Below are 72,089 nucleotides of genomic sequence, written 5' to 3'. Positions count from 1 at the left end.
ACGTGACGTCTTGCACATCGACACTTGACTTTAAAGCATGGGACGCACTCTTAGAGGACCTGTCGAAATATACTAAAATTGCTCTGGCTTAGATCGACTCGATATTTCAATAATTTTCATACCTTCACAGGCTAAGCCAGCCGCATTGGTAGACTGTCATTTATATGACATATCCCTCGACAACATCCTCTCCCCATACCAAGCCTTCGATCCTACCTGAAAAAAATAACGCATGATTAACACTTTAAAATTACTATTTTGTTATTCAAAACAAGCGAATACATTTCTTCAAATGGAAACAAATTAAATACGCCACCGTGCAATTAAAATAATTATCCAGAAGTTAATGTCCTTAATCTATTAAGAAGGGAAATAAATTCTCTCAATCGTTTTCCGTCTCTATCGTGCATGTGCATGTCCATTGAATATACTACTCACGCGGTACATTCTTTTGACAGGTGACCCCTCACAAATTCTCACCATAAGTGTTAATAATCGCGAATGAAATTCTAATAATTAATAAATTATAGTACAAATAAAGAGATTAAAATAAATCATTTTACTGATAGATGGTTAGCGCCCGACGTCAGGACACTATCACTCGACGCGAATTCCCGATTCAACGCCGTGGTTCTCATTATAGACATGATCCGTTATTACGCCAACGTCGCGAACGTTTTTCGTAGACCGAGACGACATTCCCCCGCACATTATCCAGGCTGTTAACGAGCAAACAAACCCTCCCCATGAATTAGCATTTGCGCCACTGGTCCCAGTTTCGGGAGTGAATAACTCCCTTATACGAGCCATTCCTGCTGGTGAGGAACCGAGCGACTACTCCGAGGCATCAGACCCCTCCGACACGACATCCAACACCAGCGAGTGTCCAACCATCGAGGTAGATTTGGATCCCTCTGGAAGGATCCTTTTGGGACTACTCAACGCATGGGAGCGGGATGCGGAAATCCGTCAACCTCCGGTAACAGTAGATCAAGAAATCCAAGCACCCTCCCCCGAGCCAGATTTATTTTCCGGATATTCTACCCCCAATTTCACCAGTTCAGCCAGGGGAAATACCATTTGATTTATCTCCCGTGCCATTTCTCCGAACCAGGAAAATTTTGAGGACGAGGAGGTTAATCGCCTTCTTGACTACCTAAATAACGAGGAATTCTTGGACAGTATAGTCGAACTATAAAATTGTAAAATTGACGAAATGAATACTTTGTGTAAGAACTACTAATAATATGTATGGAGATAGAATAAGAAAAGATTTACAATAAATAGGAGAAAGATTAACAAAAAATTTAATAATCATATAACTGTCTTTATTAATTTTCCCAAGGTCATAAAAGCATAGATTAATCTGAATCTCTCGGCGTCCCAGGGTATAGCCGGCCTAATAGGTTTCCCTAAAAGAAAATTGAGAGATATAACCTTACTCGTCCGTGTATGACAAGCCCTGCGGGATCGTTAAGTAGACGATAGAGTAAGACGTAACAACCTCCTCAAGGAGCCCTCGAAAGAAAAACTAGGAGACCAATACTATAGTCCCTATAGAATATTAGAAATTCGTAAGAACCATAACGTAAGATTAGCCATAAGCGCCACCAGAACCCGCATAGTACACGCGGATAAAATCAAGCACTCACCGCACTGCGCCCCCACTACGGAAGATTCCTCCACCCCGGAACTACTATATCAACGGAAGGAGGACCGACCACAACCCAGTCGACTGCAGCATGACGAACATCGCCATGGACACTCTGGCCCACACCACAGTTCTGATCCTGTTGCTACCTCCCGTATCACACTGCTTAATCGGATACGACTGTGGAGGACAAGGATTAAACATCACCTCCTTATCGCTCCTGGATATCGACAGATGCACCGTCGACAACCTGGAACCTAAAAGAGAGGCTACATACGTGCAGCTGCTACAGCTGTCAACATACGATCATACGCAAGTGATGCATGCAAAGTCGAGATCGACCGCACCGTATATTACTGCGGAATGCATTCGCACATTTCTATAGTCCGCGGAGGACGCCGCCAGTATACCATAGAACTCACCGAAACCATTTGTAAGAAATTACAGAATACAGGAACCATCGATATGGGAACGGGCCGGCGATGCATCCTCCAGTCCTTCAAAAGGAACAGCACAGACGTCCGGAGCGTCACTCTCGCAGGCACAACCGGAATGGACGAGAGTTGTACCGGAACCCAATACGGAGACGCCTATGGAACTTGGGAAGACGCTGTCGTTCAAGCCATCGTGAAAGTGACCCTCAGGGACTTCGAGGCAGCTATTGACCGGAATACGAACGAACTAATCCTGCCTTCCGGAATACACTGCAAGGCGCTCACAGGGGAGTGCCTAGATAGCGACGGCTCGGAAACATATTGGACCGTCACGCCCAGGGACAGCTGTCACTTCGACCAGTACGACGTGCTCTACGAAGGCCCCGCCGACAAACTCACGGCACAAGCAAACGCCGACACGCCAACCGTTTATACGGTAACAACGAAGGAAACAACCTTCGCTCTCACTAAAACCACCGAAATAATGCTGTGCGGCTACAAACTTATGCTAACGGAGCACCCTGTTACGTCCTAACGCTTCTCGTTCCCTTGTTTCAGGCCTGCGGGACTTACCCTTGCAGATGAACGAGGTTATCTCTCAATTTATCTTTTGAGGCAACCTGCTAGGCCGGCTATACCTCGAGACGCCGAGAGATTCAGAGTATCTGTGCGGTATGATTTTGGGAATGTTGGAGGACTGCAATGAGTTGAGACAGTAATTCTGGGTTTGTTAATAATAATAAATTTTGTATTTATTTGTTCTGTATTTATTCCTTCCTGTGATATATGTTTCCCTGGTTTACAGGATGATTTACGACGTTGGTTTCCTTTTGAATAAGTGGTTTATTTATGTTGGGTTAACAATATTTTGTTGGTACTAATTATAGTTCGACGATTTCGTCTAAAAATTCTTCGGAATTCAAATAGTCAAGAATTCTGTTAACTTCTTCGTCTTCGAATCCTTCTCGAATTGGGGAGATAGGTTCGGGGGACCAGTCAAGGGAGAACTCTTCCGGTCGTACTGGCGAGTAATTAGGAGTCGAATAGGAGAGTGCGTCTAATGTGGGGGATGGGACTTGTATTTCCCTATCGGTGGTCCTGCGGATTTCGGCGTTTCTTTTCCACGCCGCGAGTAGTCCAGGCGGAACGGTAACTGTCGAATTATCTAGATCCACTTCTATCGTCGGACAGTCACTTATCTCAGACGTGGTGCTTGATAATTCGTCGTTAAATTCTTCCCCAGTATGGCATTTGCAGGGGCGTCAGTGCTCTCGTCGGTTGGTAAGGGGGCGAATGCTAGATTATAAGAGGTTTCTGGGCGCTCGTCGAGGGCCTGAGTAATATTCAAGGGTATCTCGTCGCGATCGATGAAGAACGTGCGCGTGTTTATTAATTCGTCACGAAATAATCGTCGCCGTGACAGGGGGTTTCTATTAAAAGCGTCGCGTCTTCGAATGGGAAACTCGCGCCGGGTGATAGTGCTTTGACGTCAGGCGCTAACCATCTATCAGTAAAATAATTTATTCAAATCTCTTTGTTTGGAATATACTTTATTACTTATTAAAATTTTATTCGCAATGTCTAACACTTACGGTGAAAATCTGTGAGGTGTCACCTGTCAAAAAGAACGTACCGCGTAAGTCTAAAGTTCCACGAATGATTTTAAAGAAAGTGACAGGATAGATCCTCAAGTCTCTGTCTAATTCATTTATTTAATGAAGGGGTTATTAAATATTTATTCTCCATGCCATGATGATAAAACGAGAATAGGGATAAGGAAAAGTAGAAGGATTAATACCGTATCTGCTGGTTTAGGTTTTATTAATTAATAATTTCATTCGATATATCACACTAAACCAGAGTTATTATTTTATGTTTCAGTCGGTCTTTAAAGAGCGCGTCCCGTGCTCTTACGACGAATTGTCGATGTGCAAGACGTCACGTCACAGCGGCACAGAGTCCGTAAAGGAGTTTTTCTGGAGAAAATCTTTCACGAAAACGGCAGAGGAGTAGAAGAGGCTACCCAATGCACATCGATTGACAAATCGAAGGCGACTTTTCGCTCTTGTGGTTAAAACCAAAGACAGACTGAACACTCGATGTTCAAATAAAATCAACGTATGTGTATATTTAAGAGAAAGAAGTGTTGGATTTTATTTCAGTTTGGTTTAAGGAACATCCACACATTTAATCATCTCTATTTGCAATGGAACATCTATTTGTTTAGCATAAATTATATAAAATAATTTTCAAAACGATGAACGATGACAGGAGGCCGCTAATTTTTTATTTGCCTCACCAGCTACAAGTTAAAAGGAAACCTCTATCACTGGAATAAATCCCTCAAGATAATTGCCTTTTCACTGTGCCAGGATTAGGTTCGCCCTACCGAAGCAGTTTCGCACTACTCACTGTCAATCGAGTCGTCTCGAAAATAAAGGGATAAGTCCCATAAAAGACTTTTAATTCGAAGTAAGATTTAAATAAATTAAGTGGATGCGAGAATATGGATAGTTGATGGTGTAATTAGAAGAGATAGAAGATGACAGTCAAGTAGCATGCGACTGTGTAGATTATTAATTATTAAAAAGTATTAGGAAGCAAAGAAAATTATTATTGAATTGTTTTAGTAAGTACTTACCTGTTGATGCTGTTCTTTGATGTTTAATAGCGATGCCTGATCTCCGTAGAGGACTGTCAGCCTTGGCGATGTCCCTGCTGGAGAGTCAAGGGAGCCGGTGATGAATAACTAACAGAAGACCCCTAGTTGTAAACTCAAATGCACTTTATTTAAAAGTAGACTCTTAATACAATATTTGACGGCTCTGAGACACTCGGTAAGTCGGTTGCTTCCTTCCTTCTAGAGAGTTGGTGATCTGGTGCAAGGTGATGTCCACTCAAGAGCGCTGGGTCAAATGCTGGCGATCAAATGCACGGAAGACTGAGCTGAGCTCCCTGAGGTACCCTCTGGTCCCTACTCCGTGCTGGGCGTTCGCAGTGGTAGGAGAATGCGCGCGCTCCCGGGCGTAGGCGGCTCGGCCGCTATAGCTGCCCTTCTTCGAGCGCGTCGTGACGTAGTGGGCGTGCCCTCGTGTGGAGATAGTGGGGGCGGAGGAGCTGTCAGTCGCGTTCGTGCGCCAAGCTTGTTAATTTATTTTACAAAGGTAAAATTTTATAATAGCTTTAGCTACCAGAGTTCTTGCTATTTGCATGCATATATTTTCCAATGCAGAATCTTAAGCTCTCTTAAGAGAAATGTGAACGGTCTTTCTAGCATGCTTCGTTCAAAAGTAATATTTAATGGTTGTACTTTTTTATATTGTCTGATATTGTAACATTTAAAATTGTTTGAATAAACTCTGGTATCATTAACCATTATAATTACAATGATTTTATATTATAATATATTCGCTTCATGTATATATATACAGGGTGGCCCACATAACTCTTAACAGCTCAATATCTCGAAAACTATGCCATCGATTTTAAAGTTCTTGGTCTTAAATTGCATGGATCTGAAGGGCCTTTCTAACTACATAAACGTGAAGTGGCCCCCCCTTCCCCTTTAAGGGGTGGCATGGGTAACTTTATAATTTTAAATGGAACCCCCTATAAAACGTTACATATTTAGATTCTACAGGAAAAAACAAGTAAATTTTGTCTGAAACATTTTTTTGTCAGATATTTCCATGATGAGATATAACAGTTTGAAGTTTCGACTTGTAGGTACTTACTAAGCGCTCGGAAATAGCGTTGTTGAATTATACGCGCTTGAGTTCTTTGCTTATTCGTGAAGAAATAAAATGTTCTTTAAATTAAATGTTCAAAATGTCCACCACGGACTTGTAAACATTTATGTACTCGAAACATCAAAGTTGTTCTAACATTTGTTAATATTTCGGGAGTCACTGAAGCGCAAGCGTCACGTATTCTTTGTTTCATATTCTCTTTTGTCGTCGGCGGTTCAAACATAACTTTGTCCTTTACATATCCCCATAAGAAGAAATCTAATGGTGTTAGATCGGGGGATCGAGGAGGCCATTGACGAGGTCCCCCACGACCTATCCATTTGTTCCCAAATTTTTCATTCAAAAATTGTCTGGTGATGATTGCAAAATGTGGAGGAGCGCCGTCTTGTTGAAACCACATTTCTCTTCTAATGTGTAGTGGCACATCTTCCAAAAGCGCAGGCAAATGATTTTTTAATAAATCACAATAACTTTCAGATGTTACAGTTTCTTCAAAAAAATAAGGTCCAATCACAAAATCTCCTATTATGCCACACCAAACATTTAAAGACCATCGATGTTGAAAGGGAACAGATCGCATCCAATGTGGGTTTTCAACGGCCCAATAATGCATATTATGTTTATTTACATGTCCTGAATTCATAAAAGTAGCCTCATCGGAAAAAAGTATTTTGCATAAAAAGTCATTTTCCATAACACCCTGCAGCCACTCACAAAATGTTACGCGGTGATCGTAGTCTGCCATCGAAAGCTCTTGTGATAAAATCAAGTGATATTTTTGCCGTTTCAAAATTCGTTGAATTGAAGAACGACTGATATGTGATGTTTGTGCAAGTTTACGTTGACTAATATGAGGATTTAATGTAATTGCAGCAAGAATATTGACACTATTATTTTCATTAGTGACAGGTTTAGGTTTATTGCGAATTTTTTTACACAATTCACCGTGCTCACGAAGCCGCTTTTCTAAATTATAAAATGTTACATGAGATTTTTCGATCCCATAACGTTCAAAAAACATCACTGCTGCACGCCGATAATTTTTTTGGCATTCACCTAACACTAATAACATATTCACTTCTGTATCAAAAATAGCCATAATCACAATGTTACTGCTTGAATAACAGCTCTAAACTGAAAACGTTTTCATGGATAATTGAGTCAAACTCAAGAATTGTAAATATTATTATTTTTGTTTTTTCACGAATAAGCAAAGAACTCAAGCGCGTATAATTCAACAACGCTATTTCCGAGCGCTTCAAGTAAGTACCTACAAGTCGAAACTTCAAACTGTTATATCTCATCATGGAAATATCTGACAAAAAAATGTTTCAGACAAAATTTACTTGTTTTTTCCTGTAGAATCTAAATGTATAACGTTTTATAGGGGGTTCCATTTAAAATTATAAAGTTACCCCCGCCCCCCCTTAAAGGGGAAGGGGGGGCCACTTCACGTTTATGTAGTTAGAAAGGCCCTTCAGATCCATGCAATTTAAGACCAAGAACATTAAAATCGATGGCATAGTTTTCGAGATATTGAGCTGTTAAGAGTTATGTGGGCCACCCTGTATATATATATATATATATGTGTGTGGATATATAGATGTATGTGTAATACATATGGGCGTGTAGTGTTAATTAATATTGAAAATTTAATTGAGAAGAGTAATATAATTATTTAAATAATAATTTTATTCATTATATAGTTTTTTATTCATTATATAGTTCTTGGAATGAAGAATGTGGCTGTCGCGCCAGGCAGTCGCGCCAGGCTTTTATCTTATCGCCGCATGAGCTCATGGCTCGGAATTTCGCTTGTCTCTTGGTGAGTGAATTTATTCTTATAACGCTTTATAAGACGACTTAATAATTTCGCTTGTAACAATTTTTATTCATATAGCTTTTTGCTATTAGCTTTATTATGTAGGATATATATATGTAAGAAAACAGTTTCTCTCTCTCTCTCTCAAGGAAAAACTGAATATTTTTGTCAGAAGGAATCCAAGGAGGAAGGATAAAGTTTTCTTATTAATATATTTTACACTCGTATTAAATAACACTCACTTTCAAAAGAATGTTAAATACATGTTTTTATTAGTATAAGAGAAAGAAAATGATTTAACAACTCTCTCAATACAATTAAGGACTTTTAACGATTAAAGCACAGAAAAGATCGAAAACACAACCGATCAGTCGCGCGGAGAGCGAAAAAAGACACACCCGCTGCGGAAACTTGGGCAACCAGCCCTCTTGTTGCCCTGTCTCTAAGCAACGTACTTAGAGTACAAAATAACTATTTAATTTACCGCGTATATGATTACGTACAGTTTGACCAATAGGAGAGCAGTAGGAAAATGCGACTGCGCATATAAAGATTCTAGGTAGATAATTGTAGAAATAATTGTAGAAATCTTACAGTTCGGCCATTCTGAGCCGACATTCGACTCGAATGTTTATACTGTGTAATTACAATTGTTTGTTAAAATTTGTGATTACAATTTCGGTAACAATATTGCAATGTTTTGGGTAAGTATACTTCGCTATTCACTAAATTACATTTTTTTAAAAAAAAACATTTAACCTTATTGTAAATTAATTTTTATAAGAAGATAGATTTAACGTGTATCATTAATTTCGATAGATTTTACCGGTTTGACCCAAGGTTTTAGTCTATCAGGAGATAGGATTGAATTATAAGGCTTTGACGAAAGGTTGAATCCGGGAATATTAGTAATAACATATCTGTTCTTTTTCAAAACCTTCGCCACGAGGTACGGACCTTTGTACTTAGGGCTAAGTTTCTTACATACGCCGGGCCTTATAACATCTCTTATGAGAACGTAATCCCCTGCTTTGTAGACTGTGGGTTTTGAATGCCTTTTATCATAATATATCTTATTATAATTTTTGATCTTAATTAATGTATCTATAGCGATTTGACGATGAGTTTCTCTCACTTCTTTACTACAAGAAATTTCTTTTTCAGCAATCTTCTTTAAACAGTCTACCAAAATTACATCCTCGTGGTTACGTTGATCATAACCCAATAAAAGTTTTGAAGGCGAAGATTTTAAAGAAGAATGATACGTGTTGTTTAAAACATATTGAACCGTATCAAAATTTTCGTACCAATCTTGTAGTTCGTCGATCAATTTACCAAAAGAGGATTTTAAAAATCGATTCACCCTTTCGACCAAGCCATTTGCCCATGGAGCAGCTACCGCTATTAAGGTATGATTAATTTTCTTTTCCTCAAGAAATTTTCTAAATTCTTGCGACGTGAAAGCCGTCCCTCTATCCGTAATAACCTTTTTAGGATTGCCCAGCATGGAAAAAAGAAAAGATAAATGTTTTATTACTTCTTTTGAACTTAAATGTTTTACACCAAACAACCATGTAAATCTTGTGAAGGAGTCTATTATAACAAAGATATATTTATAACCTTGCTCGGTTTCACTATTCGGACCAAAATGATCCATTTGAATGATTGAAAAAGGAGAAGACTTTCCGTTAATTGCATTTCACCTTCGCGAGAATTTGAGCAGGAGTTCGCTAATAAACAGGTAATACAATTTTCTATATACATATTCACTTTTTTCCGTAAAGAAGGAAACCAATAATTTTCGAGAATGCCCGGAATAGTCTTTTTTGCACCACAATGTGCCATGTTATGGTAAATTCTAATAACATTGTTTATCATTTGAACAGGAACATAAAAACGAGATTTGTCTGGCTCCTTTCTGAAAACTAATCCATCAATAATCTCGAATTTTTCGGCTGATTTTTCATTGTCTGGTGATTCCAGATCCAAAGCAATTTCTTTAATGATGGGATCTTTTAACTGTCTGAATTCCAACTCTCGTTCAAGAGGTAGAGAAGTTACTAATGAAACGATTCTACTGAGTGCATCTACATGTGCCATCTTGGTTCCTGGACGATGTGAAATTGAAAAAGAATATCGTTGTAGTCTAAGTGTCCAACGGGCTATACGAGGATTGAGGTGGGCTTTGTTAATAGCATATACGAGAGCGTGACAGTCAGTAATAACTGTAAACTGAATTCCATACAAATAAATATGGAATCTCTCTATGGATTTTACAACTGCCAACATCTCAAGCTCAAAACTATGATACCGTGTCTCTGCATCGTTTGTAGATTGGCTATAATATGCCACCGGAGCCCATTGGCCTGATCTCTGTTTCTGCAAGAGAATACCAGCTATCGCTAAAGAACTTGCATCCGTATGTAATTGGGTTTCATAAGACGGATTATATAGACAAAGAATCGGATAAGATGTCAAAGCTTTTTTTAATGAATCAAAAGCTTGAAAACAATTTTCATCTAAAACAAATTCCGTGTTTATCTTTAATAATTTATGTAAGGATTATGCTATTAAAGCATAATTTTTAATGAACTTTCTAAAATAATTAGTTAAACCCAAAAATTGCTGTAAATCTTTTTTTTTAGATGGTAGTGGAAAATTCTTAATAGCTTCAGTATGGCGTGAACTCATCGTTATTCCAGATGGAGAAAGAATATATTGTTACGTCCCGCAAAAAAAATTTTATTTCTTATTCAAATACGCAAACCTCGCCTCTATAATCGTCAATCTGTAATTCCACCGATGAACGTATCAATCTTAATCACACCGCGTTACATATTATTGTTAATATAATTTATATTGTTAACTAAAATCTAACCGCGCAATATATTATTATTAGTATTTCTTATTATAAAATCCCACCGCGCAATGTATCATCGCCAATATTCACAGTACATCAATATTATTCCGCCGCGCGATATACTATTGTCAATGTCTCCGAAAATAATCTTTCTTTATTAAGAAGCTAGCTATACATTACATAACCACACTTAAAAATGATAGAAATAATTTTAAGTATTTACCCGCATATAATGTTGTCCGCATAAAAATTACCGACAAAACAATTTTCCACCTTACCGAAAGTAGGTAATGTCACCCGCACAAAAGTTACCATCAGATGGTGAGGAAGTTTCCTACCTTACCGACAGAGTAAAAGTTACCGACATATGATAACACAGTTACCGACATTACCGACTGAAGATAATATCATTTCCTACTTTACCGACTGAAGGTAAAGTAAGTACCTACATTACCGACGAACGGTAATACCAACAATGGATAATGATGTTGCTATCCTTACCGACATACAAGAGTATACCTCTTTTATTAGTATATTATCCTGATACTAAAAAACTTAAATACTGAAATTCAAAGGACTTTTATTAAATTATAAAGTGTCCCATTTTAATGTCCAACCCCAAATAACTTTCTTATTTTTAATTTTAGAAAAAGATGTTTCAGACAAAAGTTGTATGGTTTCAAGGGGGACATAAGGTGGTGTCATTAGTTTGACCTTGAATAGTTGCTTCAAGGTAACGTAAAGGTCACATTCAATTTTTTAAATGAAACCCCTTACTTTCTATTGCATATTCTTGTAGCTTATCTCGAGAGCTTTCCAAAACACTATAATTAAGTACCTTTTCGTTAAGTACTTTTTGAGTTATGAGGCTTGAAATAATTTCTTAATTTTACATAAACCGTAAAATATCTTGTAAAATATTCATTTTTCGATTATCTTACCTAAATACTTTTATGTACAAAATAATGAGAGGAATCAATTGGTGTAAAGAAAACACATAGTTGTTTTTAAGAAAAAATATGGAATTGTTAATTGCAAATTACATATTTTTTCTTAAAAACGACTGTGTTTTCTTTACACCAATTGATTCCTCTCATTATTTTGTACATAAAAGTATTAAGGTAAGATAATCGAAAAATGAATATTTTACAAGATATTTTACGGTTTATGTAAAATTAAGAAATTATTTCAAGCCTCATAACTCAAAGAGTACTTAACGAAAAGGTACTTCATTATAGTGTTTTGGAAAGCTCTCGAGATAAGCTACAAGAATATGCAATAGAAAGTAAGGGGTTTCATTTAAAAAATTGAAGATGTATCTCGTGTCTTGAAATCAAGGCAAGATTCAATCTGACAGTTGCGTCAACCAGCTCCAAAATTAAAAGACAATCTCATGAAAATTGTCAATTAACCGGGCCGAAATTGTATCTTCGCCTAATCAAACGTCGATTGACAGGACACTTGGTCAACAGCTCCAAGTTAAAAGGAAATTTCCCTCAGGATAATTGCCTTTTCACTGTGCCGCACTTGGGTTCGCCCTGCCGAAGCAGTTTCGCACTCGCTCACTGTCAATCGAGTCGTCTTATCAAGGAGATAAGTCCCAGTAAAAGTCTTCCAATTTGAAGTAATATTTAAATAAATTGAGTGTATGGATGAGAGAATATGGATAGTCGAAGGTATAGATTCCCGAATTAAATTTAATGTTGTTAGTATTGAATTGAATTGAATTAAGAATTTAGATGAATGGCAATTTGGCTGAGTACTTACTTAGATCTGCTGTACATTGATGAGTGGAAACTACTTCCTTCCACTGGATGCCGTCTACCTCGGTGAAGGCTCTGGAAGAGGGTTGCAGTCCAAGGAGTCAAGAGAATTCGTCGTATAATAGTTGAGTTTATTATTTGAGTATAAGTACAAAAGAGCTGAAAGTAAGTACTAATTAAAGTTGTTGACTGTAGTAGATCGTTGGGCCAAATGCCGGAGGTAGTTGAATGTTGAAGATCGTTGGGCAAAGTGCGAGGAGGACCGCTCTGCACGGGTTTATATAGTCGTTGGTCCCGATTTTGCACACGGGCCCAATGGTGGAGGATGCGCTTCGATGTGGAGGGAGTTGAGCTGTGATTGGTTCCCTCCTTTGCTTCTGGATGCGCGCGCCTCGATAGATGCGCGCGCCTCGAGAGATGTGCCGCGTTGTCGATAGGCGATTGGTTTCCTCTGACGTGCTGGCGAATTATGATTGGCTCTCTCTGACGTGCCGGATGCGCGCGCCTCAGAAGATCCGCGCGCCTCAGGCATGGGTGGCGCGATCGCTCATTGGTTCCCTTCTCCGGGCTGGGATGCGCGCGCCGCTGGGCGTTGCCGCAGGGAGTGGGCGCGACTCTTCTGATTTAGAGTGGGGGTGACGGAGCGGTCAGTATAGAATCGGCTATACTGGTTACATTGTCTTTTGACATATAATTTTTATAATAATTATTTGACTATCAGAATTTCTTTGCAGTTCACATGCATATATTTTCTAATGTAGAATTTTAAGCTCTAACTGTAGAAATGTCAACGGAGTTTCTAGCATGCTCCGTTCAAAAGTTCATTCTTTTCTTTCATGTATTATTATATAAAAATGCTTTTAAATAATATTAATAAATTCTGATAGCGTAATTATTATAATTACAATTCTTTTAACATCTGAAAATATATTACGCAGTGGGATATAGATATATGTATATATATATCTAGATATAGCTATATGAATATAATTATTGTTAACAAATTCTTGTTTTAGCGTGCAATAATTTATTTTATATCGCGGTGGGATATAATTAAAAGAGTAATATAAATTAATTTCATTTCATGGCGCAATAAAGTATTGCGGCTATTTTATACATGCATATAATTAATTCACGGTGGAATAAAATAATGTAAATTAATTGTTTTTAATAAATTATTGCAGCTATTTCACGCGGTGGGATATAAGTGAACATAATTTTAATTTACGGCGGAATAAAGACTATTAGTTAACTATTTCAATATGTTATGCAACAATTTTTATTCTTTGATGTTAACTTTTAATATTTATAACCGTTAGGTTTTTGTATTAATAAATTAATAAAAATTATTGCATATGCTCTTAATATTAACATTTAACAATAAATTCGTTTGTCTCTTAATAACAATTAACTATTTCATCATGTTGCGCAATAATATTCGAACGGAATATTCTAGAATATTCCAGAACTTGGAATGCGGAGAGCTAGGCATTTCTGAGAATTGCGATCGATCGGCGCTTCTGAGAAATGCGTTGCATTTAGCCTTGAGCACTTTTTAGCGACTTATAATATTGCATACGTAAAATCATATTTAAAATTTTACTTATAAAATTAGTAATATTGAAGTTTTCATAATTATGCATATATGTATCGACTCAGCTTTTTGTGCTCTTTAAGTAAAAATTATAACGATATTTATATCTATATTATTTTTTGAGTTAATAAGGAATCAAAGATTTTTCATATAGTCTATGCCTTAAAATAATGAGATATATGTATAGTCGGTGCTGAGACGTGTACAAATATATATATATATATGTATATATAACTTAATAAAAATCTTTTGAATTTTAGTTTTTAACTTTTTTAGTATCAGGATAATATACCAATAAAAGAGGTATACTCTTGTATGTCGGTAAGGTTAGCAACATTATTATCTTCAATCGGTAAAGTAGGAAGTAATCATATCTTCAGTCGGTAAAGTAGGAAATGACTTTATCTTCAGTCGGTAACGTTTGTAACTGTGTTATCATGTGTCGGTAACTTTTGTGTCGGTAACTTTTGTTCCGTCGGTAAGGTAGGAAACTATTTTACCATCTGTTGGTAACTTTTGTGCGGGTGACTTTACCTACTGTCGGTAAAGTAAGAAATTACTTTACCATCTGTTCGTAACTTTTGTGTGGGTGACTTTTCCTATTGTCGGTAAAGTAGGTAATTTTTATACGGATGATATATACGGGTAAATACTTAAAATTATTTCTATCATTCTTAAGTAAGGTTATGTTATGTATAGCTAGCTTCTTAACAAAGAAAGATTATTTTCGGAGACATTAACAATAGTATATCGCGCGGCGGAATGATATTGATGTACTATAAGTATTGGTGATCATACATTGCGCGGTGAGATTTTATAATAAGAAATATTGGTACTAATATATCGTGCGGTGAGATTTTAGTTAACAATATTAATTATATAGACAATAATATGTAACGCGGTGTGATTAAGATTGATATGTTCATCGATGGGATTACAGTTTAAAGATTATAGAGGCAAATTTTGCGTATTTGAATAAGAAATAAAATTTTTGTTGCGGGACGTAACACACGTTAATTGCCCTCCCCATTAAATACGACTATCATACCCTTATCGAAGCCCAGAATCTTAAAAACTGTCTACACTCTTTAGTGGATGTCATTACTGAACTTCGACTCTCTTCCATGAGTCTTAATAAGACCGAACGCTTCGACGACCTTCCATGGTCATACATCCTTAACCAACTCAAAAGATATCTACAAGAATTACCCATTAATATAACGATATGCTTAAATTTAATTCAAACGCCTGAAATCGAAAAACGTCAATCTCTAATTTTGGAAAATCATGCCTCAGCTCATGGAGGACATAAAGGTGTAACGAAGACCTATAACCGCCTTAGATCTCGTTACTGCTGGAAAACAATGAAAAAGGATATTCAGGAATTCATTAGAACCTGTCGGGAGTGTCAATTAAGGAAACTAACTAGAGTAAAAACCAAGCAACCCATGGTTATAACGGATACCCCCGGTGCTGCTTTTGATAAAGTATCCTTGGATATTATGGGACCTCTTCCCCTAACAGTGAGTAACAATCAGTACATACTAACCATGCAGGATTTGCTAACAAAATATTCTACCGCCGTGCCATTAAAGGAGGCCACATCATTAACAATCGCAGACGCCTTCACTAAAGAATTCATCTGTATATACGGTACCCCTCGCGCAATATTAACCGATCAAGGGACAAATTTTTTATCCGCCTTAATGCGACAGTTAACAAGGAAATTCCGCATACAACATTTTAGGACCACTGCCTATCATCCACAGTCTAATGGATCGCTTGAACGATCACATCATGTCTTAACAGAATATCTAAAAACTCAGGTTGATAAGGAGACAAATTGGGATGAATACATTAAACTTGCTATGTTCTCGTACAACACCAGTGTACATGAAGGCACGAGATACTTACCCTATGAGCTAGTATTTGGTCAAATAGCACGACTATCCTCTGCACACCCCATCATCGAAGAAAATATCGAACCCACATACCGTGACTATATTGTTAATCTCTTTAACAAGATAAACGATTTACAAATACAAGCTAAGCAAAACCTCACACTAGCTAAAGAACGGAGTAAGCGATACTATGATCGCAATTTGAATTTACAACAATTTGAGAAAGGAAACCATGTCTTTTTATTAAAAGAACCACGAAAAGGAAAACTTGCTGACCAGTATACTGGTCCTCACGAAATAATCGAACTTTTACCCCCAAGTAATGTTAAAATTAGAACAGGAAACCAAACCCGAATAGTACACACCAACAAGATCAAACTAGCACACCCCCAGCCGGGATGAGGTAATAATCAGAGTCCTTTGTTACAAAATTATTATAATGAAATAAAGGTCCGTTAGATAAAATCAATAAAAAATTAGTTAAAAGGCTACAGGACCAACGCAATGGTGGAAATATGCAAAAAATAAAACGGTTATTACAATAAAATAACCATATGAAAATGTTTATTTAATTTGAACAAGACAAACGCCGCGTTTCAATCCAATTCGGATCCTTTTCAATGTCGACTAACAAAGTGAATAATAAACATTAAGATAAAAGCAAAATTAACAGTCATAGGAGAAATGTAAATAAGTTTCGGAACAACGCAAAGTCAAAAAAAGTCAAAAAATCGGAAGCAAATATATGTACAATAACGGAAAATTTAAACCGTCAATCACAAAAAAGGAAAGAACGCATCGCATTAACGTATCGCCACAGAAAACCCGAAAGCAACTCGTACCGCATATCACCAGTGTACCGTTAAAAACGGGATGATCCTCTCCAAAAAAACCGGAAGGAAATCCCACATACAGGTCCATGACCATTTTCAAAAGAAAAAACAGTCAAAGATGCATAAATCGATGACCAGTTGGAAACTTGATGGTCCAAATATGTGCGAGTAAAAGCTTAAAAATATGACACTCTAAAAAAGAAAAACAAGACAGAGCAATAATTTAACAAACAATCCGGAAACTACTTAAGAGAATCCTTCATATAAAGCAAGAGTAAAGTTAATATGATAAAATCACATACCGGTCTCTAAATTTGAAAGTGATCTCAAATCAAAAAATCGAACACAAAGGGAGAGCAAGTTAAGCACAACTTAACGTTCCAATCAACAGAGTCGAACTGAGGCACATGGGGATCACATATAGCCAAGAACGTGAAACATCAAAAGGAGGGGGAGGGGAAGAGAAGGGAAAAGGAAGGAGAGGAACAAAACGTCACAGAAGGAAAGAAGACAGAACGAAGGAAAAATTCAAATAATCAATGCGAACATTTTTTTATAATGGGCAAATACAACTTATCCAAGAAATCGGTATCGCTCTGAATGTTAAGGCCATGGTTCTGACCAGAGATATGTAACATCTCAGCAATTAGTCTCTTTTTATATCTACGTTCCTCCTCCAAAATGGAAACATTCTCCCAATCAAACTCATGACCGTTCAATCTATGAAGGGACACAACTGAGAGAGAACCAGAAGATTTATTGATATCAGAACGATGTTCTTTAATTCTGGTCAGTAACTTCCTTTTAGTTTGTCCCACATACGAAGCATCGCAGTCTAAACAACTAATTTTATAAATGACATTCACGTGGTGGAATTTAGGTACCGGATCCTTGTACAATCTAATAAGGGATTTTAATTTGTTATTGACTGTATATGCCAATCTTCTGTTCGCATAACTCTTAATGTTGGAAACAAAACCTCTTGGAAAGCTTGAGGAAAAAGGAATGGTGAAGAAAGAAATAAGAGAGGAGGAGGATTGAGTGAGAGCAGTTTCGTTATTGTTCACGTCAGAGATTAAAAACTTTAATCTTTGAGAAATAGTGTGAAAAATAAATTTAATAGGATAACCATTGCCTAATAAAGTCGAAATAATAAAAGAAAAATTCTCATTATGAAACCGTGGATGTGAAAGTTTAAAAATTCTATCAGTCAATCCAATGATAACTCCTTTTTTATATGACAGAGGATGGTGTGAGAAAAATGATAGAAATCTTCCTGAAAAGGTCGGTTTCCTATACCAATTAAATTCAATATAGTTATTGTTGATTATGATAGTTGTGTCCAGGAAATTTATACTGTTGTTGTTTGAATATTCAATGGTAAACCGTAGTCTATTGTGAAGCGAATTAAAAACCTGGAAAATATGTTGGAAGTATTGTTTAGGAGCAGCAAGAACAATATCATCAACGTAGCGAACATAAAAGGAAAGGGAAACAGGAAGAGACGAAATTGCTCTGTCTTCTAAATCAGACATAATAATATTCGCTAAGATCGGGGAGAGAGGAGATCCCATGGGAGTGCCAAAAATCTGTTTATATATGACATTGTCAAATTGGAAGTAGGTGGAGTCCATAATAAGATTTAAAGAAATCAAAAATTCCTTATAAGGAATGTTGATGTTGTTTTTAATTAAATGCCATCTTTTAGCAATTCCTCCAATAACCAAATCTAATGGAACATTAGTAAAAAGACTCTCCACATCCAATGAGATTAAATCGTACCAATCATCTAAGAACATATTGTTAAGTTTTTTAATTAACTCAAAGCTATTCGCAATATGGCTATTCGGATTAGGTAAATTTTTGTCTAACATGTTGTGAAGGAAAGACGCTAGTGAATAAAGAGGGCTATTAATACAAGAGATGATGATACGTAACGGGCAATCTTTCTTATGGATCTTTGGCAGTCCGTAGGCACGTGGTAAGATCCCATCTGTACTCAATAGCGCTCTATAAGTACCGTTAGAGATGTAATCATTTTTACGCCAACGCTGTAACAACTCCCTCAACTGGGAGATAACTCTATTCGTCGGGTCGCGGTTCACTACCATGTACGTGTTCCGGTCTGATAGAAGGTCATGCATCTTGTCAAAATATTCGGTCTTATCAAGAGAAACAGTTACATTCCCCTTATCAGCTTTTGTGACAATGATATCAGGATGGTCAGAAAGGAATTTTTTTGTAATTTTAGTTAAGGATAGCAAACGAGAGTCCAAATCTGAAAAATGAGGAGGAGATAATAGACATTTATTAAGAGTCTGGACTGACAAACATCTAATATTGTTAGCCGTTTCCTGATCCAAACTGGAGATATTATGTTCAATATTTTTAATGAAATCGAATACAAAATGTTGCGAATTAGGAAGGGAACGCAAACAAAATTTCTCTCCCAATTGTAAGAGGGACTGAACTTCCTGAGGAATATCGGTCTTAGACAAATTTACAAACCAACTGTTATTAACCAAATTAATAAGGGATAAATTATCTTTCATGTGAAAATTCTTGGGATTAATATGTACATTAAAAGGAGTATGAGAGGGAGGTTGAGGAGTGAGTGAAAAGGAAAATGTGGGAAGGGGGTGCTGTTCATGAGGGCAAGAACCTGTAAAAGATCTTAACTTTCCTTTGTTACAGATGCTTTGGCACAGAAGGCCTACACAGCCGAGATTGGACGCAACCATTTCAAATCGAATAGAGAAATCCTTCTTCTTCGGCCATTGTGTCCATATAACAGAAGCTCTTTGTCTCTTAGACGAAACAAATTTGTGTAAGGAGTGTTATGATAGACTCCGTACCAATATTATTAAGCAACAATACCGGCCCTTGCGGAGACATTTCTTTGTGAATAGTCACATCGTGCGTAACGACAATTGCTCAGCTTGCGGTCATCGAGACCAATTCTCTCGACAAGTGCATCACCTGCACACTAACAGCGCACGAATTCCTAGAACTTCTACACAACACCTCGACTTCTATCAATAGTTATAGTTACCCCTTAGTCTTAAACGTATACGATAGGACTCCCCGTTATAAGGGGATGCCCTTTACCGGCACAGCCTGCTGTATAGAATTCAGAGAATATCGGTATGATCCCTTGAACGTCTATTTGTGTGAACTCTGCTACCACTACGTGTTGCCTATTAGGGTACGATTGCCTCTAATATTTCTACACTTTCTCTCTCCGGGACCACGCCATATCGATCCTCATTGTGCACATTGCTCCCGAACGCTTGTCACACAAAGACCTTTAGATCAATGTCTCATTTGCACTCAAGGTATTGTTGAACTTCTGTCCATATCCTATTTGCTTACTTTGAACAATGCTTCATAATGTCTCAACTTTCTCTTAATGCTATATGCATCAAACTACACGGTTATCTCAATCTAAATAATCACAACCACTATTGCTGTGCATGTTATTGTATGCTACATACCCCCTGTAACCAAAGGTTTTTCTTTCCAATAGACTCCCACATTATTTCTATCGCTCCACACCCCTATAGAACGATCTGTTCGTACTGTCAACGACCCATCACCATAATACGACCCCTACACACCTGATCCACCTGTACTAGGAATATCGCTCAAATATTCTGAGAGACTCACCCCATCTTTCTCTCAATAAATGAAGAAAATCCCCCAACCTTGAAGAATTGAAGAGTTAATATGCTATCGGATACATATTCCGACACCTTAAACCGTACTGTGCACGAGGAATTCGATGGATATTACTCTCTGAGAAAAGGCCTCTATTACTGCTCTATATGTAGAATACATGCGGATCATGAATTAGTCCACATAAATTATCACAGTATCTCAGAAAATTTTCCTCATATTAGTCCTTCTAAATGCTGTCTATGTAATCATAAAGTGTCTTTCATAACTCCCATAATTGATTGTAGACCGTGCTTCCTAAATTATCTAGAAGAAGAACGAAAAAGAGAACTTGCTAGAGCATACCAACATGAATAACGCAAGCAATCCCTGTTGCAATCACCCCATCCATGAATTATTGTCCCATTTCCCCAACATGCATGAGGCAAAATGCAGAAAAGTAATTTTCTATAAAAGATATACCGGAAAAACCCGCACTCCTACCCGCATGTGTTGCGCATGTTATAGACTTCGACAATTAAGAGTCAAGCGTGATTTAATTGTTTGCCATTGGGTAACTTCGGGAGATATAAACCTTGCTAAGTGTAATTACTGTCAATCCACCCTGGAAGCTGTTCGTCCCATCCTTCAATGCCAGGAATGCGTATATTCCTATTTCGAAAGAGCAATATTTGAAAAAAATCAGGGAAGGGACATAAGTAATCTAACTGCTTTTGCTTTTTGCAGGACTCACAGACAAGGCATATACGCATAAAATGTGCCCGCTTTCCAAATTTAAGCGACCTGTTCACCCACTACTAGACCACTCCCTCTTCAACAGTCTTAACGTAAAATGCGTGGTTATAACACATGATGTCCTAACCGCTAACAGTCCTCATCTTATATGTACGGATTGCTACAATCCTGCAATTTATAACAGGGTCTTGACGCAATACTCACACACATTCCAATATGGCAATGTGCCAACGAATCAGTGTGCTAATTGCGGGAGTAATTGTCATGAAAAACGACCCCTTCTTGAATTAAATGTTTTAAAGCCTATAATCAATTTGTAGACATGATCGTTAAAAAGGGAGAAGAAAGCACTTACAGGCAAACTATAGGCCTGTCTGTAAACTCAATCACATTGAAGATAAATTATGGAGTGGCTGAAATAACGGTTGATCCTAATGATCCAGAAATTTTAGAAGAAAGATTATTAAATTAAATAATAAAAGAAAATGGATCATCTCAATCCTTGTTTCACCAATAAACTTAAATACTTTATCTATTAGGAACTATACGTGTATATATATATATATATATATATATATATATATATATATATATCCATAATAAATATATTAACAAATTGCATTTATGTAAAAAAAAAAGAAAAAAATATTTATGTATACGTATAACATATAAAATTTTTTTTTATAGTATATATATACTCTAAAAAATATATATATATATATATATATTCATATATAATTATCCTTTAATCAATTTACTATTAATAAACAGTAATAATAATCACTCATATATTTACCATATAAATATATATATATACAGGGTGATTCAAAATAACCCCTGTGTCCCTGAAATGACATATTCTTGAATCAATTCTAAGACGATTTTTCCTTCGGCAAAATTTCGTCCGAAGCTTAGTTTTCGAATTATTAAAGGAAGTAGTTAACGTATGACGGGTCGAATACAAGAGGCAGGCAAGGGTGGCGCGATTCACCGTCAGACGCGGGAGCTTACGCGGGGCGCCTGCTGCGAGCAGCTGATCGCTATACACATACAGACACACATGCGAACACATACATTCTCTCTTTGTCTGTCTGTCTGTCTGTCTGTCTGTCTGTCTGTCTGTCTCTCTCTCTCTCTCTCTCTCTCTCTCTCTCTCTCTCTCTCTCTCTCTCTCTCTCTCTCTCATTCGCTCAATCATCTGTAAATTTTTTTTTTTTTTTTTTTAACGAGAGAGGGGAAAATGCATTTTATGCATACCCACCGGTCGATCCAGTGAGTTATGTGGGACTCGAGTACCAAGTCGAATTACCAACTCGGTACTCACTACCCACTAAAAACCCCTCTCTTTTCACGAATTTCCTTTAACACACTGTCCCTCTGACTTCCCGAGATCTGTTTTCACATAACGTCAAAAAATAGTTATTATTACCTTGTTCGATGACTTTTGATGTATTGCTGTAATTGCTTGAAGGAGAAATGAATTTTCCGATAGATCGTACGTTCTCAAATTTAACGTAGATATCACGTTGCAAAAGACAAGAAATCCACACTAAATTATTAACTGAAAGTTTTTCTCCTTTCATGAACTGTATTCTTTTATAAACTTTAACGTAATCACATTTATTTACTCACTCGATGAGACGAGAAATTTACTAATGACTCTTACTAATCACTATTAATCACTCTCGAATAATAACTGTTGGCGATTAAAAATCACTCGATGAAAGAAACACGCGCGGACACGTTACTACACGACGCGACGACGCGACAATGCGACGATAATTACTCGGCGACTGCAAGCAGTTTTTTGTCATGGTAGGTTGCGGTAGGTTAAGGTACTACTGGCGCAATCGAACGCGATCATGTGTTCGATTGAAGAATGCGGTAAACATAATAAACATTTAACATATTAATATTATTATTATCATGAATGTGTGTGATATCCATACATCGTATATCTATTTAAAAATTAATTAGATTAAATAAGTGTTTTTAAAATATTTACTACTTTTACTATTATCTTAAATAAATATTTAATATTAATATTTTATGATAATAGTAAAAGTAATAAATATTTTAAAAACACTTATTTAATCTAATTAATTTTTAAATAACGATAATATAATTCTAATAGCGATAAATCGCGTTCGATTGCGCCAGTAGTACCTTAACCTACCGCAACCTACCATGACAAAAAACTGCTTGCAGTCGCCGAGTAATTATCGTCGCATTGTCGCGTCGTCGCGTCGTGTAGTAACGTGTCCGCGCGTGTTTCTTTCATCGAGTGATTTTTAATCGCCAACAGTTATTATTCGAGAGTGATTAATAGTGATTAGTGAGGGTCATTAGTAAATTTCTCGTCTCATCGAGTGAGTAAATAAATGTGATTACGTTAAAGTTTATAAAAGAATACAGTTCATGAAAGGAGAAAAACTTTCAGTTGTTACGTCCCGCAACGAAAAATTTAAAATCTTATTTATAAAAATATGATCCCTACCTATTCTCTCATCCTATATAATCTTTGCGCGATACTATATATAATCACTATATATTTGCGCCATAATATTATATATAATCAATATATATATACATCAATTTAATAATAATCAGTTCTCATGTAGTCAAAATACTAGTAACCACCAGTACTAACCGAAAGCTGGACTTATACACATCTATCAATCAAGAAAAAGTAATAGGCTCTTTGAAACAGTCATTTATAATAATCGTAAAAGAATTTCGATATAAATATAATTATTATTTATGCAATTTTAATAAAGCTGCAAAAGCCCCACACAATCACCTTAAAATCGCTTATGAAATTTCATAAATCAATAGCAAAGTGCTGTATATATATATATATATATATTTGTATATATATATTCGCCATAATCTCATATTAATGCAATGCATTGATTGATGTGGTATATAGCCAGAAAGATATTACAATGAATTAGCAGTACTGGAACTGGTCGTATATAATGATATTAATCTTAATAACTAACCTTACTAAGAAAAGAAATTTATTCGAAATTTTATTATCAAGAAAAACTCTTAGCAAATCATTTGCAACAAGACTTCGTATAAATTGGTATACGAACAAATCCGTCGGTAACTGGTCTTATAGCCTCTTGTGCGTTCCTTCACATTCTTCTGGTAAATTTGGCATGGGAAAGTTTCCATAGCCATGAATCCCGAAACCTGAAAATATTATAACTAATTAGTATTTAGACAAATAAAGACATAAATCAATAAACAATGAAAAACACATATATATATATATAAAAGTTTAATTATTATCAAATAATAAATATATTTACTTTGATTATTTAATTATAAAATTAAAATATAAAAACAGATGACCAGTAATGACTAAATAATAATCCTTTGTAAAATAACAAGCTTCTTTTAAAAAGAAAATGATTTAAATAATTCTTAACGAATAAAATATAATTTGTTTCAAAGAATAGTATAAAGAATTTCGTATCTTATATAATCTTTACTTGTAATTATATATAATCACTATAAATCCACTTTATATTATATGTAACCAATATATATATAGATATTCACTCAATATTCATATTATTCCGTTATCACATATAACCAAAAAAGGATATCCCTATGCGTGTATACGCGCTTACTACAAAGGAAAAGGCATAAATCAAAATATTTTATCAAACGATACTCACCTAAATTCTATTAATAAATGATTTTGTGAGCCCATGCGTATCTTTTCGATAAATAGTATGGTCAATTGTCATAAAAGAAATGCAGCGATTACCAATTTTGAAACCTGAAAATCATATAATTAATTAATATTTTGGGATAAATAACCCACAGTAAAAATGCTAACAAATGCTCCGAAAGTGAGCCACATAAAATATTAATACGAAAATTTATAAAGAATCATCAATAACAAAAGGAAAGTTATAAAGTTAACATTCTACGTACATATAAGAATATGAAACAATAAATAAATGTACCAAGTCAAACAAAAAATTAATGCCCATGAATAATAATGGTTACTAAAACAATACGCTCTAAAAATCAGTAATAATAATTAGTAATAAAATAATTAACAATATATATATATTTTTTATATTCAAGAGAAACAAAATTAATAAATTTTCCTTGAATAAATATTTTTCTAAGCGTTATAATAAATCTTTATTGTACATTAATACCATTGGCCAAATATGTCTGTATAAAACTCTAATTATTATTGAATAACATTTAACTTTGACTATTTAATTACAAAATGTAAATGGCCAATAATCACCAAATAATAATCTTTTATAAAGTAACGAGCTTCTTTCAGAAATTAATGATTTAAACATTTCTTAATAAAATATAATTAATAAAATATAATTAATAAAATATAATATAATTAATAAATAAAATATAATTAATCAAGCAAGAATTTCCTTTAAAAATCCTAGATTATTTTAATTTTTGGTCCTCGTTGAGTTCCCGTGAATATATGTATATGTTCACTATCAGGAAGTGATTTTCCTCAGAGTCTTGATACCTGAAAAATATAATAAATGTATAAGAAAATCTACTATAGAAATTATTAAATAAACCATTTAAAATATAATACATACTTGCACACCTTTTATGATCCTATATATATAATATTTATCCTCTTCCTAATAACGTAAGACAGCTTGTTATAAATAAGTAGCAAGAATTCCAAGACCCAGCAACTGAAAATAATAATCAAATAATATTTGGCCGTATGAAAAAATTAACTTAACAAAAATGTACTAAAAAATCAATCTATACAAAAATCTATTATCATTATAAAAGTTTGATTGATCAAAATTACTATATTAAAAAGGTTTAATATTTTATAAATGTATATAATTATATAGGAGTAAAAGAAATCAAATAGTAAAAGAAGTATAATAAATCAAATATTAATATATTAAATTTCAACAATAAATATATTAAATTAAATAATAACTACTAAACAATAACTAAATAATAAAGAAATGTCAAGAAATTATTATGAATAAAATTTTATACGTAACTCTTTGCTGCATGCAGAATAATAAGTCATCCTATAAACATAGCCTCCACTTGGTTGTCCACCGGGTGTCCCAATATTTTCATCACCTAACGAAAACGCTATACGGAAAAATAAAAATATATTTATTAATAAAATTCCTTAAAAATATATTTCAATAACAAACTACGAATATGCCTCCTCAAATATATAATTAACCGACTACATCTATCGAAATTTATACACGAGACCTCAATAGGTAGTAGTACGTGAAAGTGAGAGAGACCGCACTATCGGGTGACTCGCGCGAGTGAGAGAGACAGCGCTATACGTAATACCATATGTAAAAATTAATAAGAATTAAACCGCGAAACAAGCTCGGACAGACTTGTCACCCTCATTATTAGTATAAATACATATGTAGTTATTAATAAAAATTTAAAAGATAATGCATTAAAATACTAAAGGTACATAATATTATACATGAATACATATATTATATATATATATATATATATATAATATATATTTTATAAATATATGATATAATTAAATAAAACCTTTAATTCATTAATTAACTTATCAAAATAATAAACTTACCAAATAAACTTCCGAAATAATTCGCACAGATTCCTCAAAATCCTTTCAATGCTGCATATTCTTATATGGTTTAAGCCTGTCTGTTGTCCGTGAATAATCCATTGGTCCATATCCCTTCCAACATATATATATACTATATATGCAACCTAGACAAATAAGAAAAATTCAAATAATAACACGTTTAAACTCTAAGCATAAGAACATAATAATTAATACATTATAAAAATCTCTTTTCATATACGTATATTCTATATAATTATTCAAATAAAACTTCACTACATAATAATAAATTATATAAAATCTAATCCACCCATTATTGCCAAATAATACATATATTTTTCATTTTGATTATTTAATTGCAAAATTTTATATACAACTAAAATATAATAAGTAAGCAATGATAACCAAATAATAAACCATTTTCATTATGTGAAAAGCTCAACATTAATTAATGTATGTATATATTTAATAAATGACCGAAAGTTGTCAAGTCAAGCACATTCAAAAATAATATTAAAATATTTCAAAATATCCAAAACTTATCCGCAATTAGAGGTGCATAGAGTTAATAAGTCATGGCCAGATGATCCTATGTGAGTATTTTGATCCGCTCCGACAATAGTCTAATAAACGTTCTATATTGTCGATCAAAATACAGCCAAGCTATAAATGATATGCACCCTCGAATATCTTCTGTATAGAATGTCGTTTTACAAAATATCTGAAAAATATAATAACTATATAAGACAAATATATTAAATTATTTAAATTATTAATTACTGTGTGCAGAATTATAAATCTATATAACTACTAAATAAATTTTGTTATAACAAAACTTTACACATATATAACACACATGAAATATAAAGTTTAAATAATAATAATACAAGGTAATAAATATACATATTAATAATAATAATGAATGTATGGTCTTATAAAATTCATTATGCATGATTTTATTATTGAGACGAATAATAAGTCTCCTTATAAGAGCACAAGGCTAAGTCCAGCGTACCGCGTTATCTCCCCTATTACTTTGTTATCTCCCCTAATGTTTTCGACGTCCGTGCCGAGTCTAAATGCGAAAGGGACTCGCGAATATATAATGTATGAATATTATAAGGAGCGCTTTCTTATTGCAAGAGTAATAAGTTATTACGAAATTATAAATTATAAAAGAATATATATATATTATATGTTAAATTAATCCATATCATTAACTAACAAAGATCCAACAGTAATGCAATTTTTTAGCAAACTTTCAAGCCTTCAAAAGAGAAATAACAATATGTATAATACATATTTAATTAATAAAATAATGAAGATAAAATTTTTAACAATTACATTTATTAACTTTTACAAACAATATATATAAGTATATATATATATATTCTATACAATTAACAAGTAAGGAATATATGAATAAATTATAACGAATGAAATTATTAAATCGATTTATAAAGCGTTATAAATTCACTCACCAATAAAGCGTTATAAATTCACTCACCAAAAGATAAGCGACCCTCCGAGCTTCATCCGGTGCAGCTGCACATGAGCTCACTCAGCGATAAGATAAGGCCTGGCGCGACTGCCTGGCGCGACTGCCTGGCACGGCGAACACCTGCATCCGGTGATAAAACAGCCCGCCACATCCTTTGTTCCAAGAGCTGAATAATAAAAAGAATAATTAATACACTTTTATATTATAATGTAACACAATTATTATTAACAACTATCTAGACCATGCACCTATATGCACATACATATATACATATATCGTATAATTATTATATAGCAAATTGTAATTATAATGGTTTATAACACCAGAATTTGTTTATAACATTGTTAACTAAAACTATATAATTAATATAAAGAAAGTTAAAAATCAATTCTAAACGGAACATGCTAGAACGATCATTCACACTTCTATTGAAAGAGGTTGAGATTCTATATTAAAAAATATATGCATGCAAATTATTAAAATTCTGGTGACTAAAAACCTATTGTAAAAGCCTTACCTTTGTAAAATGAATTAACGAGCTCGATGCATGGACAATACTGACAGCTCCGTCGTCCCCACTATCCCCACGCAAGAGCGCGGCCACTACGTCATAGCGCGCTCGAAGAAGAAGGACAGCTATAGCGGCAAGCGGCGGTCGAGCCGCCTACGCCCGGGAGCGCCGCATTCTCCTACCACTGCGGATAGCCGGCACGGAGTAGGGACCAGAGGGTACCTCAGGGAGCGCAGCTCAGTCTTCCGCGCATTTGACCCGACGCTCTTGAGACAACATCACCTAGCATTTGACCAGGAGCTCTCTGAAGAACAAGAACAGTAGCAGTCACGAACCATTTAAAATCGAAATAAAGACTTAGTCTCAAAACATTATTCGACTTAAAAACTTAGTCGCGAGAGCTGTAAGACAGTAGTATACTTGAACAATAAAAGTGTTTTATCTGAACATCATCGCGGTCTTCTGCCATTTATTTACTACCGGCTCCTTCGACTCTCCTGCCAAGGCATCACTGAGGTCGACAGTCCACAGCGGAGGTTCGACGAGCACTTCCAACCGCAGTACTTTTGGGTAAGTACTCGTTTTAATTATTCAATATTTTCCTTTTTCATCTCTCGTGATCTGCAACCATCAACCGAATATTATTATTATTTTTGCATGACACATTGAAGAATTTTATTATACATAATAGTCAACAACTTACCTTCATACAATTCCAACGTCTTCTCCTTCCGATAACACGAGTACGTTGATTGCCTTTGAACGTTAAACGCTCAGTCTGTCTTTGGTTTTATCCACAAGAGTGAATCGTCGCCTTCGACTTGTCAATCGATGTGCATTGGGTAGCCTACTCTACCCCTCTGCCGTTTCCGCGAAGAATTTTCTCCAGGGAAATTTCTTTACGGATTCTGTGCCGCTGTGACGTGACGTCTTGCACATCGAAACTCGTCGTAGAGCATGGGACGCGCTCTTTAAGGACCGACTGACGCATAGTATGATAACTCTGGTTTAGTATAATATATTAGAGGAATTATTTTATAATAATAAAACTAAACCAGCAGGCACGGTATCCATCTTATATTTAAATATCCCTACACACCCTTCCTTACCACGTCACTGCATGTGAGGTAACTATCTAATAATTTTCTTTTATAATAAATGAGGAGTCGCGATTTCAGAATCTGTCCTGTCTCTTTCTTTAAACCGGTTACGAAACTTTAGATTCACGCGGTACATTCTTTTTTGACAGGTGACCCCTCGAAATTTCCATCGTAAGTATTAGATGCCGCGAAATAATTTTAAATTATCCTTTCGATAAAACAAATTTTAAAATTTAAATTATTTCAATAATAGATGGTAAACGCATTACGCATCGATCCAGTTCTCCGTCGCGAGATCCCCTTCCATCGGGCGGGTATAAGGCGTCGCGAGTATTTCCGACAGCGTCTGTTGAGAGACCGACGTACTGTTCCTTACCATTTATACGTAGACCGAGACGAAATTCCGAGCGAGATAATTCGAGCGGTCAATGATCGTGAAAACACCCCACACGACCTTTCATTTGCCCCTTTGCCCTCCGAACTAAACCCCGAGAACAGCAGACAACACCAAGCGATACCGGCTGGAGAAGAACCGGAAGAAGAACAGGAATCGTCAGACAGTTGCTCTGTCAGCTCAACTGCTTCCACGATTGTCCTCGACCCGGATAACCTTACTGCTGGAATACCACGGGGATTACTTCGAGCCTGGGAGGCCAATGCCGAAATAAGACGGGACAGGCAGGTCCAAACGTCTCCCCGTCGCCCCGATAGCCCGGCCTCATTTTCGGATTATTCGACCCCAGATTATTCCCCGGTTAGACCCGGAGAATTCGGGTTTGACCCCGTGGATATCTCCCCAGCAGAAGAAAGCTTGGCGGACCAAGCGGTCAATCATTTTCTGGATTATCTGAACAGCGAAGAATTCTTAGATACAGTCGATGACATATATCATACATAATTTGATTTCGCTAAAATTACCTTACAAACTAATGTAGAAGAACGAGGAAGGATAAAATAAATAAAAGGAAAAAATAGAAATTTATAACATAATAAATCTACATATTTATTTGTCAAACCTAAAATACCTCCGAAAAGAAGCGTCCTATAGATCCTAATCTCTCGGCGTCCCAGGGTATAGCCGGCGTGGCAGGTTGCCCTGAAAAACAAAATAGAGAGATATAATATTGTTCGTCCCTGCACGGTGCGCCCTGCAGAATCGTTGAATAAACGATCGAATAGGACGTAACACAGTTAATAATTTAGTGTGGATTTCTTGTCTTCTGCAACGTGATATCTACGTTAAATTTGAGAACGTACGATCTATCGGAAAATTCATTTCTCCTTCAAGCAATTACAGCAATACATCAAAAGTCATCGAACAAGGTAATAATAACTATTTTTTGACGTTATGTGAAAACAGATCTCGGGAAGTCAGAGGGACAGTGTGTTAAAGGAAATTCGTGAAAAGAGAGGGGTTTTTAGTGGGTAGTGAGTACCGAGTTAGTAATTCGACTTGGTACTCGAGTCCCACATAACTCACTGGATCGACCGGTGGGTATGCATAAAATGCATTTTCCCCTCTCTCGTTAAAAAAAAAAAAAAAAAAAAAATTACAGGTGATTGAGCGAATGAGAGAGAGAGAGAGAGAGAGAGAGAGAGAGAGAGAGAGAGAGAGAGAGACAGACAGACAGACAGACAGACAGACAGAGAGAGAATGTATGTGTTCGCATGTGTGTCTGTATGTGTATAGCGATCAGCTGCTCGCAGCAGGCGCCCCGCGTAAGCTCCCGCGTCTGACGGTGAATCGCGCCACCCTTGCCTGCCTCTTGTATTCAACCCGTCATACGTTAACTACTTCCTTTAATAATTCGAAAACTAAGCTTCGGACGAAATTTTGCCGAAGGAAAAATCGTCTTAGAATTGATTCAAGAATACGTCATTTCAGGGACACAGGGATTATTTTGAATCACCCTGTATATATATATATATATATATATATATATATATATAATAAAAAAAAAAGAAAGGGAAAGAAAATGCTTCGAAAAATACTACACAAGAAATAATAATCATAAAGAACAAATAAAAAACATATAATATAATGATAATAATATACATACAAATTTAGTCAGATTACCTCTCTATATGTATATAAATATATATATATATATATATATATATATATATATACATATATCCATGTTATATTATATTCACATTGAGCGACGCTACAAAAATACCTCTTGTGTATTCGAATACTTTCATAAGTAATTATAATTTAAATACACCTAAGATTCAATGTATAATTATGAATCAATTCTGCGACATTTGTTCGTAATCAAACTTTCACGAACACTGTACCATCAATCATGTAATCACAAAATGTAATATAGACATCTACACGTACATCAAAATTGTAATCATTTCAGACCACCATGACGCCCCTAATCCTAGTAATCTTCTTAAGTAAAACTGCCGCCTTAATCGGATTTGATTGCGGAGGACAACACCTCAACGTAACAGCCGTCTCTCTCCTTGATATTGGCGAATGCGATCTGAACATACGACAACCCAACACCACAGATGTTCATATTCAACTACTACAACTATCCGACTACAGTTATACAGAAGTCATACAATGCAAGGTTGAGATATCCCGAAACATATATCATTGTGGCATGCATTCACATAAATCTGCTGTCCACAATGGAAGAGCCGATTATGTGCATGAGACTGGATACACTCAGTGCCTAAGAATGTTTCAAGACGGAACTATTTCCTTGGGAGACAACACCCTTGTCGCTGGCATAGAAGCAAATCAGACGACCTATCGAAGTATCACCTTGGTGGGCCGCGTACAAGTTGACGGATACTGCAAGGGATCCCAGTACAACGATCCATACGGAACATGGGACGACGTAGTCGTCCAAGCTGCTGTGAAAATATCACTAAAATCTTCCTACGTTCCCGTACAATTGAATACTGGAAGGATTAAATTAAAATCTGGAACAGTGTGTAAACTCGTCGACAGCTACTGTTTAGACGCTGACGACGGATACACCTACTGGAAACCTATGCCTACGAATACTTGTAATTTTCAACAATACGATGTTCTTTACGAAGGACATGCAAATAAAATTTCCGAAGATCACTCTGATGTCAACGCACCAGTCATCTACAGCCTGGTAACTCAAGAAATCACCTTCGCTCTGATGAAAACTACAGAATTGTCTCTATGCGGATATACTCTCTTACGCACCGAGCATCCGAAATTATTTATCCTGGAAGCAAAACCAGGAAATACCTTCGCTAATCGAGGAATCATCCCAGTCAACAATCTTGACATCTTTACATACATGAACTCCAAGTTCGTGTATATAGAAAAACATCAAACAACAGATGACATCTCTCTATAACAACGTCATTTCGCAAAAATGCGAGTTAGAAAAACAAGTAATTACTAATGCCTTATCTTTTGCTACACTCCAACCAGACGAATTTGCCTATCAGCTCATGAAAGGGCCAGGATACATGGCCGTTACAACAGGAGAAGCAGTACAAATAATTAAATGTATCCCTGATGAAGTGATGGTAAGAAAAACTGGAGAGTGTTATACCGAACTTCCCATTTCTGTACGTATTCCTTCTTCCTTACACCTAAGTCAAGAATTATCACCAAAATTGGCAACGAACGAGAATGCAGTTTAGAACTTCCTACTTTGTATCGAATCGAAGATACATGGATGCAACTTACACCTAACATTCAAGTTAGACAACTGCCACCTCAACAGCTAAAACCCATGACTGCCTTAACCTGGAGATATCTCACACCGGGACCTTTGGCCGTAAGCGGAATATATTCTGATACAGATCTGGAGAAATTACGAAATCACATTATGTTCCCAGCCGAAAAGCCAGCATTACTCAACGCCGTTGCTAGAGGACTAACTGGCCATTCCATGAACACTGAAGGAATCTCAGTATACAACCTGCTGGATGAAAATTCTCTAAATAAAATTGTCGAAAGCACAGCCTCGCGAATCTGGAAGGGATTCATAAATATTGGATCAGCCACTGCAGGACTCGTCGGAATTTTCATGATTATTCGCCTAGTAAAATTAGTCATTGACACAGTCATCCATGGATACGCTCTTCACACTGTGTATGGTTGCAGCCTTCATCTACTCGGAGCTTTATGGAGCTCCCTCGCAAATTTGCTGCTCCATTTGGCACGAGAATCTTCTAGGAAATCTGGAGACGATAACCGAGACAATCAATCACCTGGCGGAGGAACAACCATGCAAACCTCCAACATCGATCCCACTGCACCTGCGGAAGTAATTACTCAACAACCTCCACCAGTCAAACCTCCAAGGATAATGAAACCTTGCCACGAAGAAATCACCAAAAACGTAAATATACCTATATCATATACAAACCTAAGAGACCGCTTAAACACTCTAGATGAAAATATTTAATCTCCCTAGACCAAAATCCCCCGAAAACAATCGGATTTTGTTCTCATTAGGGGGGAGGTGTTACGTCCCGCAACAAAAAATTTAATATTTCTTTGTATAATATAGTGACTATAGAATTATTCAATTTATATAATTTTTGCGTATAATTATATAATCATATTCGCTCAATATCTACATTATTTAGTTACCTTATATATACATATATCAAATAAATTATATATATATATATTAGCAAACCACTAGTGCTAACCCAAAGCTGGTCCTATATATATATTGTTACGTCCTATTTTATCGTTTATTCAACGATTCTGCAGGGCTTACCGGGCATGGACGAACAAGGTTGTATCTCTCAATTTCTTTTTCAGAGCAACATGCTAGGCCGGCTATACCCTGGGACGACGAGAGATTCAGGATCTTGTAAACGCTTCTTTTCTGAGATAATTTAAGGTTGACAAATAAATAAATGGATTTGTATTATAATTTATTTCTTTTTATTTCATTCCCTTATCCATGTACATTAAATGCAAATTTATGTTAAATATAGAAGGATATAATGATAATTTTTTGTTGATATTAATGTTATATTTTTTTTTATAGGTCTACAATCGTATCAAGGAATTCCTCGCTGCTTAAATAGTCGAGGAATTGATTTATTTCAAAATCTGTAAAACTCTCTTCGCTCGGAGAGATATCTATGGGCTCTAAATCTGTTTCTTCAAAAGCAATCGGGGAATAATTCGGGGTATAAGGACCTGAGAATGAATCAGGAGTTCGTGGAGGGCTTGGCGGCGGTGAAGTCTGGACTTGTTGGTCCCTTGTCGCAGGGATTTCTGCGTTGCGCTCCCAAGCGCGGAGCAGTCCTAGCGGGATCCCGTCCGTAGGATTGTTTAAGTCGACAATTATTGTCGATGCGTCGCTTGAGCCGCTTGGGTTGTCAGAGCCAGCCGATTCAAGTTCTTCTTCGTCAGACTCTGCGCTCGCTGGTATCGCTAGGATGTTGCCGTTGTCGTTGGTTTCTGGATTAAATTCAGGGGGCAGGGGGGCGAAGGACAAATCGAAGAGGGTATCTTCGCGATCGTTGGCGGCGTGTACAATATTAGAAGGGATATTATCCCTGTCTACAAATAATTGTCGTACAACGGAGGGACGATCTCGGAGCAATCGTTGCCTATATATTTCTCGGCGAGCTACGCCTACGTTTCGCAGAGGGAATTCGCGACGAGTTATTGGGTCTGGACGTCGGGTGTTGACCATCTATTAATGAGAGAAAAGGTTCGAATTCCGATACGAATATAATATAATATTTTAGTTAATTTTCCCGAAAATTATTATTACTTACGATGTCGCAAGAAAAAAAAACGGGTCACCTGTTAAAAATGAAAGTACCGTGTGAATAATACGTCACACACACGCATATGCACAGTGGAAGAGAAAGTAGATAATTAAATAAATTTATTTTATTTCTTTCTCTGATACTAAATTATGATTTGAAATCATCAAATAATTTTTAGTTATTAATCATGCTTTTAAATTTCAAATCGGGTGTATGGACATCAAGTAAGAAGAGGATTACAGGATATGTCATTGAAATGACAGTTTATCAATGCAGCTGGCTCAGTATATTGTAAAATTTTCATATAAGCCTCAGCCAGTGTATCGTTACTAATCTCTGGGATGGATCTCGTATCTTGAAATCAAGGCTAGATTCAACCTGACGTTGTTTACATCAGACAGCTCCAAAATTATAAGACAACTTCCATCATCAGTAACGAAACTTCAGGATAATTGTCAATTAACCGAGCCTAAATTGTATCTTTGCCTAATCGAACGTCGATATGACAGGAGGCCGCTAATTTTTTATTTGCCTCACCAGCTCCGAGTCAAAAGGAAACCTCTATCATTGGAATATGTTCCTCAAGATAATTGCCTTTTCACTGTGCCTAAATTAGATTTGTCCTGCCGAAGCAGGTTCTTACTAATTACTGTCAATCGAGCCGTCTTATCAAAGAGATAGATCCCATGAAAGACTTCCAATTCGAAGTATGATTTAAATAAATTGTGTGTATGGATGTGGGAATATGAATAGTTGAAAATAAGAATTAAAAAATGTAGAAAATGACAGTCAAGTAGCATGCATCTGTATAGATTATTAATTATTAATAAGTATCAGGAAGCAAAGAAAATTTAATTGGTTTAAGATGTACTTACCAGATGATGAAGTTCTCGATGTATAAGGATGACTGCTCTCCGTCGGAGACCGACTGCCTCGGCGAGGTCCCTGAAGAGAGGTCAGGAGCCGTTGAAGAATAATTGGCAGAAGACCGAAGTTGAATTTGAATTCACGTTTATTTTAAAGTATACTCGAGTACAATATTTGACGGCTCTAAGATGCTTCCTTCCTTCTAGAGAGCTGGTGGTCAGATGCTAGGTGATGTCCACTCGAGAGCGCTGGGTCAAATGCACGGAAGACTGAGCTGCGCTCCCTGAGGTACCCTCTGATCCCTACTTCGTTCCAGGAGTCAGTGGTAGAGGAATGGGAGCTCTAAGCGTAGGTTGCTTGGCTGCTATTTGCTGCTCTAGCTGCCCTTCCTTTTGCCGCATGTTGTGACGTAGTAGTTGCGCTTTTGCGTGGGGGTAGTGGGCTATCCGTGCGTTGGTTTGTTAATTTATAAAATTTTATAATAGTTTTTAGCTACCAGAATTCCCGTTATTTGCATACATTTTCTAATGTAGAATCTTAAGTCTCCTTAAAGAAATTCGAAAGAAATGCGAACGGTTCTTCTAGCATGCTCCGTTCAAAAGCTGCTTTAAATTCCGCTTATAATAGTTTTTTATAATTAGTAAATTCTGGTGTCATAAACTATTATAATTACAATCATTTTATAATATACATATATATATATATATATATATATATATATATACAGGGTGACCCATTTTAACTTAGGCAGCCAAATAACTCGAAAAATAAGCAAGATAGAGAAAAATGTTTTAGACAAAAGTTGTATGGTTTCGAGGGGGCCATAAGATGGTATCATTGGTTTGACCTTGAAGAGTCATTTGAAGGTCACGTGAAGGTCACTTCAATTTTTTTAAATGGAACATCCTATATATTTTTGTACATTCTTGTAGCTCATCTCGAGAGCTTTCCAAAACACTATAATTAAGTACATTTTCGTTAAGTACTTTTTGAGTTATGAGGCTTGAAATAATTTCTTAATTTTACATAAACCGTAAAATATCTTGTAAAATATTCATTTTTCGATTACCTTACCTTAATAGTTTTATGTACAAAATAATGAGAGGAATCAATTGGTGTAAAGAAAACACATAGTTGTTTCGAAGAAAAAATATGTAATTTGCAATTAACAATTCCATATTTTTTCTTAAAAACAACTATGTGTTTTCTTTACACCAATTGATTCCTCTCATTATTTTGTACATAAAAGTATTAAGGTAAGATAATCGAAAAATGAATATTTTACAAGATATTTTACGGTTTATGTAAAATTAAGAAATTATTTCAAGCATCATAACTCAAAAAGTACTTAACGGAAAGGTACTTAATTATAGTGTTTTGGAAAGCTCTCGAAATAAGCTACAAGAATGTATAAAAATATATAGGGTATTCCATTTAAAAAAATTGAAGTGACCTTCACGTGACCTTCAAATGACTCTTCAAGGTCAAACCAATGATACCATCTTATGGCCCCCTCGAAACCATACAACTTTTGTCTAAAACATTTTTCTCTATCTTGCTTATTTTTCGAGTTATTTGGCTGCCTAAGTTAAAATGGGTCACCCTGTATAGGGTTATAAAAAGTGTGTAAGTATGAATTATATTTTAAATGGGTTACTCAATAATTCTTATAGTAAATCTTCTTATACATTTATTATAATTTTCAGGTATCAAGACTCTGAGAAAAATTACTTTCTAATAGTGAATATATATATATCTAGTATTTTAAGCTTTGTGCCGACAAAGTGTCGATTTTTAATAGTTTAAAACGAGCAAGAAATTCAATCTCTTATATATTTCGATAGTATAATGCTTACGGATTATTTTAATACCAAAAAGATGCGAGCAACAAATTCTTTGAGTTACTTTCCTCTTGTACGAATGAATTTCATCGTTCGCCGATACTTATGATATGTTGGTTCTAATTAAATAATGTAATTTTTACAAAATGTTTTTACACTATTTTGGAGCACAAAAATAGCACATAATTCTGATGTAATTGATTTTTTTATTGAAGCATTTTTTATGATTTTCTCATTATGGGGGGGGGCTAGCTTAATGTCAAGCTGGCCCCACCCATTTCAAACGTAATTTCCTGCTAAACGGTTTGAGCAACAAAATCCGGACTACGGCAACAAATTAGCACATAATTAGCACAAAATTAATTTTATAAATTTTCTTTTATTATTGATAATTTTTTTATTAATCTTTTATATTAATATTCCTTCTGTGTAGACTTGCTTTCAGGATATTTGTTAGCATTTTTGCCACAGGTTATGTCTCAATTCATCCAAATATTAATTTAATTATATTTTTTTCAGATTTCAAAATTTGCAATAGCCGCATCAAGAGACACGGTAGTGTCTTTGCTAAGTCCCAGCGTAAGCAAAAAATGCACTCCGTGTATTATTACGCGAGTCGGATTGAGAGTATAACTCGATATTTTTATTTCTCATATAACCGCTCAACGGATCGAGTTCTTAATAGAATTAATCGATAGCTTGGGTTTAAATTAAATAATAAAAGTGTTTTTATTTTTGCGCTACGTGCTCTGTAAACGGAGATATCATGATGCAAAGTCTGAAATGTGAAAATTTCGATTAAGAAACGTCGTCATGGTCGTCATCAACTCCTCTTAACGTAACAAAGAAAATACAGAAATACGTTTCCAACGTCTGCCACAAGAATGCGCTAGCAGTGATTCACGCGACGCAGCATTAGTAGCGCTCTGTGGCGTTAACGGTGCTTATAAATATGTTGTAAAAGGTTAAGTGTGTCACTTCAGGTAATTATATAAAATAATTAATAATATACATATAACATTTATATATTTAGATTAGATTGTATCTATATTATTATTTCAGATTATATATATATATATATATATATATATATATATATCAAGAGACACGGTAGTGTCTACTTCACTACAGCTATAACATGGACGTGGACACAGCGAGTGACAATACATCTATCGACGACAAGATAGATGACTTTTGCGAAAATCCGACGCGGGATGCATTAACGGAAGGTCTTATGAGTCTCTTGAAACTTACGGTGGATCAACTGGACGAGAGAATTCGCGCCACAAGGTGACGTCAAGTTTTCTGTTTTCAGCGCGCATGCAATAATAGTAACATTTATTTTTCGCGTTTCTTCTTGCAAATTTACGTATATTTATTATTCTTATATTTCTTTCACAGTATGTACTATTTATTGCAAAATATATGTTTATTCATCGAATTGTAACGATAAAAAATTGCGATTTACTTACACAAGCGACATATATATCTTATTGTTACCTATTTTACAAGAATTCTTGAGCATTTTGAAAATCATTTTCAATTTTCATATATAATTATTGGAATGTTATAAAAAATTGTGCTTCTATCATGTACTACAAGTTGCGTACAAAAGTTGCGAAGAGTATTATTTTTTATGCATAACTATTCTCTTTGTTATAGGATATGTCAAATAGAGCTGAAGCAGCGGATTGTTATTACTTAACATTGATTACTTTGCAAGTTTTATAAAAGAAATTTCTTACAATTTTCACCGTAAATTTTATGGAAACTCCAGTAGTTAATTTATCAGATGAAGAACTTAAGACAGTTTATGATCCTTCTGAGGATTCGTATCTTTTAATAGATGATTTGGAAGAAGATTTAGACATTCTGCATGCGATGAAACCTGTGATTTGTTTAGAAATAGGTAGTGGTTCTGGTATAGTCATCACAGCTCTAGCAATGGCATTGAAAAAATATAATGCTTATTTTATTGCAATTGATATAATCATTATAACATAGAATATTGAAATTCAAAATTTCAAAATTAAAAATAATTTATGCTTTGCGAAAGAAAATTAAAAATGAAAAATAGTTTATGCAAAAGCATAGAAAGAAAAAATCATTATAACATAGAATATTGAAATTCAAAATTTCAAAATTAAAAATAATTTATGCTTTGCGAAAGAAAATTAAAAATGAAAAGTAGTTTATGCAAAAGCATAGAAAGAAAAAATCATTATAACATAGAATATTGAAATTCAAAATTTCAAAATTAAAAATAATTTATGCTTTGCGAAAGAAAATTAAAAATGAAAAGTAGTTTATGCAAAAGCATAGAAAGAAAAAATAAATACTCTATGCTATGATGATATTACATACACACACGCACACGCATGTACACATATACAAACATATTTTTATATCATCATAACGTAGAATATTTAAATTTTCAAAATTAAAAATAGCTTATGCTTTGCAAAAGGAAATGAAAAATAAAAAGTAGTTTATGCAAAGCATAGAAAGAAAAAACAAAGACACATTTATAAAAAATATTCTATGTTATGATGATACACACACACACACGCACAAACGCACACGCACAAACTAATCATGGAAGAAGTAATGGAGTCAGTAATTGAATTATCGTCATCGTTACATGTTGAGGCTGAAGCGATTTTAAAAGAAATCATCATAACATAGAATTTTTAAATTTCAAAATTAAAAGTAGCTTATGCTTTGCAAAAGAAAATTAAAAATAAAAAGTAGTTTATGCAAAGCATAGAAAGAAAAAACGAAAAAACACATTTATAAAAAAAAATATTCTATGTATGATGATGTACACACACACACACACATATACACACGCACACACACACACAAACATATTTTTATATCATCATAACATAGAGTATTGAAATTCAAAATTTCAAAATTAAAAATAACTTATGCTTTGCGAAAGAAAATTAAAAATGAAAAGTAGTTTATGCAAAAGCATAGAAAGAAAAAATAAATACTCTATGCTATGATGATATTACATACACACACGCACACGCATGTACACATATACAAACATATTTTTATATCATCATAACGTAGAATATTTAAATTTTTAAAATTAAAAATAGCTTATGCTTTGCAAAAGGAAATGAAAAATAAAAAGTAGTTTGTGCAAAGCATAGAAAGAAAAAACAAAAAGACACATTTATAAAAAATATTCTATGTTATGATGATACACACACACACACACACGCACACGCATACACATTTAAATATTAATAAAAATTAAAAATATTATTTCTATAACGGGCTGAGGTTCTTGGATTGGAACTTCGGCCTCGGGCTCGTCCTCTCGACCGTCCCGCTCTAGCCCATCGTGCACGCGGTTGTTCTACAATAAAAGAAATATTTTAATGTTATTTTATTTGAATATAATATTTAAAGAAGAACTGCACGGATTAACTATATTGAAAGTTAATAAATCTAATTTTAATATATGTACATTCAGATTCATGAATTTAACATTACGCAAAATACTTTTAGCCTTTTAAAATATAAAAATAATTATTTGTGAATTAAAAATTTCTTTTGTAAAATATAATTTATACGACACAAAAATTCATGAAAATACAAATTTTAATTCTATAGAAGGCTAAAAATACTTTGGGCAATGTTAAATTCATAAATCTGAAAATGTAATAGATTTATTAACTTTTAACATAGCTGATTCATTTAGCTGATTCCTTTATAATTAACGTGCCAATTATATAATTCAAAATTATTTACCTCTTACTTGCCCCGCTGTCGTTATCGGTGACGACGGCGGCGGTGGCAGCGGTGACGACGCTGACGGCGATGGCAGCGGTGACGACGTTGACGGCGGCAGTGGCGGTGGTAGTGATGCCATCGTTGGTGGCGGCGATTCTTTTTGTGTTTCCATTAATTTTTGTGTTTCCATTAATTTTTGTATTTTTTTTTTTAAGTATTATATTTTCTTTTAAAGCCGCTTCAGCCTCAACACGTAAAAAGGACGACAATTCAATTTCTGGCTCCATTTCTTCCATATTGTAGGTTCTGAAAGAATGGAAACATAAAATATATATTATAAAATATGTTTAGAAATGATAGTAGAAATGATAGATAATAAATGATTAATCTTCATTTTAATCTTTTATTGTAATGCATATATGTATTGTGTGTGCAACACAAATATGAATTACAATAAAAAATAAGTAATTACAATAAGTGAATTACAATAAAAATAGTAAAATAAATTTTTATTCCCTTGTTATCTATCATTTCTTACGCATATGTATTAATAATATAATGTGTTACACTTACTTTTTAGGATTTTCTTCATTTTCCTTTTCGTTAGATCTGAAAATAGAAATGTATAAAATATATTGTACAATATAAAATATTTTTGTATTACAATAAAAGATTAAAATAAAAATTAATTCTTTGTCATCTATTTTTATTATATATTTCTATATTTTTATTATATATATGTATTACAATATGTATTACAATAAAGTGTTAAAATAAAAGTTAACCAAGTATTGTGTGTGCAATACATATGCATTATAATAAAAGATTAAGATAATAAAATATTAAAATAGATTATAAAACATTTTTATAATGAAATAATAGATTGTTATCTATCATTTCTATAAAAAATTTTATAATATTTTATTATTTTATATATTTTATGATTTTAATCCTTATTGTAATGCATATGAGTTGCACACACAATACTTGGTTAACCTTTATTTTAATCTTTTATTGTAATACATATATATGTGTTATACGCAGAAGTACATATAGTTACGTATCGCAACAACTAATGGTTAGTTTTAATTTTAATGGTCTATTTTAATCTTTTATTATAATGTATTTGTATTGCGCATGCAACATATAGTAATATATATGTATTATAACAATCATTAGTTATTGCGATGAGTAATTATATGTATTTGTATGTATAATACATATATGAATTATAAGACATTTAAATAAAAGTTAAACAGTATCATGCGTGAAACATATATAATAGAAGATTATAATAAAAGATTGAAATAAAATATATAAAATAATAAATTATATTATAAAATATCTTTATAGATATTATTAATAATCATTGCTTACCTTTTGTGAGTTTCATTATCATTAATTGCTGGTTCTTTTTCGTTTCTGGAACTGTAAATGTATAATATAAGTTATAAAATATTTGTATAAAAATGATAGAAAACGTATTGGTTTATCTTTATTTTATTCTTTTATTGTAATACATATGTATTGCATGCACAACATATACATATTACAATAACGAATTAAAATAAAGATAAACTATTTCATTTCTATAAAGATCTTTTATAATATTTTATTATTTTATATATTTTTAATCTTTTATTGTGCATATTTGTTGCGTGCACAATATTTAGTTAACTTTTATTGTAATGCATTTGTATTGCTATATGTTGCGTGCACAATACAAATGTATTATAATAAAGGATTAAAATAATCATTAATTATTGCGATGAATAACTATATGTATTTCTGCGTATAACATATATTTTATGTATTATAATAAAGGGTTAAAATAAAGATTAGCCAAGTATTGTGCATGCAATACATATGCATTATAATAAAAGATTAAGATAATAGAATAATAAAATAATAAATTATAAAATATCTTTATAGAAATGATAGATAAGTGATTAATTTTTGTTTTTATCTTTTATTGGAAGTGAAAATATATAATATAAATTATAAAATATTTTTATAAAAATGATAGATAACGTTTTGGTTTATCTTTATTTTAATATTTTCTTATAATATGTATCACGCGTGCAACATATAATGTGTGTATTACGATAAAAGATTAAAATAAAGGTTAACCAATATTATCTATTATTTGTATATTAATAAAATTTATATATATATATATATATATATATATATATATATATATATAATGTATTTATATTCATGCTTACCTTTTGCGATTAGCCATTGTAAAAAGTGGAAAATAACTCACTTTTTCTCCGTTCCATTTATATATTCAATGATAAATTAGATAAGCAAAGCAACGATTATTCATTAATGGATTTATAAGTATTAATTGTGAATAATAAATGTAGATTTCTAATGACATATTGATTTGTAATTATCCGTTATTTTTGCAATAAGAATAGCAAAGAAGTTTGAAGGATCTGAATATCTATATAGTAAGCAAAGAGGACCGTCGAATTTTAATGAAATATGACGGGGGTGGTGGCGGGTTCTTTGCTCATTTATTTAAAGATGTTTAACATATAGTACAAAAAAGAGTGATATCCCTAAAAAAATTACCCTTTTAAAAAAAAGGTAAAAAAAGGTGCTAAGTCCGCGTAAAAAACAGTATATGTATTTGCAAAATAGTGTATTATTAACTGTAAAAAACTATTGTAAAAAACCTGTCTCCAAAATAGTGTTATTTTAAAACTGTAAAAAACCTATCTTCAAAATAGGATTATTTTAATCTACAAAATAGTTATTTTAATCTGCACAAAATAGTGTTATTTTAAACCGTAAAAAATTGTTCTACAAATTATTTTAATTTTGTGTAAAATTGTATATCCTACAAAAATAATGATATCAAAAAAATTGCGCTAAGTGAAAATAAAAACTTATAAAAATATTTTAACCAAAAGAAGTTATATAAAATGTTGTTTTAATTTTCTACATTATATCCTAGAAAAATGATGATATCCAAAAATTACGCTAATTGAAAATAAAAACTTAAAATATTTTAACTAAAAAAAATTGTACAAAATAATTGTTTTAATTTCCTACAAATAATATTAAAAAGTTGCGCCAACTGAATAAAAATTTTCACTATAAAATATACATTTCTTTTTTATTTCCAATATTAAAAGAAAAATGATATTAAATGAATTGTAATATATCTATTATAAAAAATCGTTGAAAATATGAACAATCATATACATTGCAATAATCATATGCATATATCCTGAAAAGTTTAATTGAAAAAAAAAAAGGAAATGATAATACAAAATACAAAATTAAAAATTATTAAAAAAATTAAAAATTAGAAATTAATAAAAAAAAAATAAAAATTTATATAAAAATTAAAAATTAATACATATAAAAAAATTTTAGTTAAAAAACTTAGCGCTGCTACGTTGAATAATGTGCTAATGAAATTAGCAGCGCTAAGTTTTTTAACTAAAATTTTTTTATATGTATTAATTTTTAATTTTTATATAAATTTTTATTTTTTTTTTTATTAATTTCTAATTTCTAATTTTTTTAATAATTTTTAATTTTGTATTTTGTATTATCATTTCCTTTTTTTTTTTTCAATTAAACTTTTCAGGATATATGCATATGATTATTGCAATGTATATGATTGTTCATATTTTCAACGATTTTTTATAATAGATATATTACAATTCATTTAATATCATTTTTCTTTTAATATTGGAAATAAAAAAGAAATGTATATTTTATAGTGAAAATTTTTATTCAGTTGGCGCAACTTTTTAATATTATTTGTAGGAAATTAAAACAATTATTTTGTACAATTTTTTTTAGTTAAAATATTTTAAGTTTTTATTTTCAATTAGCGTAATTTTTGGATATCATCATTTTTCTAGGATATAATGTAGAAAATTAAAACAACATTTTATATAACTTCTTTTGGTTAAAATATTTTTATAAGTTTTTATTTTCACTTAGCGCAATTTTTTTGATATCATTATTTTTGTAGGATATACAATTTTACACAAAATTAAAATAATTTGTAGAACAATTTTTTACGGTTTAAAATAACACTATTTTGTGCAGATTAAAATAACTATTTTGTAGATTAAAATAATCCTATTTTGAAGATAGGTTTTTTACAGTAGTTTTTTACAGTTTTAAAATAACACTATTTTGGAGACAGGTTTTTTACAATAGTTTTTTACAGTTAATAATACACTATTTTGCAAATACATATACTGTTTTTTACGCGGACTTAGCACCTTTTTTTACCTTTTTTTTAAAAGGGTAATCCCACTTACGGCAGTCCAGTTACATCGTCCATCGAAGTGATCCGTATAGGGCAATAAGATCAATCGTTAAAAGATTTTAGGTAAGTATTGTTTTATAATTAAAAGTGTTTTTACTTAGTCTTTAAATAAATTGTTTCTAATATTATTTTATAATTTCCAGGAGAAGGGTTATGTTTTATGAGGCTTGGTTGGTCCATAACTATTTCCGTATATTATTGTAAAGGGAATTTTATGGAATTTTACAGTGTAGTAAGTATAGGTACTTATATGAACGTATTTTCCCTTACGATATTTTTGCTCTAACAATATAAATTACTTGAATTTAAAAAGGAATTAATTATTATAGTGTTTTATATAACAGTTATGTTCACTTTTCTGTAATTAATTTAAAGTGTATAATTATTTTGCATGCACGATTACTGCAGGTGTAATATAGTATATTTTCCTAGATTTTTGGTTACATATATATATATTAATAGATATTTGAAAGGATAAATTTTCTGCTAACATTCATATAATGATTTATATGAATTTTGTCGCGAACACCTTTAATACAGTTTGCATTATTCAAAATAATTTTAATAACACGATTTCGAATCTATTTCTTTCCCGAATAAAGTTGAAATATATTAATTTTATTCGATTAACATATTTCTGTAAATCCAGCTATTCAGTTAGCACTGGTAGTTTACTAGCATTTTAGTTATATAGGATAACTAGATAATATGAATATCGGCTAATTACATATAATATATATAGTGATATGAATTTATAGTGAATATATGTAACATTTAAAAAATTATATAAGATGAAAAATTCTTGATGTTATACTACAAAGTACTATTTAAAATTTTTGTTGCGGGACGTAACACCTCCCCCCTAATAAAAACAAAATCCGATTGTTTTCAGAGGATTTTGGTCTAGGGAGATTAGATATCTTCATTTAGAGTGTTTAAGCGGTCTCTTAAGTTTGTATATGATGTAGGCATATTTACGTTTTTGGCGTTTTCCTCGTGGCAAGGTCTCATCGTCCTTGGAGGTTTGGCTGGAGGAGGTTGTTGAGTGATTACTTCCGGAGGCGCAGTGGGATCGATGTTGGAGGTTTGAATATTCGTTCCCCTGCCAGGTGATTGATCGTCTCGGTTATCGTCTCCAGATTTCTTAGAAGATTCTCGTGCCAGATGGAGTAGCAAGTTTGCAAGAGAGCTCCATAGGGCTCCGATTAAATGAAGGCTGCAACCATATACAGTATGGAGAGCGTATCAATGGATGACCGTGTCGATAACAAGCTTGACTAAGCGGATGATCATGAAGATTCCGACAAGTCCTGCTGTGGCTGATCCAAAGTTTATGAATCCTTTCCAGATCCGTGAGGCTGTGCTTTCGACAATTTTATTTAGAGAATTTTCATCCAGCAAATTATATACTGAGATTCCTTCAGTGTTCATGGAGTGGCCAGTTAGTCCTCTAGCAACGGCATTGAGTAAAGCTGGCTTTTCGGCTGGGAACATAATATGATTTCTTAGCTTTTCTATGTCCTTTTCGGAGTAGATTCCACTGGTAGCTAAGGATCCTGGAGTGAGGTATCTCCAGGTTAGAGCAGCCATAGGTTTTAGCTGTTGAGGTGGTAGCTGTCTAACTTGGATACTAGGGGTGAGTTGGACCCATGTGTCCTCGATTCTGTACAGCGTAGGAAGTTCTACACTGCATTCTCTTTCGTTACCAATTTTGGTGATGATTCTTGACTTGGGTGTAAGAAAGAGAGAATGATTGCGCACCGTGACAGGAAGTTCAGCATAACATTCTTCCGTTTTTCTGACCATTACTTCAACAGGGATACATTTGACTATTTGTACAGCTTCTCCTGTGGTAACAGCCATATATCCTGGTCCTTTCATTAATCGATAGGCAAATTCATCTGGTTGGAGTGTAGCGAAAGATAAGGCATTGGTAATCACTTGTCTTTCCAGTTCACATTTTTGCAAGATGACATTATTGTAAAGAGAAGTCATCTGTTGTTTGACGTGTTTTTCTATACAGGGCGATCCTGAAAAACGATCCGTCTATAAAATGACATATTCCTGACACCATTCTAAGACAATTTTTCCTTTACCAAAATTTGATTTGAAGCGTAGTTTTTGAATTATGAGCAAAAATAGTTAGTAAATCACGCGTCGAGTACAGAAGGCAGGCAGGAGCGGCGCGGCGTGCCGCGAGCGCGGGCGCAGCTGACCGCCCGACGGGTGATTATCACCGCATGAGTCGCTAACTATTTTATCTTATAACATAAAATTATGCTTTAAATAAAATTTTGGTAAAGAAGAAAATGTCTTAGAATTACGTCAGAAATACGTGTTGCTTAAAATAACGTTATTTTAATAATGAAAAGTTGTTCCGGATCGCCGGCCGTCCGACGTTGCAATCAGCTGATTGCTACACGCGATGTGTGTATGGCGGAGTGTGTGCGTAAGAGAGAGAGAGAAAGAGAGAGAAAGAGGGAGAGAGGGAGGGTAGGAGGGACAGACATTCATACACACGCACGCACTTTTTTTCTCGCTCTCTTTCTCTCTTTTACGCAACACTCATACACTCTCTCATTCAGTCTCACTCACACTCTCTCGGTCACTCACTCACTCACTCACCTGCTTACTCACTTGCTCATTCACCTTGTAGCAGCGTAGCGAATCTTCATGCTATGTATTGTTGTATCTGCTGCACGGTTATGATTGCTAGAGATGCGCGACACATTGAAATTTTTTCGATTATTAGTCTCACACTCGATTGACACAATACAGATTACGCGATAACGAGTTTACTGTTTATTCACTCACTATTGATTTATCGATACCAAAAATTACTTTCAAAGAAACGCGAATGCAAACAGCACATGACTCGACGCGAAGCGACGGACCGCGGAGACTGCGCGACCACAAGAGTTATGTTGCCAGAAACGCGACACGCGACATCTAACAAACGACTTGCGCGTGGCGCGTGATTGACGCGAGATAAGACGAACGATCGGCTAAAACCTTCGCATTGCGAATGCGGTAGAAAACATGAAACGTATAATGACATACTTACAAAATTAATTATTTATTATAAATAATAACTATTAATAATTTCAAATTATAATAAATAATTATTATTTTAAAAAGCATGTGTTATACGTTATTACGTTTTCGAAATTATTGCATTCACGATGCGAAGATTTAAGTCAATCGCAAGAATAATGTAATTAAAATTACATTTGGAAAAATTTATTTTTATTCTGCTCACAATGAAATGTTCCAACGTGAAAATGTATTGGTCGCTCTGAAAAGAGCGGATTGACTAAAAAAAATTTTAAAGCAGATGCTCAAAATGCCCGCCATCCATCCTAATGCAAGCTCTCATGCGTTTTAATAAGTTTCTTTCGACGTTTTCCATTATTTCTTCGTCAATATTCCAAATAGCGAATCGTAATCTTGTCTCCAGATCTTCAATATCTTCGGGAAGCGTTTTATAAATTACTTCCTTGCAGTATCCCCATAAGAAAAAATCTAGAGGATTGAGATCCGGAGATCTTGCGGGCCAACGTATCGGGCCGTACCGACCCATCCAGCGTCCGGGAAAATTCTCGTTTAAGTAATTCGTAACGATCCTGGCGTTGTGTGGCCCAGCACCGTCTTGTTGGAAGATAATATCGTTTCTTTCAAATAATGGCACATCTTCTAAGAAATGTGGTAGATTTTCTGTTAATAAATCGACGTAGATTCTTCCAGTTAAAATATCTGGAAGAATAACTGGACCAAGTATTTCAGTGCCCATTATTCCAGCCCATACATTAATCTTCCAACGAGTTTGAAAATTTCGAAATCGCGTGACTCTGGGATTTTCTTCGCTCCAAAAGTGCATATTATGCACATTAAAAATTCCTTCTTGTGTGAATAGCGATTCATCGCTGAATATCACACGAGAGGAATATCTGGGATCTCGATCGACGTTTCGCAGAAAATTTTCGCAAAACGTTCGTCTTGATAATCGCAGGCTTATTGATTGCATCATCGATCGTGCGTCTAATTTATACGATCTTCGCTGGGGGTCTATGCCCCTCCTCGCCTCCCGCGACCAATCACTAATTAGCGTCCGCTACATTCGCGATTGGTCGCGGGAGGCGAGGAGGGGCATAGACCCCCAGCGAAGATCGTATAAATTAGACGCACGATCGATGATGCAATCAATAAGCCTGCGATTATCAGCGATTATCAATAAGCGCGAAGAAGATATGGCAGCGTACACAAGTCAAGAATATTATGACATGCTGATGGCACTTGGCGAGTGTCACGGGCAGCAAAACCCTGCTGCAAGAAGATACGCCGAATTATATCCAAACCGAAGACATCCATCGGGTCGCGTCATACTTAGAGCAGCTCAAAGACTGTATGATACTGGCAGTGTCCTGCCGAACAAACACGACGCTGGGAGAAATCGCGATGTTAGAAATGTACGGAACACGGAGAGAGTTATACGTACTTTTGAGGATAATCCCGAAACAAGTATTCGGGTAGTTGCTCGAGAACACGATTTATCCTATACAACCGTACAAAGAATATTAAAAGAAGAAAAGTTGCACGCGTTTCATTATACACGCGTGCAGCATTTACGACCAGCAGATTACCCTGCAAGACGAACGTTTTGCGAAAATTTTCTGCGAAACGTCGATCGAGATCCCAGATATTCCTCTCGTGTGATATTCAGCGATGAATCGCTATTCACACAAGAAGGAATTTTTAATGTGCATAATATGCACTTTTGGAGCGAAGAAAATCCCAGAGTCACGCGATTTCGAAATTTTCAAACTCGTTGGAAGATTAATGTATGGGCTGGAATAATGGGCACTGAAATACTTGGTCCAGTTATTCTTCCAGATATTTTAACTGGAAGAATCTACGTCGATTTATTAACAGAAAATCTACCACATTTCTTAGAAGATGTGCCATTATTTGAAAGAAACGATATTATCTTCCAACAAGACGGTGCTGGGCCACACAACGCCAGGATCGTTACGAATTACTTAAACGAGAATTTTCCCGGACGCTGGATGGGTCGGTACGGCCCGATACGTTGGCCCGCAAGATCTCCGGATCTCAATCCTCTAGATTTTTTCTTATGGGGATACTGCAAGGAAGTAATTTATAAAACGCTTCCCGAAGATATTGAAGATCTGGAGACAAGATTACGATTCGCTATTTGGAATATTGACGAAGAAATAATGGAAAACGTCGAAAGAAACTTATTAAAACGCATGAGAGCTTGCATTAGGATGGATGGCGGGCATTTTGAGCATCTGCTTTAAAATTTTTTTTAGTCAATCCGCTCTTTTCAGAGCGACCAATACATTTTCACGTTGGAACATTTCATTGTGAGCAGAATAAAAATAAATTTTTCCAAATGTAATTTTAATTACATTATTCTTGCGATTGACTTAAATCTTCGCATCGTGAATGCAATAATTTCGAAAACGTAATAACGTATAACACATGCTTTTTAAAATAATAATTATTTATTATAATTTGAAATTATTAATAGTTATTATTTATAATAAATAATTAATTTTGTAAGTATGTCATTATACGTTTCATGTTTTCTACCGCATTCGCAATGCGAAGGTTTTAGCCGATCGTTCGTCTTATCTCGCGTCAATCACGCGCCACGCGCAAGTCGTTTGTTAGATGTCGCGTGTCGCGTTTCTGGCAACATAACTCTTGTGGTCGCGCAGTCTCCGCGGTCCGTCGCTTCGCGTCGAGTCATGTGCTGTTTGCATTCGCGTTTCTTTGAAAGTAATTTTTGGTATCGATAAATCAATAGTGAGTGAATAAACAGTAAACTCGTTATCGCGTAATCTGTATTGTGTCAATCGAGTGTGAGACTAATAATCGAAAAAATTTCAATGTGTCGCGCATCTCTAGCAATCATAACCGTGCAGCAGATACAACAATACATAGCATGAAGATTCGCTACGCTGCTACAAGGTGAATGAGCAAGTGAGTAAGCAGGTGAGTGAGTGAGTGAGTGACCGAGAGAGTGTGAGTGAGACTGAATGAGAGAGTGTATGAGTGTTGCGTAAAAGAGAGAAAGAGAGCGAGAAAAAAAGTGCGTGCGTGTGTATGAATGTCTGTCCCTCCTACCCTCCCTCTCTCCCTCTTTCTCTCTCTTTCTCTCTCTCTCTTACGCACACACTCCGCCATACACACATCGCGTGTAGCAATCAGCTGATTGCAACGTCGGACGGCCGGCGATCCGGAACAACTTTTCATTATTAAAATAACGTTATTTTAAGCAACACGTATTTCTGACGTAATTCTAAGACATTTTCTTCTTTACCAAAATTTTATTTAAAGCATAATTTTATGTTATAAGATAAAATAGTTAGCGACTCATGCGGTGATAATCACCCGTCGGGCGGTCAGCTGCGCCCGCGCTCGCGGCACGCCGCGCCGCTCCTGCCTGCCTTCTGTACTCGACGCGTGATTTACTAACTATTTTTGCTCATAATTCAAAAACTACGCTTCAAATCAAATTTTGGTAAAGGAAAAATTGTCTTAGAATGGTGTCAGGAATATGTCATTTTATAGACGGATCGTTTTTCAGGATCGCCCTGTATACACGAACTTGGAGTTCATGTATGTAAAGATGTCAAGATTGTTGACTGGGATGATTCCTCGATTAGCGAAGGTATTTCCTGGTTTTGCTACCAGGATAAATAATTTCGGATGCTCGGTGCGTAAGAGAGTGTATCCGCATAGAGGCAATTCTGTAGTTTTCATCAAAGCGAAGGTGATTTCTTGAGTTACCAGGCTGTAGATGACTGGAGCGTTGACATCAGAGTGATCTTCGGAAATTTTATTTGTAGGTCCTTCGTAAAGAACATCGTATTGTTGGAAATTGCAAGTTGTAGTGGGTATTGGTTTCCAATAAGTATGCCCATCGTCAGCGTCTAGACAAAAGCTGTCAATGAGATCACATATTGTTCCAGATTTTAATTTGATCTTCCCAGTGTTTAACTGTATGGGAACATAGGAAGATCTTAATGATATTTTTACAGCTGCTTGGACGACTACGTCGTCCCATGTTCCGTATGGATCATTGTATTGTGCTCCTTTGCAGTATCCATCGACTTGTATACGGCCTACAAGAGTGATACTCCGATAGGTCGTCTGATTTGCTTTTATGCCGGCGACAAGATTGTTGTCTCCGAGTTTGATGGTTCCGTCTTGAAACATTCTCAAACATTGGGTGTATCCAGTCTCGTGTACATAATCGGCTCTTCCATTATGAACAGCAGAGATATGTGAATGCATGCCGCAATGGTATATATTCCTGGATATTTCCACTTTACATTGTATGACTTCCGTATAGCTGTAGTCGGACAATTGCAATAGTTGAATATGAACATCGGTGGTATTGGGTTTTCGTATGTTCGTATGTTCAAGTCACATTCGCCAACATCAAGTAAAGAGACAGCGGTGATATTGAGGTGTTGTCCTTCGCAATCGAATCCGATAAGAGCAGCGGTTTCGCATAAGAAGGTTATTAGGACTAAAGGTGTCATGGTCTGAAATAATGATGATTTCAGTATATGTGGACATATATATATTATGTTATATGATTACTTGAATGATCAATACAATTTTATGGATATTTAATAGTGAATAATTGTCGCTTAGCATATTGTGATTATAGTATAATTGTCGCTTAGCATATTGTGATTATAGTATAATTGTATAATTGTGATTATAGTATAAATGGATAGACATATATATATAAGTGTATATATTTCCATGCAAGAAAAAAAAATTCTATATTTAAAAATTGAATACATAATAGGTATCTTTATAGCATTGTATTTAATATATATATATATATATATATATATATATATATATATATATTTTGTTCGTAATTATATTATATTATGTTTTATGTATATCTATTTATTATTATGTATTTTTTATGTTTTTCTTTCTTTATATATATATATATATATATATATATATATTTGTTATTATTACTATGCACGTATATATATATATGTGTGTAACTATAATTAATGGTTATAATTTGTGGATGCCTGTGTTAACTAGAGATACAATAAATGAGGCATCTGAATAAGTATATACTGATTATATTACAATAATTTTTATATATTTTAGGTATCAAAACAAGGACTGATATTTAAGAAGAAATTATTTCTTCCAAGACTTCCGGGTCGTTTGGGTCAGTACTTATTTCGGCCATTCCATATTCTATTTTTAATGTGGAAGAGTCTACTGATATACCGACTAGCTGTTTGTAAGTATTTTCTTCCTTTTTCTTTATAAATGAGGTAAATTGGTAATAAGCTTTAACGCATTTCATACATTTGATAATTGGTCGGCTTTTATAACAATTTTGGCCGCAAATACGACATTTTTGCAAGGGCACTGAGCCATATTGGAATGTATGAGAGTATCTTGTAAGAACTTTGTTATAAATTGTGGGGTTATAGCAATTTGTACAGATGAGGTAAGAGTTTGAGTCACTTAGAATATCGTGAGTTAATATAATGACACAGTTTACGCGAAAACTATTAAAAAATGAGTCCTTTAAAAGCGGATGGATGGGTGTTTTGGATTTTAATGGCGGACACATTTTTTAAGCGTATACCCCTTGTTGGTAAGTCCTGCAAAAAGCAAAAGCAGTTAGATTATTTATGTTTCTTCCATGGTTCCTTTCATATATTGCCCTTTCAAAGTAGGAAAATATGCATTCAGAACATTGAAAGATAGAGCGAGTGGTATCTAGAGGAGCTAGACAATATTCACATTTAGAGAAAATTATTTCACCGGAAGTTACCCAGTGGCATACTATCAGGTCAGGTTTAACTCGAAATTGACGAATTTTGCAACATGCACAACATATACGAACCGGGTTATGGTTCTTCTTAGTATATTTCTTATAGAATATTATTTTTTTACATTCTGCTTTGCAGATATTTGGGAAGCATGGTAACAGGTTATGGATGTCGTGATTGCAAGACGAATTATTTACGTTGCTCATTATGGTTTAATCAACAATTTCTGTTTAATCGAAATTCTTGAGCTTGTTCTCCTTGTAAATGATATAGAAAACATCTCCTGCAGTCCGACAGGGGAGTAATGAGAGATAGTAATAAATTACACATATGACATCTAAAGCCATACAAAGAAGCTGGAGGAAAATATGTAACAATGTGGTATATTATGGGTTGAAGTTCTCTAGTTTCGAACATTTCACATGAACGACAGTAATACCGATCATTATGGGAGCAGATATATCCTTCTAATTCGACATGTAACAAGTGGGACAATGCGTCTAGGTCTTCTTCGGGTATTACATTTGGCAGGAAATCCATTTAATCAGATATTCTGCGAGATTCTCGTATACGTTCTCCTTCCAAATAATATAAGAAACATCTCCTACAATCTATTATAGGAGTTACACTAGACACATTGCGAGCACATATGCAACATTTAGACACCGTGATGTCGGGGAAGGATTCAGATATACTATGGTAATTTATACAGTAAAGTTCATGGTCTGCTTGTGATTTGCATGAGACGCAGTAATACAGATTATGTCTTGAAGAAATATATCCGTTAAATTCTTCGTGTATTACATGGGATAAGGTATCAGTGTACTCAATAGGTTGCATTTTAATTTAAAGGGTCTTAATTTGTACTTTCATTCTCACTAATAGCAAGATTGGAAGAATTAGTGGCTCTAAATATTTCGGCAATGTTTCGTGTGCAGACAGAACAACTAGCTAAAGGTCTTATTATGGTTATGGGTAGCTGACAATATGAGCAGATAGTTCTGTAGGGATGTGGGGCAACAGATATGTGAGAATCCACTGGGAGGAAAAATAGAGAGTTACAAGTAGTATGCAGCATACAATAGCAGGCGCAACAATAGTGGCTATGGTTGTGCAAGTGAAGATACCCATGTAATTTAATACACACAGCATTGGGGGGTGTTTGAGACATTATTAAGCATTATTACACAGAGGTAGTATAAACAAAAGTTCAATGATGTTCCTAATACAGATAGAGCACTCATGCAAAGGTCTCAGAGTAGTAAGAGTTCGAAGACAGTTGATACAGTGGGGTTCAACGTGGTCCCAGAGAAAAGAAATGAGAAGATAATAGAGGAAGTTGAGATCTCAGTGAAGAAGATTGTACACCTTGATAACAAAGTTCACAGAAGTAGATATTCAGAATGGGATCACGGTATCCTCTAATTTTAATACAGCATACCGTGTTAATAAAAGACATGCCTTATGACATAGGGGTTCTATCATATACATTAAGAACTAAAGGATATTTAAAATCGTCGACATGAGTCGAAGTACTATTGAGGAGACGTAACAACTCACTCGCAGTTAGGATGCACGAGATGCAATTGTCTATGGATCTAGTCTTTATTACTGTAGCACCACAGGTAGAGTAGCATTCGTCTCTAGCGACGTGGCTGTTTATGAAGAAATGTCTCCTAAGACGTCGATACTGGTTTTGGACGATTTGTGTGCGAATCCGAGAGTAACAGTTGCTGCACAAATTAGTGTCGTCATTCAAACAGATGGCTCCTACTACGTGTGCACAATGAGCGAATAGGAACGACTGTTTTACTTGATACAGGAGCGATGAATCCGGTCTGGGCTGGACTGGCTGCCTATGCCAGAGCATCTGTAACAGAATTATTTAAATTATTATTTCATCCTTGCTGACGGTGGGACATTTTTATTTTATCTATGTGAACGATACGATTTTGGTTTCCAACTCTAAGTTTAATATTACTAGGGGATAATAATTCGAGTACTTCATGTGGTCCTGTGTATTGGTCGGCGAACTTTCCCTTTCGCGGTTCTTTTAATAAAAACACGTGCATTCCTATTTGGAGTTGTTGCGGATTTAGATGGCGATCGTAGTATGTCTTGCTCTTTTCCTTGGCACGTATAAGATTTAGCTGAGCTTGGATTTGTAGATCTCTTATTTTATTAAATAGATTCGTAATATATTCGTGATAAGTAGGTTCAATATTTTCTTCGATAATAGGATGCGCGGAAGGTAATCGAGCTATTCGCCCAAAAACCAGTTCATAAGGTGAATATTTGGTGCCTTCGTGCACGCTGGTGTTGTATGAGAACATTGCTAGTTTGATATATTTGTCCCAGTTATCTTCTCTATCAATTTGTGTCTTTAAATATTCCGTTAACACATGATGTGAACGTTCTAGTGATCCATTTGATTGAGGATGATAAGCTGTAGTTTTAAAATGTTGTATATTAAATCTTTTCGTTAATTGTCGCATTAATGCTGACAAAAAGTTAGTTCCTTGGTCCGTTAATATGGCGCGCGGTGCTCCATATATACAAATGAAGTCTTTTGTGAAAGTATCAGCTATTGTTAAAGAAGTGGCTTCTTGTAAAGGTGAGGCAACAGAATATTTCGTCAATAAATCTTGCATGGTTAGTATGTATTGATGATTGTTCTCCGTGATGGGCAGAGGTCCCATAATGTCCAAAGAGACTTTATCAAAGGCTATCCCAGGCGTATCGGTAATGACCATGGGTTGCTTGGTCTTTACTCTTGTTAATTTCTTTAATTGACATTCTCGGCAGATTCTGATAAAATCTTGAATGTCTTTCTTCATTGTTTTCCAGCAATAGCGTGTTCTGATCCGATTATAGGTCTTAGTTACGCCTTTATGTCCGCCGTGGGCTGAGACGTGATTTTCTAGAATTAAAGATTGACGTTTTTCGATTTCGGGTGTCTGGATTAAATTTAAGCATATGGTTATATTAACCGGTAGTTCTTGCAGGTATCTTTTAATTTGGTTGAATATGTATGACAATGGTAAATCGTCGAAGCGTTCGGTCTTGCTGAGACTTATCGAAGAAAGGTCGAGTTCGTGAATTACATCTACGAGAGAACGCAGGCAATTTTTTAGAGTTTGCGCTTCAATGAGAGTACGATTGTTTTGTTTAATAGGAAGAGCGATTAGCGTGTTGGTTTTCACGGTACATACTCTGGCTCTTTCGTAGGTTAGTCCCTCGTATTTGGGAAATAATTCAGCTTCATGATATAGCTTTGCCCCGTTATCATAAGGTGTTCCGTTTAGATAAATGAATATTACATGGTTGTCCTTTTGTTTCAGCAGATTATCTCTGACTTCCCGTATTTGAGCACGACTCCATGGTGGAGGTTCAGGGGGTTGTTGTTGGTGAGGTACGACATCAGAGTCTAATATCTCCGTATAATCAGAGTCTTCTTCGGAGTCTGAGACTTCCTCAATGGTAACTCCATCGTCATCATCTTCTCGTTCGGTGGAATGATTTTGATAATTCTCTGTTGGTTGGCGCTCTGGGGGAGCCGAGATCTCAGCGGATTTTTGATGGATTCCCAGGTCTTCCTGATTAGATCTTGCATTCTGACCTTCTGGTGTATTAGATTTTCCCTGTGGTCTTTGAGGTCTATATGAAAATATTGATTCATCAGATGAGTATTCCCCTTCATCGATGAGGAATAGTGGAATAGCCATGTTAACGGGTGGATTCCTAGATAAGGCATCAGCGTTATGATTCAAGGTTCCCTTTTTGTAGCGTATTTCATATTGATATTCTGATATTTTAGTTCTCCATTTCCATAGTCTTGATGAGGGATCTTTGATGGAATGCAACCATACTAGTGGTTTATGATCTGTTACAATAATGAAAGTTCTTCCGTATAAATATGGCCTAAAGTGATTTACGCAATAAATGATGGCTAAACATTCTTTCTCTATGGTTGAATAATTTTGCTCGGCGGGATTTAAAATACGAGAGGTGTAAGCAACGGGTAAATCTTTCCCTATTATTCCCTGACTGAGCACTCCTCCAACCGCATATCCAGATGCGTCGGTAGTTAAAACGAATGGTCTAGTAAAGTCGGGGTATTGTAAAATAGGCTCGGAACATAGTGAATTTCTTAGAATATCGAAGGCTTCTGTTTGCTTTGCCGTCCATTCAAATTTCTTATCCTTTTTTAAGAGGTCGGTTAATGGTTTAGCGACTTTGGAAAAATTGGGAATAAATCTTCTATAATATCCGGCTAGTCCTAGGAATTGTTTGATGTTTTTCGGATTCTTCGGAGTAGGGAAATTCATTATAGCTTTTACCTTAGCGGGGTCAGGTTTGACTCCATCGGATCCAATTATATGTCCTAGATACATAACTTCACGTCGTAAAAATTCGCATTTATCTGGTTGTAATTTTAAATTTGCAGCTCTTAATCTCTGCATTAATTTTTCGAACTTGCTTTCGTGTTCTTGCAATGATCGTGCATAGACGACAATATCATCCATATAAACAAATAGTTCATTTCCCTGAAGTCCGGATAGAACGTTATCCATCAACCTTTGAAAAGTTGCAGGAGCATTTTTTAATCCAAATGGCATCCTTTTGAATTGGTAATGTCCGTAAGGTGTAGAGAAAGCAGTTTTATGAGCGTCTTTTGATGCTATAGGTATTTGATGGAAACCGGAAGCTAGGTCCAGTACCGAAAAATATTTAGCAGATCCGAGTTGATCCAATATGTCCGTTATGTTCGGAAGAGGATAGGCATCGCCTATCGTTTTTTCATTAAGGTTTCGATAGTCGATAACCATTCGCCATCTTTTATTCCCTAAGGAATCTGGCTTTTTCGGAACTATCCATAAAGGAGAGTTGTAAGGAGAGGTAGAAGGTTCAATTAAATTTGAGGACAGTAATTCATTTACTTGTCTATTAATTTCTTCCTTATGTACAGGGGGAATCTATATTGTTTCGTGTGGACAGGCATTTCGTTAATAGTAGGAATAGAATGCTGAGCGGCGTTTGTCGCTTGAAGATGTTCACCGGGTAAGTGAAATCTATCGGAGTGTTTGAAAACTAGTAGTCGAACATTTTCTGACTCCTCGGAATTCAGATGTTCAAGACGTAGAAGATTTATGACATCAATAGTTCTATCTGTTGGTGTTGGTAATGCCTGGTTAAAATAAATGGGATTATCTATGGCTTTGACGAGCTCCATTCGGGGTTCGTCTAGTCCAGCGAGATTGTTGGAGTTAGAAGTTCTGATTAATCCCCTGGGAAGCCCTTGGGTTCCGGTGGGGTCATTACTTGTCTCACAAGTATCGTATTCTTGTAATTCGACAGTTGGAATGTTAAAGATTAATTCTTCCTCGGAAGTATTAAATATGGGCATATAAGCTTTTCCATTATTGTTAACAACGATGGCCTCTCCGAAATATATGCCTTTGGCAGGCGTGTGGCGATGTACGTATCCGATTTGCCTTTCTGGATTAGAGATATAAAAAGAACAGGGAGTTACGGCCCTTTCCTTAAGACGTATTGCATTTGAATTCGTAAAAGGAATTTTCGTATCCTCATACTGCATAAAATTATCCTTGTAGTTTACTATGACGGCCTGTTCCCTCAGGAACTTATTGCCTAGAATTCCATCTTGTGAAAATGCTATTGAGTCAGATATGACGTAAAATTCGGACAGTTTTCCGAGAATAGATATGGAAACAGCTCCCAATGTAACGATAGTTTCAGAGGCGATTCCTTGTAAAGCTAGAGGATTAGATTTGTCGAGAGTAACGTGCGGATTTAAGCATTTTTGTTTAATGAGGTTCAATCCAGATCCAGAATCAATCATGAATTTGCAATTTGTTATTAGATCTGGAGAAAATAACGTTACTGTGGGCAATTCCGTAGATTGTTGTTTGTCATTTATTTGGCAGATTCGGAGGTTTGTGCGAGAGTTTCTTGTGGTGTTATCACATTGACTTCCTCTTGAATGTGGTAAGTCGGACGTCCTGGTTGCAGGTCGTTCCGGCGGACGTCGGTTCTCAGCGGAACACCTTGCGCGTTTCCCGAAGTACCGGGTTGGGTTGCTTCCAAGGTTCTTTTGTAGGCGAGCTTTCGGCATTCCTCTATGAGATGTCCAGGAGTTTTACAATAGCGACAGATTTTAGTCTGATAATTTTGTTGAGGCTGTCCGGCAGTTGTTAATTTAACTGGCGATGCAGTAAAGGGTGGTTGTGAAGTTGTATGTCCGTTGTTGGGATGAGCGGTTGTTAGCGTTATTGCCCGTAGGATTTTGGCGAGATGTATTGCCGGCGTGGTTAGGAAGATCAGCACGGGGTTGAAAATTCGGGCGGAAGAGTGTTCGCTTCCGAATATTCTCAGCTTCAATGGTTTTAGATAATTGTATGGCTGTGCTAATGCTCTCCTCAAAGGTTCTCGGATGTTCAAGCTTTACGCGTACTAACAAGTCAGGCGGAAGCCCGTTGATGAAACTATTCATGGTGGTTGCTTCAATGGCATCTTTGCTTCGTTCTCCTATATTTCCGGCCAAATCAGATTCTCCATCTATAATTGCAGTACGTATTTCCTGCACTCTGCTTATATAATCGAAAATATTCTCATTTTGTTTCATATATATGTTAGCTAGTTCTCCTCGGTATTGATCAACTGACTTATTTGGACCAAAGATGAGCTATAACCGTTTCGTTAGCTCAAAGACGGTGTGACATTCTACGCCTTCTATAGCAGAATACGCATGTCCTTGCAGCTTATTAATGATAAGCTGCACTAAATGATATTCGTGATATGCAGGTATTAAATCGAGAGCGCGTTCACAAATTTTACTGAAGTGGAAAACTGACATTTGTTGCCATCGAATTTAGGTATTGTGTCGATAGCATCTTTAAGGCGTATCGGAGAAGGTTGATCCATGATGTCAAAATGTTGGGATGTCGGTTGAGAAAATGTTCGTTCTTCACGTGGAATATGTCTTTCTTCTCTTTGCGAGGTCTCTAAATTCATGAGCCTTGAATTAATCCTGTTACGTCCGCAACAAAATTTTTATTTTTATTTAAACACGCAAAATTTGCCTCTATAATATTTAAACTGTAATTCCACCGACGAACATATAAATCTTAATCCCACCGCGTAACATATTATTGTTAATATAATTAATATTGTTAATTAAAATTCCATAACCCCATCTATTATCACCAATATTTCTTATTATAAAATCTCACCGCGCAATGTAATATCACCAATACTTATAGTACATCAATATCATTCCGCCGCGCAATATACTATTGTCAATATCTCCGAAAATAATCTTTCGTTGTTAAGAAGCTAGCTATACATAACATAACCTCACTTAAGAATGATAGAAATAACTTTAAGTATTTACCTACATATAGTATCGTCCGCATAAAAATTACCTACTTTACCGACAATAGGCAAAATCACCCACACAAAAGTTACCGACAGTCGATAAAATAAATTCCTACTTTACCGACAGAATAAAAATTACCGATAGAAAAATTACCGACGGATGGTAAAGTAATTTCCTTTACCAACAGCAGGTAATGTCACCCGCACAAAAATTACCGACGGTTGATAAGGAAGTTCTCTATCTTACCGACCGAGCAAAAGTTACCGACACAAAAGTTACCGACACATGATAACACAGTTACCGACGTTACCAACTGAAGATAAAGTCATTTCCTACTTTACCGACTGAAGATAAGGTTGCTTCCTACTTTACCGATTGAAGATAATAATGTTGCTAACCTTACCGACATACAAGAGTATACCTCTTTTATTGGTATATTATCCTGATACTAAAAAAAGTTAAAAACTAAAATTCAAAGGATCTTTATTAAGTTATATATACATATATATATATATATTTGTACACGTCTCAGCACCGACTATACATATATCTCATTATTTTAAGGCATAAACTATATCAAAAATCTTTGATTTCTTATTAACTCAAAAAATAATATAGATATAAATCTCGTTATAATTTTTACTTAAAGAGCACAAAAAGCTGAGACGATACATATATGCATAATTATGAAAACTTCACTATTACTAATTTTATAACTAAAGTTTTAAATATGATTTTACGTATGCAATATTATAAGTCGCTAAAAAGTGCTCAAGGTTAAATGCAACGCATTTCTCAGAAGCGCCGATCGATCGCAATTCTCAGAAATGCCTAGCTCTCCGCATTCCAAGCTCCGGAATATTCTGGAATATTCCGTTCGAATATTATTGCGCAACATGATGCAACATGATGAAATAGTTAATTATTATTAAGAGACAAACGAAATTATTGTTAAATATTAATATTAAGCAAATACAATAATTTTTATTAATTTATTAATTCAAAAACCTAACGGTTATAAATATTAAAAGTAAAATCAGAGAATAAAAATTATTGCATAACATGTTGAAATAGTTAATTAATAGTCTTTATTCCGCCGTAAATTAAAATTATGTTCACTTATATCACACCGCGTGAAATAGCTGCAATAATTTATTAAAAACAATTAATCTACATTATTTTATTCCACCGTGAATTAATTATATGCATGTATAAAATAGCCGCAATACTTTATTGCGCCATGAAATAAAATTAATTTATATTACTCTTTTAATTATATCCCACCGCGATATAAAATAAATTATTGCATGCTAAAACGAGAATTTGTTAACAATAATTATATTCATATAGATATGTTATATATATATATACATATATCTATATCCCACTGCGTAATCATAAATATATATATATATATATTTTCAGATGTTAAAAGAATTGTAATTATAATAATTATGATATCAGAATTTATTAATAATATTTAAAAGCATTTTTATATAATAATACATAAAGGAAAAGAATGAACTTTTGAACGGAGCATGCTAGAAACTCCGTTGACATTTCTACAGTTAGAGCTTAAAATTCTACATTAGAAAATATATGCATGTGAATTGCAAAGAAATTCTGATAGTCAAATAATTATTATAAAAATTATATGTCAAAAGACAATGTACCAGTATAGCCGATTCTATACTGACCGCTCCGTCGCCCCCACTCTAAATCAGAAGAGTCGCGCCACCTACAACTCAAGTTACGCCCAATTCCTGCGGCAACGCCCAGCAGCGCGCGCATCTTCCCCACGCTTGCACCAGCGGCGCGCGCAACCAGCCCGGAGAAGGGAGCCAATGAGCAATCGCGCCGCCCACGCCTGAGGCGCACATCCTCCACCATCAGACCCAGCACGAAAAGTAGGGACCGACGCCTATATAAACCCGTGCAGAGCGGTCCTCCTCGCATTTGGCCCAACGATTTTCACAGTGTTAACTTGGCATTTGGCCCAACGTTTTCAACACTTAACAACTACTGGCATTTGACTCAGCGCTCTCAAGAAGACATCTCCATACATCAGAGCCGCCAAATATTATATTTTATTATATTCAAGTATACTTTAAAATAAAGTGTCTTCGAGCTTATAATCTGGGTCTCCTGCCACTTATTCTCCAACGGCTCCGGACCTCTCTTCAGGGACCTCGCCGAGGCAGTCGGTCTCCAGCAGAGAGGAATCATCCTTACACACCGAGAGACTTCATTGCTTGACTGCAACCCTCTTCCTGAGCCATCGCCGAGGTAGACGGCATCCAGTGGAAGGAAGCAGCATCCACACATTAGAATACAGCAGCTCTTGGTAAATACTTAGATGAATGTTATTCATCTAAATTCTTAATTCAATTTCATTTCAACTTACTACTAACAACTAAATTCAGTGAAACAGTGCGCGACAATTCGGGAACCTTACCTTTGATTACCCGTATTCCTTAATCCAGTTATTCAATTTATTTAAATATTACTTCAAATTGGAAGACTTTTACTGGGACTTATCTCCTTGATAAGACGACTCGATTGACAGTGAATAAAGCGAGGCTGCTTCGGCAGAATATTGCTCAAGGCGCGGCGCAGTGAAAAAGGCAATTATCCTCAGGGAAATTTCCTTTTTTTCTTGGAGCTGTTGACCATTCCTGGAAAACGGAACTAGAGTGTCCTGTCAATCGACGTTTGATTAGGCGAAGATACAATTTCGGCCCGGTTAATTGACAATTTTCATGAGATTGTCTTTTAATTTTGGAGCTGATTGACGCAACCGTCACATTGAATCTTGCCTTGATTTCAAGACACGAGATACATCCCAGAAATTAGTGATGATGCACTGGCTTAGCTTTTGATAATTTCAATTATTATTTTAGTACTTTCATTTATTATAACCTGACATTATAAGGTTAATACTAAGCCAGACGTTTGACAGGTGGATACATTATTAAAGTATCCAATCTCCTTATTCCTCCTCAAGCCTCTTCGATTTTCAGCAAACCGACTTTAGATATTCAAATCGCAATTTAAAAACAAGGCTAACCTAATAATTTAACAAAATTATATAAATTACCGTCGGTCGATAAAGTTACCATCGGTCGGTAAAACCGAAATCTACATTACCGACGGTCGGCAAACTAAAGTTACCATCGGTCGGTAAAACCGAAATCTACATTACCGACGGTCGGTAAACTAAAGTTACCATCGGTCGGTAAAACCGAAATCTACATTACCGACGGTCGGCAAAACCGATGTTACCATCGGTCGGTAAAACAGAAACCTACATTACCATCGGTCGGTAAGTTTCGTGAGTCGATAATTACCCCGGGTCGGTAATTCATTATTACTATTATGACTTATTCTGCTCCGACTATATTCTATCCGCGATCTAAACCCTTATGAAGCTTCAATAATTAGATCTTACTATTACTTTCTGTATTTGGGATAATAATTATTTATTACTGAACGAATAGTCACGCGAGACCCTTTCTTTTATTCAACAGGTGTTGGTCAACGTAAGTAACACCGAACCACTATACAATATTATTCCATCTTCACTTAATTAAATAAATTGTTACCAAACTATATAATTAATAGATGGTCCGCGCTCGACGCTCAACCTCGGGTACTCGACGTGAGCTTTCCATTCGCAAAGCTTCTCGCCATATACAACAGAATAGACGCACCCGACGATTACTGCTTAATCGCGTCTCATTCCTTAACGAACTTATAGAGCCAACCCCATCTACGATAAATCAGTCTTCTCCATTCATCCCAGAGATCGCAGAAATAAATGTTTCAACGTCAAAAGATCTGTCTCCCCCTCTAACTGAAGGAAATACAGAAATCCAAGAACCCCTCGACACTCAAATAAATACTTTCGCTTCAACGACACCACCTACGGGAAATAACTACACCCCCTTTGAAACAACAGAGGAACTACCTGAAGAACTGAGCGACTTTATCTTGGAAGCCGAAGAGCGAAACGCTGAAATAGCGTCAAACCCAGAACAATATAATTATTCGCCGGATGAAGACGATTCCTATCCTCCTCCAAGCTATTCACCAGTAACCTACGAGGATCTAGACCCATTCGCACCCTTGGAGATTCCCCAAATAGAAACCGCGATACCTATTGCAAATATCGATAGCGAATATTCATATATTCTCCCAGAAATATACGGTTACTCTTCGGAGGAATAAATCCACATTTATTCAAGTTATAAAAGAAAAGAAACAAAAGGTGAAATAAATAAAGAAATCTTAAATCTATATAAATCATTTATTTATTCGCATTCCCTCCTGAATCCTCTCTCGAAGAGCACAACAGACCTTCAATCTCTCGGCGTCCCAGGGTATAGCCGGCCTAGCAGGTTGCCCTAAAACAAATTGAGAGATTAATTGCGTCCAACTGGGAAAGTAAGACTTCCAGACCAGTCCTGAGGAACTGGGGACGTAACAAATGTATTAATTATTATGTTCTTATGCTTAGAGTTTAAACGTGTTATTATTTGAATTTTTCTTATTTGTCTAGGTTGCATTTACATATATATATATGTATATGTTGGAAGGGATATGGACCAATGGATTATTCACGGATAACAGACAGGTTTAAACCATATAAGAATATGCAGTATTGAAAGGATTTTGAGGAATCTGTGTGAATTATTTCGGAAGTTTATTTGGTGAGTTTATTAATTAAAAATTTTATTTAATTGTAACATATATATATATATATATGTATATATATATATGTATATGTAATATACATATTTATGTATTTTTATTATTTCAATGTATTGTCTTTTAAGTTTTTATTAATATCTATATATGTATTTATACTAATAACAAGAGTGACAAATCTATTCGAGCTTGTTTCGCGATTTAATTCTTATTAATTTTTATATATGGTATTACGTATAGCGTTGTCTCTCTCACTCGCGCGAGTCACCCGATAGTGCGGTCTCTCTCACTTTCACGTACTACTACCTATTGAGGTCTCGTGTATAAATTTCGATAGATGTAGTCTGTTGATTATATATTTGAGGAGGCATATTTGTAGTTTGTTATTGAAATATATTTCTAAGGAATTTTATTAATAAATATATTTTTATTTTTCCGTATAGCGTTTTCGTTAGGTGATGAAAATATTGGGACACCCGGTGGACAACCAAGTGGAGGCTATGTTTATAGGGTGACTTATTATTCTGTATGCAGCTAAGAGTTAAGTATAAAATTTTATTCATAATAATTTCTTGACATTTCTTTATTATTTAGTTATTGTTCAGTAGTTATTATTTAATTTAATATATTTATTGTTGAATTTTAATATATTAATATTTGATTTATTATACTTCTTTTACTATTTGATTTCTTTTACTCCTATATAATTATATACATTTATAAAATATTAAACCTTTTTAATATAGTAATTTTGATCAATCAAACTTTTATAATGATAATAGATTTTTGTATAGATTGATTTTTTTAGTATATTTTTGTTAAGTTAATTTTTCATACGGCCAAATATTATTTGATTATTATTTTCAGTTGCTGGGACTTGGAATTCTTGCTACTTATTTATAACAAGCTGTCTTACATTATTAGGAGGAGGATAAATATTATATATATAGGATCATAAAAAGTGTGTAAGTATGTATTATATTTTGAATGGTTTATTTAATAATTTCTATAGTAGATTTTCTTATACATTTATTATATTTTTCAGGTATCAAGACTCTGAGGAAAATTACTTCCTGATAGTGAACATATATATATATTTACGGGAACTCAACGAGGACCAAAAATTAAAATAATCTAGGATTTTTAAAGGAAATTCTTGCTTGATTAATTATATTTTATTTATTAATTATATTATATTTTATTAATTATATTTTATTAATTATATTTTATTAAGAAATGTTTAAATCATTAATTTCTGAAAGAAGCTCGTTACTTTATAAAAGATTATTATTTGGTGATTATTGGCCATTTACATTTTGTAATTAAATAGTCAAAGTTAAATGTTATTCAATAATAATTAGAGTTTTATACAGACATATTTGGCCAATGGTATTAATGTACAATAAAGATTTATTATAACGCTTAGAAAAATATTTATTCAAGGAAAATTTATTAATTTTGTTTCTCTTGAATATAAAAAATATATATATATATTGTTAATTATTTTATTACGGATTATAATTACTGATTTTTAAAGCGTATTGTTTTAGTAACAATTATTATTCATGGGTATTAATTTTTTTTTGACTTGGTACATTTATTTATTGATTTATATTCTTATATGTACGTAGAATATTAACTTTATAACTTTCCTTTTGTTATTGATGATTCTTTGTAAATTTTCGTATTAATATTTTATGTGGCTAACTTTCGGAGCATTTGTTAGCATTTTTACTGTAGGTTATTTATCCCAAAATATTAATTAATTATATGATTTTCAGGTTTCAAAATTTATAATCGCTGCATCTCTTTTATGACAACTGAACATACTATTTATTATACGCATGGGCTCAAAATCATTTATTAATAGAATTTAGGTGAGTATCGTTTGATAAAATATTTTGATTTATGCCTTTTCCTTTGTAGTAAGCGCATATACACGCATAGGGATATCCTTTTTTGGTTATATGTGATAACTGAATAATATGAATATTGAGTGAATATCTATATATATTGGTTACATATAGTATAAAGTGGATTTATAGTGATTATATATAATTACAAGTAAAGATTATATAAGATACGAAATTCTTTATACTATTCTTCGAAACAAATTATATTTTATTCGTTAAGAATTATTTAAATCATTTTCTTTTTAAAAGAAGCTTGTTATTTTACAAAGGATTATTATTTAGTCATTACTGGTCATCTGTTTTTACATTTTAATTTTATAATTAAATAATCAAAGTAAATATATTTATTATTTGATAATAATTAAACTTTTGTATATATATATGTGTTTTTCATTGTTTATTGATTTATGTCTTTATTTGTCTAAATACTAATTAATTATATTATTTTCAGGTTTCGGGATTTATGGCTATGGAAGTTTTCCCATGCCAATTTTACCAGAAGAATGTAAAGGAACGCACAAGAGGCTATAAGACCAGTTACCGACGGATTTGTTCGTATACCAATTTATACGAAGACTTGTTGCAAATGTTTTGCTAAGAGTTTTTCTTGATAATAAAATTTCGAATAAATTTCTTTTCTTAGTAAGGTTAGTTATTAAGATTAATATCATTATATACGACCAGTTCCAGTACTGCTAATTCATTGTAATATCTTTCTGGCTATATACCACATCAATCAATGTATTGTATTAATATGAGATTATGGCGAATATATATATAAATATATATATATATATATATATATATATATAGTATTTTGCTATTGATTTATGAAATTTCATAAGCGATTTTAAGGTGATTGTGTGGGGCTTTTGCAGCTTTATTAAAATTGCATAAATAATAATTATATATATATCGAAATTCTTTTACGATTATTATAAATGACTGTTTCAAAGAGCCTATTACTTTTTCTTGATTGATCGATGTGTATAAGTCCAGCTTTCGGTTAGTACTGGTGGTTACTAGTATTTTGACTACATGAGAACTGATTATTATTGAATTGATGTATATATATATTGATTATATATAATATTATGACGCAAATATATAGTGATTATATATAGTATCGCGCAAAGATTATATAGGATGAGAGAATAAGTAGGGATTATACTTTTATAAGTAAGATTTTAAATTTTTCGTTGCGGGACGTAACAACGTTGATTGCCTTTGAACGTTAAACGCTCAGTCTGTCTTTGGTTTTATCCACAAGAGTGAATCGTCGCCTTCGACTTGTCAATCGATGTGCATTGGGTAGCCTATCCTACCCCTCTGCCGTTTCCGCGAAGAATTTTCTTTAGAAGAATTTTCTTTACGGACTCTGTGCCGCTGTGACGTGACGTCTTGCACATCGAAACTTGTCGTAGAGCACGGGACGCGCTCTTTAAGGACCGACTGACACATAGTATGATAACTCTGGTTTAGTATAATATATTAGAGGAATTATTTTATAATAATAAAACTAAACCAGCAGGCACGGTATCCATCTTATATTCAAATATCCCTACACACCCTTCCTTACCACGTCACTGCATGTGAGATAATTAACTAATAATTTTCTCTCATAATAAATGAGGAGTCGCGATTTCAGAATCTGTCCTGTCTCTTTCTCTAAACCGGTTACGAAACTTTAGATTTACGCGGTACATTCTTTTTTGACAGGTGACCCCTCGAAATTTCCATCGTAAGTATTAGATGCCGCGAAATAATTTCAAATTATCCTTTCAATAAAACAAATTTTAAAACTTAAATTATTTCGATAATAGATGGTTAGCGCCCGACGACCAGACCCAATAACTCGCCGCGAATTCCCTCTGCAAAACGCAGGCGTAACTCGCAGAGAACTATTCAGACAGCGGTTATTACGAGATCGCCCCTCTATCGCACGGCAATTATTTGTAGATAGGGATAATATCCCTTCTAGTATTTTACGCGCCGCCAACGATCGCGAAGATACTTTCTTTGATTTGTCCTTCGCTCCTTTGCCTCCTGAATTAAACCCCGAAACCAACAACGGTAACCCCTCAGCGATACCAGCAGGCGAAGAATCGAGTGAAGAAGAGGACCTTCCGCTGACAGATGAGGACTCTGATCACCTTAGCGATTGCCCAACAGTCGTGTACGATTTGGATAACCCAACGGTCAGAATTCCCCCAGCACTTCTCCTAGCTTTCGAGAGAAACGGAGAAATAAGAAGAACTCGAGACCAACAAGTCCAGACTGTGCCATCGCCAAGCCCTCCACAAACCCCTGATTCATTTTCAGGTTATTCTACCCCGAATTACTCTCCGGTCGCTCTTGGGGAGATAGACCCAGAACCGATAGACATCTCTCCAGCCGAAGAGAGCTTCGCGGATTTTGAAACTAACCAAATTTTAGATTACTTAGATAGTGAGGAGTTCTTGGAACGGTAGACGACATATATCATTCATAGTTTAATTTCGCCAAAATTACCTTATAAACTAATGTAAAAGAACGAGGAAGGATAAAATAAATAAAAGGAAAAAATAGAAATTTATAATATAATAAATCTGCATATTTATTTGTCAATCCTAAAATACCTCCGAAAAGAAGCGTCCTATAGATCCTAATCTCTCGGCGTCCCAGGGTATAGCCGGCGTGGCAGGTTGCCCTGAAAAACAAAATAGAGAGATATAATATTGTTCGTCCCTGCACGGTGCGCCCTGCAGAATCGTTGAATAAACGATCGAATAGGACGTAACAACTAACAACCGTTACCATCCCAACAATGGACATACAACCTCGCAACCACCTTTCCCCGCATCACCAGTTAAATTAATTGCTGGACAGCCTCAACAAAGTTATCAGACCAAAATCTGTCGCTATTGTAAAACTCCTGGACATCTTATAGAAGAATGTCGGAAGTTAGCATACAGAAGAGCTCA

General features: G+C 34.6%; 2 protein-coding genes and 1 pseudogene across 2 annotated transcripts; 1 reads left to right on the top strand and 2 right to left on the bottom strand.

Moving 5' to 3' along the window:
* The first annotated feature begins 38,906 nt into the window (after window positions 1-38,906).
* Window positions 38,907-42,635, top strand: LOC145966677 (SNAPIN protein homolog). Its single transcript, XM_083090956.1, has 3 exons — window positions 38,907-39,179; window positions 39,259-39,486; window positions 39,859-42,635. The coding sequence occupies exons 2-3, from the start codon at window positions 39,335-39,337 to the stop codon at window positions 39,899-39,901; spliced, it is 195 nt and encodes a 64-aa protein (XP_082947082.1). The 5' UTR covers window positions 38,907-39,179; window positions 39,259-39,334; the 3' UTR covers window positions 39,902-42,635.
* Window positions 41,885-44,638, bottom strand: LOC145966676 (uncharacterized). Its single transcript, XM_083090955.1, has 4 exons — window positions 44,175-44,638; window positions 43,324-43,374; window positions 42,520-42,555; window positions 41,885-42,252 (listed from the first exon to the last, which is right to left on the bottom strand). The coding sequence occupies exons 1-4, from the start codon at window positions 44,189-44,191 to the stop codon at window positions 41,961-41,963; spliced, it is 396 nt and encodes a 131-aa protein (XP_082947081.1). The 5' UTR covers window positions 44,192-44,638; the 3' UTR covers window positions 41,885-41,960.
* A 2,526-nt stretch (window positions 44,639-47,164) lies between these two features.
* LOC145966502 (uncharacterized) lies at window positions 47,165-53,497 on the bottom strand (annotated as a pseudogene).
* Between the last annotated feature and the right edge of the window lie 18,592 nt (window positions 53,498-72,089).

The sequence above is a fragment of the Camponotus vicinus genome, unplaced genomic scaffold (assembly GCF_025532165.1).
Source record: "Camponotus vicinus isolate PSW18456_S1 unplaced genomic scaffold, iyCamVici1.0 SCAF_2, whole genome shotgun sequence".
In the NCBI taxonomy this organism is placed as follows: Eukaryota; Metazoa; Arthropoda; class Insecta; order Hymenoptera; family Formicidae; genus Camponotus; species Camponotus vicinus.
The sequence above is the reverse complement of the archived record's forward strand: the minus strand, read 5'-3'. Positions and strand labels throughout refer to the sequence as shown.

Excerpts from the sequence above, each read along its gene's own strand:
- LOC145966677 (XM_083090956.1), top strand. The coding sequence starts at position 39,335 with ATGGACGTGGACACAGCGAGTGACAATACATCTATCGACGACAAGATA. Across the intron at positions 39,487-39,858 it reads GAGAGAATTCGCGCCACAAG|GATATGTCAAATAGAGCTGA; the intron begins GTGACGTCAAGT and ends TCTTTGTTATAG.
- LOC145966676 (XM_083090955.1), bottom strand. Across the intron at positions 42,556-43,323 it reads GATAATGAAACTCACAAAAG|ATCTAACGAAAAGGAAAATG; the intron begins GTAAGCAATGAT and ends TTCTATTTTCAG. Across the intron at positions 42,253-42,519 it reads AATGAAGAAAATCCTAAAAA|AACCTACAATATGGAAGAAA; the intron begins GTAAGTGTAACA and ends CCATTCTTTCAG.